Source organism: Elaeis guineensis, chromosome 12, assembly GCF_000442705.2.
Source record: "Elaeis guineensis isolate ETL-2024a chromosome 12, EG11, whole genome shotgun sequence".
NCBI classification, from domain to species: domain Eukaryota; kingdom Viridiplantae; phylum Streptophyta; class Magnoliopsida; order Arecales; family Arecaceae; genus Elaeis; species Elaeis guineensis.
Window position 1 is genome coordinate 28418754 of NC_026004.2, and position 71943 is coordinate 28490696.

General features: G+C 40.2%; 3 protein-coding genes across 5 annotated transcripts in view; 2 read left to right on the forward strand and 1 right to left on the reverse strand.

Annotated features, from left to right (window-relative positions):
- Positions 1–8430: 8430 nt before the first annotated feature.
- LOC105054586 (protein HEAT STRESS TOLERANT DWD 1) lies at positions 8431–20287 on the forward strand. The gene is made up of 13 exons (XM_010936125.4): positions 8431–8657; positions 8766–8813; positions 8967–9073; positions 9161–9239; positions 13050–13223; positions 13342–13440; positions 14223–14391; positions 14513–14616; positions 14776–14915; positions 15016–15088; positions 18993–19105; positions 19308–19425; positions 19821–20287. Exons 1-13 carry the CDS (start codon positions 8610–8612, stop codon positions 19950–19952), a joined length of 1404 nt encoding a protein of 467 aa, XP_010934427.1. The 5' UTR covers positions 8431–8609; the 3' UTR covers positions 19953–20287.
- A 7608-nt stretch (positions 20288–27895) lies between these two features.
- Positions 27896–32090, forward strand: LOC105054585 (UDP-galactose/UDP-glucose transporter 4). 2 transcript variants are annotated; one of them, XM_073246858.1, is made up of 8 exons: positions 27896–28171; positions 28332–28473; positions 29269–29297; positions 29392–29593; positions 29969–30211; positions 30347–30448; positions 31406–31513; positions 31626–32090. In XM_073246858.1, exons 2-8 carry the CDS (start codon positions 28348–28350, stop codon positions 31845–31847), a joined length of 1032 nt encoding a protein of 343 aa, XP_073102959.1. In that variant the 5' UTR covers positions 27896–28171; positions 28332–28347; the 3' UTR covers positions 31848–32090. The 2 variants fall into 2 exon arrangements, with proteins under 2 accessions (XP_073102959.1, XP_010934424.1); XM_010936122.2 differs by having other exon boundaries at positions 27897–28473.
- Positions 32091–65259: 33169 nt separating this feature from the next.
- LOC105054584 (small ribosomal subunit protein eS4x) overlaps positions 65260–71943 on the reverse strand; it is a 7424-nt gene continuing 740 nt past the window's right edge. Inside the window, exons 1-5 of one of the 2 annotated variants that reach the window (XM_073246771.1) lie at positions 71017–71059; positions 67354–67431; positions 66652–66832; positions 66450–66547; positions 65260–65951 (exon numbers count right to left, since the gene is read on the reverse strand). In XM_073246771.1, coding sequence (XP_073102872.1) covers positions 65514–65951; positions 66450–66547; positions 66652–66832; positions 67354–67431; positions 71017–71019 — 798 coding nt within the window. In that variant the 5' untranslated portion in view covers positions 71020–71059 and the 3' untranslated portion in view covers positions 65260–65513. Of the gene's footprint in view, positions 65952–66449; positions 66548–66651; positions 66833–67353; positions 67432–71016; positions 71060–71943 lie in introns of those variants that run through there. The other variant, XM_010936121.4, reaches the window with a different exon arrangement.

The window sequence follows — 71943 nt, forward strand, 5'->3', positions numbered from 1 at the left end:
GCAAAATTATTAAGTAAATGTATCAAAGAACCAAAATCGTCAGCTCTGTTTTTTTTATCTAATTTTTTAAAGCAAATAAACTTATAAGCAAATTTTAAATTGATCTTCAAACTACTTATGATGCATTTCTTTCAAATACTTGGCTATGATATTGAAATGATGTATCTTTATAAATTTGAAATTCATGTTCAATGCTTTATATATGCTTTTGCTCAAGTATTTTATCATCATCAAAAAAGAGGAGATTGTTGCTCCTTAAATTGATTTTGATGATTACAAAGCTTTTGAGAAGGTTACTAATGATTTTGGCTTGAAAAAAGATTTATTGTATTTCAGAGGCAAAATCATAATTTTATCAAGTTCTGACTCGGAAGCCTCAAGAGCAAGAACACAAGATTTGTAATCTATTGGAGGTAATTTTAATATTTTTAGATGTGTATTTTGAAAGAAAATTATGTTTATAAATTTGAGTCGATCCCATGAGTCGACTTATGGCAAAAAGGGCTGAACGGCATGCTGAATTTTGGCTGGCACATCCTATGAGTCGACCCCATGAGTTGATCTCTGTGCATGAGTCGATCCTATGAGTCGACCTCTACAGCAGTGCAGGCCAAACTTACAGAACAGTCATTTTCTGTTCTGTGCCACAGAGGTCGACCTCATGAGTCGATCCCTGTACATGAGTCGACCCTATGAGTCGACCTCTGCTGCAGTATAAGCCAAATTTACAGAAGTCATTTTTTATTCTGTGCCACAGAAGTCGACCCCATGAGTCGACTCATGAGCATGAGTCGACCCCTGCGACGAAAAAGTTCCGCAACGGTTAGTTTTTTGCTCGTTCTGGCTGCATTTAATGCCCATTTAATGTGCTCTAACGGCTCTATTTCAATCTAGATTACTCTCCACAATCATTTAAAGTTATAAAAGATACTTAAAGGAGAGAATCAAGAACAAAAGAGAGGTTTTGAAAAGGATTCTTCAAGTATTCATTTCAGCCCTAACAAAAGAGTCCTCTTGAAGTTAAAAGAAGCTTTTATTTCAAGTTCACTAACCCCTCAAGAGCTCATTCAAGTCTTCAACCACCTTAAAAAAAATTAGAAAAGCTTGCTTCTCTTTGTGTAAAGTGTATTTAAAGCTTTATTTGCTCATTAAAGGAGCTACATCTGTTTTTTCGTGTGATTAACTGTTATACTCTGTTTTGAGTTGATTTTTTATTTTGGAAGGATTTCAAAACATGGACAAATTGATCCGAACCTTGAATCGGATTGTATTAGGTTAGCTTATACTCGAGAAATAAATGTTCTAGCTTGGAATAGCTAGAGTCGGAGGTTCCGACGTTGTATTGGGTTGGTTTGTACTCAGAAAATAAGTGTTCTAGCTTGAAATAGCTAGAGTCGGAGATTCCGACATTGTATTCGGATTGAATACAGTTTAGTGGATTTGAATTCTCAAGTAGGAGCTTGGAGAGTGGATGTAGGTCAAGGTTGGCACCAAACCACTATAAATCTTCTTGTTTGTGTTGTGCTTACTTGCTCTCCTTTTAAATTTCTTTATCCTTTTGCATTCTTGCATCCAACTTCTACATCTTGCAAAAATTATACTCTCCATACTTATTTTGCTCATTATTAAATATTCTTTATAGTTGTAAGTTAAGTTTAAATTTTTTAAAAATCCAATTCACCCCCCCTCCTCTTGGGTTGCATAGCTGGGCAACATCTATTGTCTTTGATCTCGAGATGTCAAGGTGGATTGCCTCCATGGATCTATGAAATAACAAATAAGGATGAGACCTCATTGGATTGGCTTTGGCTAGGCCCTCCAATGCTTAAATCAAAGAGGATTTTATGATGGAAAGAGATAAAGTCTCCCCCAGTCTAGGTGATTACCTCCCTTTCAATTGAGGGACCATCAAACTTATTTATAGTTGGAGCCCCAAATCTTTTGAGACCACATCCTAACAAACTCGAGATCGTACTGCAACAACTTATTGATGTGACGTAACAACCTTGAAGATGTATTATAATAGCTTAGTACATAATGAAATTGCACATATTTTTGAGATGGTAGGATCGAGCTGCTTCTTTCACAAGGAGGTTTCTATCTAGTTCAAATTAGTAGCTGAGCTAATTGAGTTGTATTGGGGGTGCTGGCTTAGATGATTGGTCATTTCTGATTTGGTTGGCTTGGCCAATAGCTTTGCCAAAAGAAGTCCTATCAAAATGTTTTAAAAAATTTTCAAATATGTCAAATCCACCACACGAGTCATGAGATGGATGAATCCTCATATGTTACATTATGGCAGACATTTATCACCATAACATCTATGTAATCAAATGTATCTCATGATCATTTGATGCTATCAACATATGAATTATTGGCCATGATCATGAGTCAATGGTTATTAGACGGGCTTTAGCCTTTGTTGTTAAAACTCTTGGGTAATTGGAATCTAAATTTTTCATTGGATCTTTTTAATTTTTTGTAACAATAAGTTGTAGTAAACCCATTGATTAACAAGTGTCATAGATATGTTTTCCGCATTATCCTTTATCTTTGTACATACTAACCTAATTGTTACCATTTTTAGCCCACAAATTTTGTAAAAGCGCATACTTTTTCTTTTATTTAATCACCTATATTTATATGAGATTATATAATTATCAAAATATTTTTAGACTTTCCAAATAAACTTGCTATAATATTTTTGTATATTTTTTTATAAAAACAAAAATCATCTCGATCGTTCATCTGAAAAAGATATTTATAGGCTAAGATTTCAAAAAAAATCAATCAGACAATCTATTTTGTCGATAAATCTAAATCAATGGTCTAATTTTATCTTGTATTTAATTAGAGTTATAAGAAAAAGAATGGATGGAGTTGGAAGGATGGATAGCCTTCATCTATGATTTACTTTAAAAAATTTTAGAAAAAATGGATGAAAAAGAGATATAGTGTATCTATCCAGGTCCACCAATTTACATCCTTCCAATTTCAGAGGATTCAAGAAAGGGTGGATGAAACATCTGATGAGTAGATTTTTGTATTGACAATATTATCTTTTATTAATTTTTTGATGAAACTATAACACTTCTTTACTTTTTCATCTATTTTATTTATATATATTTTTATTTTATCTACACTATTAATCTTATATTATTAAATTTAATTACTAATTATTTTAAATTTGATACATAATTTTTATAATTATAAGTAAATAATTAGAATTATCTTCTATTTTTTATTTATATTTATTATTTTTAGTTAACTATTTGTATAAAATTAATAAAATATTTAAATTAAATTATAAATTATATTTATTATTTATATAATTAATATATATAAATAAAATAATTCATATATAATTAATTTATAAAATTATTTATTTAATTAAATTAAATCAAAATTAAATATTTATATAAATTTTTTAATAATTATAAATTTTAAAGATTATACTTATATATTACTCTACTTATAAATAAGTATTATAAATTGATAATATTAATAATATTTTTATTAAATAATAGTTTAGTAAAAATATCATATAAATATCATCTATTCTCTTTTGTATTTTTCATATACCAAATAGATAATAGAAATCATTTCCATCGATCCTTTCATATTTCACGAGACATATAAAAAGATGGATAGATCTTCCTCATCATCCTTTTTTCTTTATCCATCCTTCTTCCAATTGGTACCATACAGGGGTTAATGCTAAGGTATACTACCAATTTAATGGTTTTGTAAAAAAGTTGAAGATTAAAAGTCACTCTTTATCTTATTCAATCTGTTCAAACAACCTCATCCTCTTCTCTCTCTCTTTGTCGATGCCCCTCCACCACCATCGCCGCCCTCCCTTCTCTTTTATTGATATCCCTCCTCTCAGGCCCTTATCTCCACTCTTTTTTCTTCTTTTAGTGGTGCCTTCTCCTTGTCAGCATTATTAGGAGTTTCAAAAAAACCCATATTTTATATCCTCAAACTTAACTGGCGATACCTGATAAGCCATAGGATGATTCAGACCTTCCACTATGAAATGAACAGTTAATAAATATTTATATTTTTTTTAATAAGTCAGATTATTCATACAAGTCTAGTATTAACATATTTAAAAAAGTCAGAAAGAAGAATATCCTTGAAGGCCAAAAGACCCAACATCAGTCCATGTAGTCTCTCTGGTATGCTTTGCCACATAAAAGACCATCTCATTAGCAACACCGCTGGCCTCATAGTATACATGATGAATCTCAATGGAAAGGTAGCTCCATGGCACACAGTGAATATCAAATATAAAAGAGTGCACCACCGCAGACTAGGTTGCCCATGTCACCAGGTTATCACCGTGGCGGAGCCCCCTTCAACCATAGTCCCTCCACTCCTAGCCTTAGCCTGATGAAGGTAATGCCAGCCCAAGCCGTCTGCAACTCTATCATTGGAATTGTGTTGCTGGTGAGGTGACATCTGTCGATAGTCAAAACACTAGAGTTCGGACCATCAATCACAATCCTGCATCCCCTCCTATCTCTGATGTTGCCATCAAAGTTGATCTTGAGATAACCTAGGGATGGAGCTCCCATGTGATGTACACCAATCGGAGTACTGTCGGAGCAGTCAGAGAGTCCCAGATGTCTCAAGAGGCTAAGGTTGAATTGATCGATATGCAACACATGATCTCCATAGCCCTCTCAAGGATGAGTCTCATCGACCTTCATACCTCCTCAAAAATGCCCTTGTTCTTAGCCAACCAGATGTGGTAGGCAATGTAAGCCATCGAATATCCATAGCCCTAAATGAGTTACTCTCCATGCTCTGTCGAAGAGCCTCTAAGACGGACTTAGTTGGCTTCGTGGGAGTAATGGTCATGGAAAGAAGTCCATCCATCCTCCATACCTGCCAAACTCAAGAGCATATAAATAGGATGTGGTCAATGGTCTCATCCTCCTTAATGCAAGGATAGGGAGCTCCATGCCTCTAGCCCACAAAACCAAACCGTCATAGTCGGAAAATGGTGCCAAGTCACTTTCCAAATGAGCAAGCTGACTCTTGGGTGGATATGTAACCTCCAAATCCATGCCTCATCCAATCTCCTAGTCGAGGGCCCCCTATATGTCTCATATAGGTCCCTAGTCATCACTTTTGGGATGCAGGCTGATCCCCATACCCTTATATTCAGGCTGGCATAAATCGGCAGCATGATAGAAAGCACCCTCTCCACAAGCTCAATGCTAAAGAGGTGGGTCAATCAACCAACGTTTCAACCACTCTCCCTCGGCTAGAGCAGATCACAGATGTGCCTCGACTCGATGATCTTTATGTTCATGAAGGTGGGCCATCTGCTTAAGGACAACTTAATAATCCATGGGTCTTGTAGGAGATCGATCATCTGTCTATCACCCACAAGCCATTTGACTTGGGCCAGGACCATTGAGCCTGAGAACAAATGTCCTTCTACACAAAGGAGCTATATTGAGTAGGTTGGATATCATTTTCAGGGAATCAGAAACCATATCGGGCCCTCATTATCGCACTTCAAAGGCAATTTGGTTGTAATAAGAATCTAGTAATGTGTCTAGCAATCAATGCCTGGCATCTCACCGCAAGGGATTGGATACCAAGACCCCCATCCTTGGTGATCTGACTAATCACGTCCCATGCCAAACGATGGACTCCTCCCCCACCTGGATGAGACCCTCATAAGAAACTCCTAAAGTATTGCTCACACCTCACCAACCCGATTTTCGGCGATATAGTATGTGACATCAGGTACACTGAAACTAAGCTGAGCACCAATTTCACCAGTGTGACCCTGCCCATCATGGAGAGGCGTTTGGCCTGCCAGCCCTCCAGCTGACCTTGGATCACCTCCTCAATCTCAATAACTCTGCCCTTCAGAGCTTGCACCTAGTGATTGGGACTCTAAGGTAATGATAGGATCCGATATGCTCCATAATCTCCAGCCTCTCATAGATCACCTATCTTAAATGGCCTTTAATCTTTCGACTGAAATATAAGGCCGATTTCAATAGGTTAATCTTCTATTTGAATGCCCTACAGTACTCCTCCAGAATCTGTTGAAAGTATGCCGCATTCTGAGCATTGGCCTAGCCTAGTAAAAGGCAGCCATCTACAAAAAGAAGATGCAAAATTAGCCTAGGTCCTAGTGCAGGTGTAGGGGTCGAGATCTTGCACCATGGTAGCTATCCGCAACGTCCTAGACAAAGCATCAGCATAGAGTATAAAAAGGTAGGGTGACAAGGGACAACCTTGGTGGAGGTCAATTATATTTTGAAAATAGTTGGTCGGGATGCCGTTAACTAGGAATGTAAAGGAATGTGACTGAATACAGCCCATAATCCATTTGATCCATTGCTCATGAAATTCAAAACTCTCCAATGTGTGCACTACAAACTACATGCTGATATGGTCATACGTTCTCTCCATGTCAAGCTTAATGACCATGAGACTACATTGAGCTAGGGTTCTCTATAAGTCATGCATGAACTCTTGTGCCACCATCATATTGTCAGAGATGCTACAATCCTCGACAAAAGCACCTTGCTTTGAACAAATCCACCTAGAAAGAGCCAGCTTCATCTGACCAACTATAATCTTCACACAGTTGTTGTACAAAGTAGTGCATAGACTGATGAATCTGAAATGACCAACCTCCGAAGCATCCTGACATTTTAGAAGAAGGACAATAAATGTCCTTTTTTAGGCTTCCTACATGGATCTAGGGGTAAAGAATAGCTGCATGGCCTCCACCACCTCATTTCGAATGACCATCCAGTATTATCTAAAGAAGAGGGGTGGAAAACCATCCAAATCAAGAGTCATATCCTCTGCCATGGCACAAAAGTTTTTATGGACCTTATCCATCGACACTAGACTAATCAGCATATCATTATCCTACATTGAGACATGATCTATAGGAGGACGAATGATGGATATCTCACCTCTCCTAAGTCACTCGATCCACCTCATTTAAAAGAAATGAAGAACCTCCTATCTGATATCCTCCTTGCGCTCCAATTAGTGCCCTGATCATCCCTTGATATCTAAATCCGATTCATTCATCTTCTGATAATGATCGATTGATGGAAGAATTTGGTGTTCCTATCTCCTCTCTAATCTATTAGATCCTAGATTGCTGCATCCACAACACCTCCTGTTGATTCGATAGGAAATAGTGCAAGATGAATCTCTTCTGCAACTTCACGAGGTCTGCCTCCGTCAACTCCCCATCTTGGTCCTCCCTCCTTTGGAGCTTTATGATGACAGCCTCGGTCTCGTCCAGCCTTCGAGAGATGTCACCAACCACCTCACGGTTCCACCAATATAGTCTACATCTTGTTAGCTCTAACTCCTTGTGACATGGTACATCACGTCGTTCCATACTGGAAGCTGCCACACCTCATGCATAATATCCCAGGATCCATGGTAGGAAAGTTAAAATTTCTCGAATCAAAAGGAGCTTCGATACTAGAACTCCAAATCCTTAGATATCAATACTGGACAATGATCAGATGCAATCATTAGAAGATGGCAGATCTATATCTTAGGAATATCTGGATCCAGCTGATCATACCGAAGGCCATGTCAATTTGCTCCCAAATCTTTGCTCCACTTGGACGGTTGTTGCACCAGATAAATCTAGAGCTAGAGAATCCTAAGTCTAATATACTACTAATTCAGATGAATTCACGAAATTCTCTAGTCTCGATGCTATCAACAAAGGGTCTTCCTCTTCTCTTCTCTTAGGCACTATCGATGCAATTGAAATCTCTTACCATCAAAGAAATTATGATGTATTTTATTTAAATATTTAATTATAATATTAAAGTGATGTATCTTCATAAATTTAAAATTTATATTCAATATTTTAAATTTATAAATTTTAAATATAAAAAATGGTCACCGGCTCCGAAGTATTTCACATTAACACTTTCATGGATAACAAGTGAGCGGTGAGGTGCCGGATTTCCACTCACCCGACGTGATCCTTAGAAACTGTGCCCAGCTTTTTCGTGGAACAAGCATTGAAACTAGTCCGGTCAGCATCCAAATCTGCTTTCAATTTAGCCTTAACCAGCTCTTGGCCCTTTCGCGGTTGACGGCGCGGCCCACCACTAGCCAAGCCCTCGCCCTCAGCCTTCTTTCCCGTGCCATCCTCCCCAACCCGGGTTTTCTCCTTAGAATGCTCCAGCGCCACCGGCCCCTCTTGGTAGAGAGCCCACGACCAGCCGCGGTTCAAGGCATCCTCCTTCGGCTCCTTCCGGCGATTGGCGGAGATGGCAGCCACCACCGGTCCACCTCCCTCCGGCCGGTCGACGCCCTTCACTTCCTCCTCCGCCCTGGCCACTTCTTGCCGGCACCCCGGTTCCGTCGTCGCCTCTTTGTCTTCCGCGATCGGCACGACCCGCTGTGGGATCTCAGGCGCCTAACGGTCCAGGTCAGTGACCGGTCCGGATCTTTCCCGGTCCAGCTCACACCCGGCCCAGCATCCCCTCGGCCTTACGTGCTTTCGGCGATATAAACCCTCGCCGCTATTTTTAATCCGCTTAGATCGCTACGCTTATTCTCTTCCTCACGAGAGAGCTCCAGAGATGGTTCGCAGCCTCAAGAACCCTAAGAAGAGCAAGAGAAAGAATAAGGTGCACCCTTTTTTCGCTTTCCATCCACTTCTCTGCATCCCTATCCGTCGATTCTTTCCCTTTTCAAAACATTTATTCTCATGGTTTCTGTTGCTTTCATTATTGCAGGGATCAAAGAAGGGTGAATCTTCTTCTGTGCCATCTGCGCCTGCTAAGGTGAAAGAAAATTGATCCAAAAAATCATTTTTTTAAAAATTCTCATACTGTTGCTTGAATAGAATTTGTTTGTTTGTGGACTAGATTTTCTTGCACATCTAGTTCAATCTTGTTCAACTATTGAAATTTATATAATTATTTTGGTGTCTTTAGGTATGGCAACCTGGTGTTGATAAGTTAGAAGAGGGAGAGGAGCTTCAATTTGATCCTTCAGTATATAATTATCTTCGTGCATTTAATATCGGATGGCCTTGTTTGAGGTAGAATATTGGAAAAGGAACATTTACTTTCTTTCGTGTCTGATATAATGTTCTCTTGCTAATCCATTCTTTGGATTGTTGGTGTAGTTTTGACATAGTGCATGATTCATTGGGATTGGTCCGGACAGAGTTTCCACATACAGTATATGGCGTTGCAGGGACCCAGGTTCTTTCTCTCTCACTTCTAGGTCTTCATAATTACTCTATTCTATTATATAGAATGGTGAAACTTGGAAGCACCTTTAAAGAGTGTTCTATAAAAAGCACTCTGGTTTTCAATTACATACATTATTGAGATAGTTATTTGGACCCAACTTATCTGTCGGGGGCAGGAGGGGCGGGCGGGGGGAGGAGATGATCTTGTAGAACCACCTAGTTGTAGAAGAGAAAAATGAGAAATTATTTCAATTAACTTGTTATAGGGATATTGCTTTTTTATTTTTGAAGCAATTGACTGTGACCTGGTTATCATGCATTCCCCCAAACTATTCCTTTTTGAGTCTTTGTCTTAGAACTGCCCTTGACGTCATCCTCAATTGGAGAGTTGCAAACGTACTCTGCCGTTGTCATACTATGCCATATTTATGGAGCCAACTTCTTCTTATTTGAAACCAAGTTCCAGGGCTTGATGCTCTTCATTTATGGCTGATTGGAAACTGAGTGAGAGTTGGAATTCCACAGAATAGCTGTCGCAGGCAGACGTTTCAATTAGCTACCATGCAAGAGCCATTTCTCGATGCTCTACAGTATCTCCGTACAATGGCAAGCGGACCCTATTGTCTCATAAACAGTATTTGTTGTCTGATAACTCTTTTAGGAATTGAACCCATGTTCAGTCATGACTTTTTAAGATCATATGTTTGTCTAGGCTTGGGATCTGCTCAGATGGGAAAGTTACTCCTAGGACTGTCTACTCAACTATTTTCACCCATTAAGGGTCTGTTCTTTTATGAGTAAAAAATTTATCAGAAAATCTATATTTTCTTAGGTAAATATTTTTCAAACAATATTTAGACAGAAAAATAATTTATCTATATTTTTTTATGCATGAAATATGTTATCCGTGTTCTTTTGCATTACTACTTTGTTGGGTAAGTTGTTAAAATTTATCCATATTTTTCATAATACTCTTTATGCTTTTTAAGTTTGGAGAAAGTGGACGATTGAGTTATTGGGCATTGAATGATGGATGCATTGGAAATGAGGATGGGGCATTTTAGGAATAAAATTAAATGCCTACTTTACTGACTGATGAAAAAATGATTTAGCCATCTCCTAGGTAGATAAGATTTTTCTCCCATTTTATGGGTAAATGTGATCCATGGAAAGTAACTCTTTCATCTTGAAAAACGTGAGAACATGGGTAAGTTCATCAATGAGAAAGTTGATCAATTTTTTTGTGATATTTATCCACAAAAAAACGTGCCTTAAAGGAAGAGCTGAATTTTAATCCAATAGGGTATGCATATTTAGTTTGTTATAACTACTCATGGCAAGCCCATAAATAGTCCGACTATGCTGGGAGGTCTTCTGTGGCATGATTGGCATGATATCTAATTTGTATATGATGAATGTTGTAAATCTCTGAAGTTAAAAAAAAGGCTGGATCTTATGAATAAAAGGTCTAATCTAAAAGAGTGGTGGAGAATTCATTACACTAAGAAAATTGTATCCAGATGAAATTGTAATTAGGGAAAAATGTCCATAGATTTCTTTTTTTCTTTTTTTGGGATTTGTGTTCAACTGTACTATCCTTAAAGGCAAATCTTAAGGTATGAGCGGTATATTTTGATAGAGTGGAAGAACAAAACAAAGGTCAAACAATTTGGTCCTAGGCCAAATATACATCACTGCTAGTTTATTAAAGCTTGGCTTACATTGTAGGATGATGTGATAATAATCTTAAATGATTTCTATTAACAAGGGTATTGTTGCAACTTTTAGCCTCAAAGAATCGAAATTATGGGTCTCAAGGATTCTAGATCAATCAGCTTGTTAAACAAGAGGTAAATGTATTGAAAAAGGTTTAACTAAAGAGACTAAAAAGGAAGCTTGTGCTTTCGAAAGTTTTCACCAATGATGTGCTCACTGTTTGAATGATATGTTCTCAATAGGACACCAAGTCTTGTTTGCAAAGTTGACCTTGAAGAAGTTTTTATGCTAACATGAATCAGAAGCATTGATGGTATGCCCTGTAAAACATAAGACTTGGTGGGTGATGGATTGATTGGATGAAATATTCCATCTTGACTATTCTAGCTCTAGTAATTGTCTTTTCTGAGCTGTCATGATGTGGGCAAGGATCTAAATAAAGGTGCTAGAATAGGAGTTGTTTGCTTTTAGGCATTCGTTCTTGCATATATAAGATGGAAAGTTGCCTATTCAGTTCTTGGACATTTGCTATTAGGAACCTACTGGTGCATGATTAGGAATAATTGGAGGGTTAGGTAATAAAAGATGATAGGCAGGAGATTAAGTTGTATTTCTATGTAATTAATTTGATATAAGCCTTATTGGACATCCATTTAACTTACCAATTTTCTATTCTCATGACCAATCTAGCTACTTTGATGAAATTTGATGAACTCAAAGCAGTACCCATTTGTGGAGCACGAGTGGATGAAACAGTTATAAAGATCTTGACCTTGCGTGTTACGCTTATATTTGTGGCTTGAAGCATGCGGACATGGTATTATATGTTTGAAAATTGTGAACAAGTTTTTCTTAGTGAAATGGGTGTGCAGGTTGGAGAACGAGGAGGTAGCTCATAAAAGATGGTTAAAATCTAGATATTGAAGGAAAATGTGCAAGTGCTTCATGCCAATGAATTTGGGAAGGCGTTGCTTTAGAAAGGGATTAACTAGGTGGAAAAGACCTCTGTAAAAATGTATAACTCATAACATATATGGCAACCATGTAACAGTTGTTATATATATGTGACATTAACATGGTGTTGATTTGTTATCTGACAATTAATTTTTGATATTTTTATCATTTAGAAAAATAGGATTATTTTTCATAACGTTCTCCTCAGTAGGATTGTCAATGATTGGAAATGTAAATTGAATGCAGACTGTTAAATATGATATACAACATCTAAAGTTCCTGATGGACTACAAATCAAATGTCTTGGAAATTTGCTTTATGTGCATCAAATGGTCCTAAAATGGACCATGGTTTGGGTTATTTATAATCTAGAAATTGTCAAAATTATTTTAATTTTGGTTTATGTATCTTTTGTGATGCCTACTTCAAGATCAAAGGTCATATTTCTCAAGTCATATCGTTTACATTATTTTTTGGCCACCAACTCATATGGTTTCTCAATAGTTCATTGGGGATTAAAGGAGAAACCAGGGGAACTCTCTGCAGATAAGAAGAAATTGCACTTGCTGGACTAGAAGAAAACAATAATGGAGTTCAATATTACAAAAGAGAACTAGAGTATGAGAATGTCATTCCATAATCTTGTGAAGATAATGTTGAAAGTATCCACAGATATCTTCTAAGGAACTGGAATAAGCGCAATAAAAACAAAGGGGTGGAGGATGTATAAATATCTTCTAATATTGCTCACTAACGGTAAATATATTCAACTATGCAGTATCTTCCTCAAATTTCATCCACAAAGCCCCTTAATTGTGATGATGAAGTGAATAAAAGAACATTTGCATAAAAGATTTTGTAAGAAGGCAAACTGTATCATCATGCCTTCCTTTCCAATTTTTATATAAGGTTATTTGCTTCATCTCTCTTTTCTCAGACCCTGTGTTATATTTCCTCACTACTTTGTTTATTTAATATTTTTTATAGAAATTAAAGCTCATAATATTCTAATTAGGATTGCTGCAGTTGCTATTTTTTGTTAGAGTAGGCTTGAGAAATTAATATTGTACGTGGATTCATGTAACTTGTGGAAAAATTATGATTGCATTTGCATTTAAGGAAATTTTGAGATTTTGTTTGTTTTTTGTAGGCTGAGCAAGCATCCTGGAATTATATTGGAATTTTCAAGCTCTCCAATATAGTAGGAAAGAAGCGTGAACTAGTGCCTGCTTCATCTGCTGATAATGACACTGATATGGATAGTGAGAGCAGCAGTGATGAAGGTGAAGACGAGAGTGATGAATCTATGCAACCTATTCTACAGGCAAGTGAACTATTCTATCAACAAGATTTCATGTAGCAGTAACTGGTATCCTAGTGCTAAAATTTGAGCCATAAAGAAATGCAGAAAGTTTTATGATGTTTATCTGTTGTGATAACAGCTTCACAAAGTGGCTCATCAGGGTTGTATAAATCGCATTCGTTCCATGACACAGAAACCCCATATATGCGCTACGTGGGCTGATACTGGCCATGTGCAGGTTGGGCAATCTTTTCATGGTTTGAGTTTTGTATATATTCAGATCTTTAAGATTATCTGATATTTGTTGTCTTCTATTTTTTTGTATTAGAGCAGACATCATGAACTGCACACTGTTCATTAAGATATTTAATTTTTAAGCAGATGCTTAATCTTCCAGTGGTATTGGTCAAATAAATAGCATTAGGTATTTTCAGCAGATCAAATTAAATTCTGCAGATCTACATTTGCCTGGTTGATGTTCCATAATTGCCTCATTGATGTTCCATAATAGGGTCCTGAAGTTTTCTAATTCAAGAAGATGTTTTCCCAACTACTAGAGAACTTGAAGAAATGGTTGAAATTTTGCAAGTATTTCAATGAATCCATTGTCAAGGGCAATGTTCAAATGTAACTGTCATGGTTTGCCATAGCACTCGGTATAGGACATATCGAACTGACACTTAGTATGCTGTCTTGTACTTTACTGAACCGCATACCGACACTGTAATATGGAGTTTGGTACCGAGACTGCATACCTTAATAACCGTAGTTATGGCCCTGAAAATGAGTATGGTGGTAAGATTTTGTCCATAAAAAGTACATAAATCACAAATTTTCCCAAAAAAAAAAAAAAAAAAAAGAAAGAAAAGCTTTATGGCCTTTTTATTCAGAGTGCTGCATTTATGGTTGTGTTAGAAAACATAGGGATATATATATGAAAGCTTTCTATAATTTATTATCATTTTGACAAGTTGATATAGTTAGACTAAGAACTACAAAGTTTACTGCAATTTTGTGCAGGTCTGGGACTTCAGCTCATTTCTTAATGCTTTAGCAGAATCTGAAAGAGACACGAGCAGTGGTGGTAATAGTTTACATCGGTTATCTCCCATAATAAAATTTGGTGGACATAAAGACGAAGGCTATGCAATAGACTGGAGTTCTGTTGTTCCTGGAAGGCTTGTCTCTGGTATGGCTTTCAAGTGGTAGACAAGTTACCTCATTGTTCTCTTAAGGATTTTGGGTTTATTGATTGTTTTTCCTTAGGAAAACATAAAGTTAATGAGGTTATTTGTTCTTTGATTTTGAAGGTGATTGCAATAATTGTATTCACCTATGGGAGCCCTCATCTGAAACATGGAATGTGGATATGAGTCCTTTTGTTGGGCATACTGCAAGTGTGGAAGATTTACAAGTATATTTTCTATCCGGAAAGCAGATTTTGAGATCTCTAATTTTTAATTTCTAGCTTCCAATGCTCTATATATCTGGAAAACATACTGCATATTATGTCTGATTTTTATCTACCTTTCAAGTATTACCAAGTTGGAATATCGTTGTGTTATCTGTTCAGTGGAGTCCAACAGAAGCCGATGTTTTTGCTTCTTGCTCGGTGGATGGAACAATAGCAATATGGGACAACCGGATAGGGAAATCACCAGCAGTTTCTTTGAAGGCACATAACACCGATGTCAATGTTATTTCATGGAACCGGTATGCAGAAAGGTTCTTTGTTATGTTGTACTACATGTGCTTGTGATTGGATTTTGGGGGTTATATAATCCCTTCACTATATTTTCACAATTTTGAATAGGCTGGCTAGCTGTATGATAGCCTCTGGGAGCGATGATGGTGCCTTTTCAATTCATGATCTTAGATTGATCAAGGTAAATTTCAGGATGATCGAGTTCTTTTCCTTTTTAACTAGTTTAAGAATAATCCACATGTCAGTCTGGTTGTTCAATACCTTCAGGATTGTAGACCTCTTGCTTTTCCATAGGTGAAACAACAAATTTTTTCCCTTTCTTTTTCCTCCATCATGCAAATGTATGACTATATTGTGTTGAGTTCTGACTTTCTGAAGATTCCTGTTTGTTAAATTCTATTTACAGATGTCCTGTAAGTCAACTGTTTAATGTTCTTTGGGTATGCTGTTTTCAGGGGAGAGATGACTTACAGTTGCAAGGGGCAGTATGGAATCAAATATATAAGATTGTTAAGCATCGGGGGGAAATTGTTTGGAAAACAATTAAAAAACATACCAATGATTGTTAGAAATGTTCAAGTGAAAGCATCAAGAAAAGATAAAGGGAAAAGGACAGCATTTCCAAATATGAAGGAAAAAAATGCTGGTTTGTTGTAAACAATGAAGAAATTTGAGACATTTTTTTTTCTGTGAAGTCACCCCTAAATTATGAGAATTATTTAGAGACAAGGCATGAGTAAGTCAAATTTCATCCAATTTTATGGATAGGCCTCGTGTCATGCATTAATTTGCTTGTACTACTTTGTATACTCTAGTGTCACCCTTTACCTCTCAGACTCTGATATCATCAGGGACTTGTGCTGATCCTTTTGTCTCTCAAGATTGCATTAAGCTTTTCTTGTGGATGTCCCAAGTTCATTTTGTACTCCACTTTTTACCATGCATTATGTGATCTCTTTTAACCATAGTCTTGACTATAAGTTTATGTAAAGTTTCATGTGTTAAGTTCCGAAGTCAATTGTGAAACTTTTGCTGGTGTGCTTAACTGATGGATGCACCCTTCATATTTTATGCAGGCTTAGCTCTTCTTTTTGAACTAATTTAAAGGAATGTTTTAATTTTGGACATTATTATGATGTTATTATTTAATTATCAATGGACATTTTAATGGATGAAGAGGAAACTTCCATCATATGTTCTATTTGTTCTTGAATTATGGTGTTATCACATAAATTCATATTCAGCTTCCATTTGTAATAGGATATGTGTAAGTCATGACTTTGCTTTTTATTTCTTATTATACTTTGTTGGATCAGGACCGATACTTAGGAGTAGGAACCTTCTACCTCGGGTCACAGATCTGCTTTGGAAACTCCCTAGAGACTTGAACCTGTGCCCACTTCCTATAGGTTTTCTTCAAGAGTTCTTTTGAAAATGTCTGCTTCCCCAAACCTGTAGCCATACTTGAACCTGCATGTGATCTATATTCTAGCAACTAAGGACCAAATAACCAAGAAACAGTATAATAAATTAAATAGCATCAGATATGTAGAATCAAATTCTTATCACTTTCTTTCCTGTCATTTGTTTGCAGAATTTCTCAAGTCCCCATGGAGATCTGGTATTTATCAATAGTCAGTCATTTTTGAAAGATTGTTTGAGTACATGGACAACTTTAGTTGCCTTGTAGATGCGATAGTAAGTAGATTATTGTTTCCATGGTTTGAAAACTTTGTTTCAGTTTCCATTTTGGTTGGGCTTGTGGAGTTCAATTTTTGGGAAAATGTTTCAGTTTTTTGGTGGGGCTTGTGGAGTTCAATTTGGGCAAAAATTCCAGTGATTTCAGAATCTTCTTTGCAAGTTTAGGAGTCTTGGTTGTAAAAACAAGAAAATCCCCCCAAAAATAGAAGGAAAATAAAGAAGCTAGGAAAGTTGTTACATAACATTTTAGAATATTTTGTGTTATATAGATTCTTTATATCTGTAATTTTTACAATTTGCATATAAGTGAAATTCATTTAGTGTAATAGGATTTTGTACCATGGATACTTCATTTGGTCAAAAATTCATTATATTGGTAATTTTGAAGCATTTTTGTGCCTCGTGCAAATGTCATCTTTGTTTTTCTGTTGAACTCACACAGTCATTCTTACTCATTATTTCGTGTTAAATGGCTACATAATCAAATGTATATAGTTACAGATTTACTTATTTATTTTATATAGACAAAGTATGTTATTTCCTAAGAACTAAACTGTATCTATTCATACTAGTCTTTGTAAAGATGACAACAAGGGCTTTTTCAAAGACCTCTACCTGGCAACTATCATATTTATTATCTATACCTTATTTTAGTTCAAGAAAAAGAAAGAAAGCCATTGAAAATTGATAATATATAACCTATGTATTCGAGTAAATACTAAATGACCCCAATATAAACTGCAAAAGAAAATTTAAATAGAAGCATATATGTTTGGTTGTGTTCAGTTTTGGCTGAACTGGTTGAAACTGGACCGAAACTGGTCTATTTTGGCGACCAAAGCTGCCAAAACTGACTGAGATCCAAAACTGAGGATCAGTTTCAGTTTGCTTTTGGCCAAAACTGACCTGGTTTGGCCTAAAATCATTGGTCATCTGAAACTTAAAACCTCAATCATTCTTGTTCACCTTTTGGGTAGGTGGTAATTAATGTAACTGGACTTAGAAAATATCTATTCCTTATTCTTATTTATTTTTGTTCTTTTAAAAGAGATAAATTCCCATATGTTTTCTAGTGGCTGATAATGCAATCTCACAATTATTTGTTTCTGTAAATTCATCCACATGATGCTTCCAAATGAATCTACATATTCTGATATTTCATAGTCAGTCAAGGGATTCTCTTGATTTTATGAAAGTGTTTTCCCCTATTTCACGTGATGAATTGTCAGAATCTTAATTGTTTGAATTGTCAGTCATTTTATTTTTCATGATTTTGATATCTTCAACAATACTGACTTTTAATGCAATAAGCCTTCCACTTCAAGTAATTCTGGGTAGTCACTGATGACTGCAAAAGAGACTAAAAATCTCATGTCATGATTCATGCTTATCAGGGAGGAACACAAAATTTGGCATTCTATTTTTTAAGCCTCATTATTCCATTTTTTGTTGAAGCTGATGCTAAGGCCATTGCTAGAAGAAGTGTAGGGTGGTTTTTCTTACAGTATTCTGCTCTCTAAGTTTATATATGACATTTCAATCATGGGATTGGTTCATCGGAGAGAAATACTTCTTTCAAGATACTAACAAGCTTCCAAACCTAATAGTTATGGTATGGAAGAGAGGAAGAGCAGCTTTTAAGCTATCCTTAACCGCTAGCAGCTCTAGCTTATTAATGTCTTCACGATATCTGTGTTTCTATGAATAACTGGTCTTTTGTACAATCCATTTCTATCCTCAAAGGAGCACCTGTGAACCATGTCTCCATTACCATTTGTTTCATCTCCACTCAAGACAAATTGACAGATTTATCAAATAGCTTACCTTACCATCTCATACCTTCCATTAAAATTTGATGGATACTCTTAAGTTATACATAGTGACCGACAATCCTCCAACCTTGTGTTGCTATTTCCCTTCCCTTCAACTACTACCTTATTTCTACACCTTTGTGATTTCCATAAATTATAACTATTTCTATGTTTCAATTCACTTTGTTTGGCAATGAAAGGATCCTACCTTGTTCATCCATACAAGGTTGAAAGCCTTAAATACTACCATTGTTGCTTTAGTGAAATTTCCCAACGTTGTTTTGGAATTATGTAAGTCAGGCCTTTATTTTTCTTATCATTTTGATTGGTTTTCAGCATGTAAACATTAATGCTGGATTTTATTTCTGGAACTATGTTAATGCAATTGGAACACCATAGTCTCAGGCATTTTCCTTTCCTGTCATTTTTCTTGGTTTTCAGCATGAAAACACTAACCCTGGATTGCAGCTTTTAAAATTCAGTGAGAATCACTTGTTTGCTCTCTGCTCTTTATTTTTGTTACATTGATTTGAAATGTGGCTTTTTTACATTTTTCTTTCTTTACGTGCACAGGGGGACTCACTAGTGGCACACTTCGAGTATCACAAGCACCCCATCACATCCATTGAGTGGAGTCCTCATGAAGCATCTACCTTAGCTGTTTCATCTGCAGATAATCAGCTGACGTAAGATCCATTTTTTGTCTGTCTGAGGCTAATGGATTCTCTCTACCACCACCACCACACCCCTGCGCCCCCCCCCACCCACCCAAACATCTATCTATTTATCTATCTATCTGTGTGTGTCTATGTGGGTGCACATGCGCACGTGCACATATGCATGTGTGACAGATCGTGTAATACGTTGTTCGGTTTGTTCTACATGTAGGATGTGGGACCTTTCGTTAGAGAAGGATGAGGAAGAAGAGGCTGAATTCAAAGCCAAGATGAAGGAGCAAGTGAATGCCCCGGAGGATCTACCACCACAGCTCCTTTTTGTGCATCAGGTACTTCTATTGCCATTCTGATTTTAACTAGTGCTTGAGTTTTCTGGCCTCATCTATTATTTTCTGAAATACCTATGCACATCGGCTACATGCTCCAATCTCCATCCTCCTAGCCAGTGCCTCAAATCAATGCCGGTTATTTTTCCTTTAGATCAGTGGTTTTGAATGTAATGCCTTTTCCTATAGATCAGTGGTTTTGATTGCAATGCCATAGTGGTTTTTAGCTCCATGTAACAAGTATTTATGTGTTCTCTCGAGTCTTTAGTATGACTGAAACCAGCCAGGGCTTATAGACTAAATGAGTTGCATTCCTGATGTTTTCCTTGTATTATGACTCACTGGCGATACTGTTTACTAAGCTTGTTGGGCCTTGTTTCTGTTCAACTGATGGGCAGGGTCAAAAGGATTTGAAGGAATTGCACTGGCATACACAGATCCCAGGGATGATCATATCAACTGCTGCTGATGGCTTCAATATCTCGATGCCTGCTAATATTGATACCACCCTTCCATCAGGTGGTGCATAAATTATCTAACCAACATGCATATCAGAGTTGAAGAATGGGTCAGTTGTAAGCAAGTTTCAAGATAGCCTTGTTTTGTTGGCTTGCACCAGTTTTGATCAAAGAAGGCATTTTTGGGTAGAAAGTCCTTTTTTGATGGGTTGCAGGGATCTCTGCTTGTTCCTCTGTTAGAAGTACATGGTGAGATGTCTATCACTTCCTGTTTTCAAGTACCCATGAATTCTTGCAAACGTTGGAAGGTGAGGTGTCAAGTACCATCTAAACATATGAGCTTTCCTGTATTTTATATCGCTAATAACAATATATTCTATTATCTATGATTATGATTGTACCGTTCATTCAGCTGTTTAAAACAATCTTGTCAGTGCTGTTGTGCATGTAGCCATCAGTCATTAGTAGGTGGGGTGGATCTCATTCCTACTAATACTGCCACCCCACCTACTAATACTGCTGGACTGCTCACTATGATGACAAAGGCTTTGTAGCATGGTGCCTTTTTTTTAAAAAAAAATTAAGTTACTGATTCCAGCTTGTAATCTGGAATTTATGCAACGATGCAGGGATTGGGGTTCAAATAAGAAATCCCCAACAAGAATCTTGATATTGTCTTCCATTTTCCACAATAGAATCCAAAGAATAAAAAAATGCGGGGATTGGGTTCACCAAGTCACTGGCTTTCCTAACCTGCAGTCATTAAAAATAACATGTTGTTGACTCCAGCAACATTGTGGTGCCCAGGGTGGTCTGATCAGCTACAAGAAACGTTAAGGAGTAGCAATAGGCATCAGTTTGCTACTAGATAAGCTGTTAATCTGGTAGTTCTTTTGTTTGGGATTTTTATGGATCTGAATCCTATTTAAAGTGTTGCAATATTATCACATCTTGCATGTGGAATGCTAGAAGTTTGTATGCAAACTATGCAGCAAGGAAGCTTGGGAAGTGTTCTGTGTTAGGCACAGGGATTTGTATTCAACCTTTTGCAGTCATCTCCAAACTCAAGGTGCTGGAAAGATTGACTTTGAAGAAAGTTTAAATTGTGGTTATTTGTGGTACAGTTTCTGACTATTAGGAGATTGAGATGTCTGGATCTTGTTGATTAAACCACAAAGCATCAACGAAGGCCCAGCACTAGCTCAGAATTGCTAAGGGCATGATGTTTGGTTCAGTTGTATTTATTGTTGTGTGTGTCGTAGACAACTCTTTTTTTTTTTATTATTATTGAGAAATCATAAAGCTACTACTGATGCACAGAAAATAAAATTCAGAGAACCATTACTGATGCACAGCATATTTCTACTGGTATTCACACCATTGGCAGTGAGCTGCATGGTGAAATTCAGTAGTGCATGTTGATGACTACCTTTTGAATTGCACTGGAGGTCAGAGTTTTGCGGCAATGGAAAGTAAAGCAGATCAAATTAGGGCTATCACTTCAAACTTCAAACTCAGTGGTGATCCGGATCAAATCCAAACCTGAGTTTTAGGTCTTAGAGTCAACCCAGAGCCGATTATAAGATATATAAAGATATAGGTTCAAGGGTGTTAGATCTAACCTAGATCAACGTAGTCTTGACTAATCATCTAGTCTACTCATATATATATTTCCTTCTTGTTTTCAAATCTTGACTTATGAAATTCTTTTCAGTGACTTGGTGCTAGGAAAGAATAACGGTTGTTATATGTTAGAACATTAATGCATATTTGTAGTTGACTTCAAGTTAAACATATTGTTTCAATTTTCTGCTCAATTATTATTATATGGTTAGCAATCAAGTACTTGTTATTCATAATTTAATTTTTGGAGCAAGTATTGGATGTCCCATCGATAAACTTTTCAAAGTATGAATGATTTTAATTTGATTAATTGGTCAAAATGTATTGTTAAATATGCCAAAGGAACGTAAACTCAATCTGTACCTGACTTGAACCTAGTGCATGTTGGTAGGGTATGGGTCTTAACATTTTCAAACTTGACCCAAAGAGCCAATGGGTTTCATGATATTTTATGGGTTTAATAAAAGCTGGACGTGACCCAATATAATAGTACTCATAGATAAGATAGCATACCATTAGTTTTTTTTTTGGGTAGGTAACAGCATACCATTAGCTGCATCTACAGAGCAAATGGAGTAAGCGAGTTAAGAATAAGGTTTTACGGAGAACTAGATGGAATCAAGAGTTTTTGACAGCTCGACCGATATTTTCGGATTGGTATATTTATACCTTGGCCAATATAATAAAATCCATATTAAATGCTATATTTAAATACTGATTTGAAGATATAATAATTAAAATATATTTTTAGGAAAGCAAAACAGTGATTAAAAAATGTGAGTGGATATGAAATAATAGTATCAGCCAATGTCTTGGAATTTATTAATCTATCTTGATCGAAATCTCCGCCTAGATCTTGGTTTGTGTCTGTATAAAGCACCATCTGAGAATCTGAAAAAATTAAATATTTTTCTTTTTGTTTGTTCTATGTGCGATCGGTTTGGACAAACTAAGGTCAAAAGGGCCATTATATATTACTCTAATTAACTATATTCTAGATTTAACAAAACGCTGCTGTTTCAATGCAGAAATTTGTTCTATTTGTTTGCCCAGTAACTTTTGTACAAAACAAATATCACTGGGCGAACTCTCAATTGTTATTGTTTAGATGAAGAATTTTTTTGTGCACCATTCATAGTGATTGACTCACGGAGCTGAAGCACGACGTATGAAATTTTTTTTTTTTTTTCCGATCCCATGCGTGCGCCAATCATTATGGGTGGTGCGTGCGCCATGCTGCATAAAGAATTTCTCTTTCTAGATGAGGTTTTGGGTCATTATACTTTTACCAACTTTCTCTCCATCAACTTATTATAATGCCAGTGTCATAGGTTGTTACACTTTCACCTTTTCCTCTCTGTCAAATTATATCAAAGTTTAACAAGGAGATTGAGGACGTAGAAGTATGAGTATCAGTATCCATGACAATAGCTTACATATATGAGTTCGTGTCTTCCTACACCATACCAACATGCAGTGCGTCTTGGGGCCGAGATGAGTTTCCACGTGTGACTACCAGACTACTATAAAAGCAAATAGCAATGCTAGCATTCCATTAGCATGGCCACTATGGACGAATATTTAAGAATACGTTTGGACGAAGATAATTGGAGTCTGAGATAGAAATTTGAATGAGTGATTGGAAGGAGTTCCGTGCCCCCTTCTCATTTCAAGGGGAATAGAAATGTTCCAATCTTTCAAAATTCAATCTCTAATTTTTTCTAATATCCAAATTTCATTCCGATTTCGATTCTGATAGTAAATTAAACATATCAAGATATATGGCTATCCTGATTCTCATTTCAATTTCGATTCTAATCGTAAATCAAAAATATCCTAAATTTTTTATAAATATTTATTAAAAAAATAAAGCATAAAGATTCATCTATGATAAAAGAAAGTTAGAGAGAGAAAAGAAGTGTTATCCTTGAGCATGGAGTCATCCCTCCAAAAGGGCCACATCGCTTGATGGTACCACATATTGTGTCCCAAGTGGATGCCCATGAGAATCCGAAAAGCTTGAATTATAATAAATTTGTTTTGCGTGTTGCATGTGTGGGATTAGGATAAATATCTGGTGGTGAGGGCCACTGCATACATGACTTGAATCAATACAAGACATGCAATTCCGTTTTGACGCAGAAATTTGTGCTGTTTATTTGCTTGGTTGAGTTTACATAAAACAATTATCAATTGGAGAACTCTCAGTTATTGTTGTCTCTTGTTCCATTTAGCTAACCGGCAAACTCCCAGCTTTGCCTGTTAACATAGAGGGTGTAGGATGTCTCATTGGACATATCGACCTTTATTATTAGTTCCACAGAAGCAAGCATCCTAATTTCCCCAAATTACGATGGTAATAATCCTTGAGATGATTGAAATTTCAAGTTACTGAAAATTACAAATCACACCAAGTAACAAATAAAAGAACTATTTTTGTAAGCAATAACAGAAAAATAAAAAACAAAAGTAGGGCGCGTCTGGTATCATATCTTTTTTTCTGATTTTTTTTATCAGAAGTAGAAACATAGAATTTAATGCAAAAAAAAGTTATTCGGTTGTCTTGTTTCTATTTTTTTTAAATAATTTTTATTATTTTTAAGAAACAGAAAAGAAAAAAAATTTATTTCCCAATTTTCTGTCATTTTGATTTACTTCTCAACCACTTCCGGCATCACCGGATCTCTTATCCTATCACCATGTGCCTACTGCTTCTATCAACATCTTCATCATCCGTGTTTTTTTGCTCCCTCTTCCGCTTTTGTCCCACCCTGATCTACACCTTCATCGATCGTCCTTATGCAATGGTTGTGCTAAGATTGAGTGCACCCTTAAATATCTCTTTCTACAACGTCATCATCTCTGATCCTATTTACCGAGCAAGTATTTTAATTATATTGTTATAAAAAAAATTAAAACCATCAAATCTTTTATATATATATATATATATATATATATATATATATATATATATATATATATTTTAAATTATTGATTGTCACGTATCCAAAATAATATTTTTATTTTTCTCTTTGATTTTGGCACGACAGAGAGCCACGAACGGACCGATGAGGAAAATGTAGTGGGAGATGCCACGGAGGCGAGAGGAGTTTTCCAATGATGACAGAGGAAAGCGGAGGCTTCTTAAATATGTGGGAATCAGAAATTTTGAAGACTGAGAAGGCATTTTGAAATTTAAAGTCATATATTTCGGAACATTGTTCATAGTGCATTGTTCATAGTGCAAACATTTTTTATCGGGTTTGGATTCGGATTTGGTAAAATCTGAAAACTATAGCATGGGTATGGACAGGATATGGGTAGTACTGTTTTCTATCCAAATCTGAATCCAAATCCGATCCGAACTTATGGATATGGATAATATCTGAACCTATATCTGAATATATATATTTATAATTCTGTTTTGGTTGATAATATGTATAAAATTATTTTAGTTATTTATATGTTCTACGTTGAATTGTAATTCTATTTCTATGTTTGATTGTTATAAATCTGGATTTATAAATTATGTCCTATATTGAATTGATAATTTTGTTTTGATTGATAATATGCATAAAATTATTTTGATTGTTTATTTTTTTTGAGTATGGGATAGGCATGGGATGGGTACAGGTTAGACACGGAAAAATGGATTATCTGTGGATATCTCCGAACCTATTGGGTATAGAGATGGGTATCTCTTTTCTTATTCGATCGGGTATCGGATAGGGTTTGGATATAGGATATTAAGTTCGGATTTGGAGATAGATAATATAATACCCGATCCAAACCCTACCCATTGCCATCCTTAGAAAACTACTAATAAGTGGGCCCTCGGTCTACGAACACATAGTTTCCTTATCCAACCTAGAAAAAAAAAAAGTGGTAAAGGAAAATCGATGCAGCTTTAAGAAATTTAAAGTCATATATTTCAGTTAAGATTGATCAGATTGGACTAGTTTAGATTGTCTCAAGTTAGATCTGTCTAATGCTTCAATCTTTTTAGACCTGGTTAGCACGGTCAATTCGGTTTCAGATCAGGTGAGCAAATATAAGGCCCACATCTGACAAGAGTTTTCAAATTGGTTATCTTAGAGACCCCAAATGAGTCTCAAAGATTGAGTCAGACCAAACAAGAAGTTTCATATTAATAATAATATATTATTTTATTCAGATATGTGACTAATTGATAACTCTTGCTATTACAAAAATGTTGCATAAAGGCCTTGATTTTTCAGAATCTGGTTCAACGTCAATCTAATTATACATAAATTAGTAGTTTTGGTGTAATCCAAAAAATTCTATCTGACAAACAATAAATCATTAACCTAACCATGGTGTGGTGGCCCTATAGATTAGTACTTCACTTAAAATATGTTAGTATTGAATCGCAATTAGTTGTTTGTGATCTGATAATCTAAGTAGTGGCAAGCATGTCGAGTTACAAAACCTTGTCACACCAAAATGTACTAAGCCTTTAATTTCTTTTATAATTATCTTGAACCTTTCCGGACAATGTCCATGCAAACTATGTAATGACATGGCGTACCAAAATATTAAAATATATGCATCTTGGCATTATGATTGTCATTGTTGTTGTTATTATTTTTTTTATATATCTTCTTCCAATATTATACCCTATTTGTTCCAACCTATCCAACTAGCTTTAAAAAAAGTCACCATCGAGGGCATAATTTTTATAAAAAAAATATAAAAATTCAGACATCATTATCATTACAATTGGCTTTTTTCTGACAATCTATTTTCAACATGCATTATCTATGAGCCTTTTCAATTTGTGCATGCTATAAAATGATAAAAAATAAATTAAAAATCACATATGCATCCATGACGGCCTCCAAAGTTAGCTATAAATATAGAAACATTGCTAAGAAAAATAATATAACTATAAAATATAAAAAAAAAATATTGAGAAATGTCTCGTTAGGGTTGTAACTCTCACACAAAAGAATGATTAATCTTTTTTTTTTTACAACATCAATCCATCGAATAGTATCTTATAATGAATTTTAAAATATTATATTATGTAACCTAATAGTTGACATTAAAAAAAAAAAAAAAAAAAAAAAAAAAAAAAAAAAAAAAAAAAAAAAAAAGGAGAACTGTTCTTTTGGATGGAAGATACAACCGAACCCACAATGCGCCACGCAACTCAAAACAAGCTATGTGAATATTATAGGAAGGATTAAGATTAAAATGACACCACCAATCTAGCATTTATCTACCTATTTTAATGTATAATGCGAATTTTAGTAATTTTAGTAATATATTTGTATGTAAGTTATTTTTGACCATCGACGTTTTCCCTCTACCCAACAATTCTTTCCTATTCCCTTTATTTTTTAAGGCCATATTACCCCATCGCCTGGTCGTGGATTTGCTTGGCCGTTTCTCTCATATTTTATTATTTACTCTTAATTATTTATTTTTTACAAAAACGCGTAAAAAGCGCGTGCCTATTAGGTTAGTTATTATATTTCAAAACAGTAACATCCAGGTCGTGGATTTCCAAATATAAACCATTATTATGTTCACGCTAATCTAGTTAATGTTAATAAAAATATTAATTAAAACACGTATTACCCCACCCCTGGTAAAAAACAGGATCTCTCGAAAGAGACCTATTAGGACATCACCCCGTCGGTACTTCTTGGGTCCCACAGGACAACATCCGCAACCTGTGGGTCCCACTTACGGAGAGAGGTTCCTAACTGGGTTCAAAAGGAGGTCGCGAGAATGATAAAAGCATGAATAAATGAAAGGAATCGACCGCAGAATTACACCCGCACCATTCCCCACGTGGCGCTTCTCCTCCCCCGCTACAGGATCCCCATTTCCCGACGCGTTTCCCCGATACGATCCCTCCGATTTCTCGCCCGATAAAATGGGTGACAAGTGGCGCTCTGTTATGACGGACCTCCGCCGCTTCCCGGTGTCTGTCGCACGGTTTCGCCCTGCCGACCCCTTGGATAATGCGCAGAATAATCCCAGCCGTTCGATCTGAGGAGACTCTCTATCAACGGAAGAGATCGTGACTTACGGTTCTCTCTCATGGATTGAAACGGAGATCACTACCGTCCATGGGGTGTCGAACGGCGGTGAGGCGGTCGTGTGGAAGTGGTGATCGCCTTTATGGCGTCTGCTCGGAACCAGAGAAATCGACGCGTAGCAACAGCTAAGAGGAAAAGCTCCGAGGCACAACGAATTTACCAAAGCATTCCCTGTCCCTTGGCATCGTGTTGGTGGCCCGATGACATCAAATGAGAGGGCGTTTCGTGAAGCTCATCTTGCCACGTCAGTTACTATTGCGCTTCGTGAGCAATTTGGGCCTTATAAGAGGAGCAGCAGAGCTCGATATGCTCGTCTTAGGCGCGTATATCGGCTGAGAAAATCTCCTCTCTCTCTCTCTCCCTTTCTCTCTCTCTTTCTAAATTTCTCACCACCTTCCTTTCCCCGTCTCTCTCTCTCTCTCTCTCTCTGAAGCAGGGAACAGGGAGAACAGGGCAAAGGAGTAGAAACGCCAATAAAGGAGTAAAGAGATCGCAAAAGAAGCCCAACGTATAATATTAGGAAGGAGAGAGAGAGAGAGAGAGAGAGAGAGATGTATTTATAAAGAGAGAATAAGGGAGAAAGGTGGTTGGCATCCGGTATGAGTTTCTTCTTTCCTCCTTTGAGGTTGAGAATTTTGAAATGAATAGATACCGGGGGGATCCTTTTCTTCTCCAGTGGGGCAATCCTTTTTCTCTTTGGTGTTTGTTGTTTTAGTGTTTTGAACTCTTAGCTTGTTGTTGGTTTTGTTGGGAATAGTGGGGGAGAAGGAGAGATGAAGGGAGAGGAGCAGGGGAGGGCTCTGTTTGGGATATCACTGACAGAAAGGCCAAAGTGGCAGCAGTTCCTTATATGCTCCTCTGGGTTCTTCTTTGGCTACTTGGTCAACGGCATTTGTGAGGTATTTTGACTCTGTTTTACTGCTGTTGTAGGCTTCCTTCCACGCATGATTCAACTTTTTATCCTTTGCTCATGCTTATGATCTACAAAGGTTCAATTTTTCTCCCTTGTTCCTGTTTTTGATCAGAATTCTTTTATAGTTTTGATTATTACATGCATTAACCGCAGATTTGTTAACGTTCATGGTCCTTCTCTCCATTCACCTTGGCTCTTTTATTGCTTTTCTTTTACCCATAGATGTTGATCTCTCTCGCTCTCTATCTATCTCTCGGTGGTCTATATAGGTTTTGTTCCATGAATGCAGTAGGGAAGTTCTAATTTTTATACTGCTTATCATAAGAATCCTCTTGTAGGTGTTTTCTTCTGCATGCACTAGCTTATAATTTTTTTCATAATTAAATTTTTCACTTTGCTTTTCTTTGTTTATTTTGTCCATTTTTTGAGATAATTAGCCTATAATTTCCTTTTATTTTCTTGTTCTCATCTTCTTCTCTGGTCAATTTTTCCTTTTATTGGTTCAAACCTACAAGAGCTGGAAAGTTTGAATATCTGCATCCTTATCTGGCTTATATGCTCCATATGTCACATTATCGTCCATCCCAACACCCCCCCCCACCCCCAACATGTTTTCTTATATTTTGCCTTTTTTCTTGATCACTTCTTTAAAAGAAAGCTTTTTTGCGCACTCCTGCTTCTTGGCAAATGGCAATGTTAATGTGTTATTTGTGGTGTGAAGGATATGATTGATGTGCCACTTACACCTAATCTGCTTTGTTTTCTTGTTCCCATGTTTCAGGAATATGTCTACAATCGTTTGCAATTCAGGTGCTACACTCTCTGCTCATGGTTTTTGTCTTATTCTTGTCTCTTGGTTTTAGATTTTGTACTTAATTTTTACAGGAGTTATTGTGCTTTGCAGCTATGGTTGGTACTTCACATTTGTGCAGGGGTTTGTCTATTTGGCACTCATACGCCTGCAGGGCTTTACCATGAAGCAGATGGTGAACCCATGGAAGACCTATGTCAAGCTTTCGGCGGTTCTCATGGGTTCGCATGGCCTGACAAAGGGGTCCCTTGCCTTCTTGAACTACCCGGCTCAGCTTATGTTCAAATCTACTAAGGTTCAGTCTGCAATTCCTTTCCATTTTCATTAACTTCTTTTTTGCTCAATCCATTTTAGTTTGCTAGTTAGCACTGAATTTTGTTTTCTTGTGGATGTTTGATCTGTTTAATATACTTTGTGTGATAATAATCTCAGACCTTCAACAAAAAAAAAAAAAAAGTCAAAACCTTGTTGATGCCATTGTGTTCTTAAAATTTTGATTTTTCTGAGATTTAGTGGTATTTGAAGTGTGCATTGGAGGATTAAAAGCAATGAATTCTTAGGTTTTTTTTGATAAATTTTCATGTGATAACATTTAGTAACATAGTGTAGAATTCATATTTTAAGCATCATATAGTCTCTCTTATTTGCCGAGCTTTCTCCGGAAATGCAGGTACTACCGGTGATGATAATGGGGGCCTTCATTCCTGGTCTTCGGCGTAAATATCCAGTGCATGAATATATTTCTGCAGTGCTTCTTGTTGTGGGGCTAATCCTCTTCACCTTGGCTGATGCCCAGACATCACCCAACTTTAGTGTTATTGGTGTGGTGATGGTATCTGGTGCTCTTGTCATGGACTCATTTCTTGGTAATCTCCAGGAGGCCATCTTTACCATGAATCCTGAAACCACTCAGGTGATTCACATTTTCTTCTTCTATCCTATCTTCCATTATTTAGTGGCATTCCTGGCATGCATGTGGTCTTTTACTAGCTACTTTTGTTTCTAGTCTGAAATGTTCCTATGAAAAGTGTGAACCTTTCTATTCTAGATGGAAATGCTCTTCTGCTCTACAGTTGTTGGCCTACCTTTCTTGATCCCACCCATGGTTTTAACTGGGGAGCTATTCAAAGCCTGGAATTCTTGCCACCAGGTGAATTCTTCTGCTTTCTTTCTTTCTTTATCTTTTGGGATAATTGCTGAACGTACAAATAGAGAAGTTATTCATTCTTTAGGTGAGATAATTTATAAGAAATTATAGTTATTGCTAATATGATGGGCATGTGCAAGTGCAGTTTATAGAAGAGTTTTCTTATGAATTCTTAGTTTTGGGTTATCATAGGTTGTAAGGTCTTTAAGAGTCTAATTAATTATCACTACCAAAAAAAAAAAAAAAAGGGAAATCCAGTGAATTCAAAGGCTGAGTTAGGCCTTTCTATGGGTTGTCAGAGCTTTAGAATCCAGTGAGTCATTACATTGCCAAAAAAAAGAAGTGGGTGATCTAGTGAATGTTGGATACCCGTTAAACCTACAATTACTTTAAACAACCAACAAAATCCAAAGTTAAGAAACCACACAAATACCACTCATACAGCATGTTCTCTGTCTTTCCAATCAACAATAATGCAACTAGTATGAATTGGGGCTTGCTTAGCAACCAAGGGTTCTAGGTTTGATTTCTTGGATGGTGCATTCCAAAAAATTTTGACCCAGGCAATTAAAGTGGAGGTGGGTCTCCCTGTCTCCTTCACTCTATCTTTCAAAAAAGGTAACTTGTAGTGCATGGAAAAGAAACAATTTGTATCCATCATGTAGTTATGAGTCTTTGGCTCATTAAGCTGGTGAAAGTGACATGTAGTTATCAACCTTCCACTCATGTATCATCACCTTATCAACACTGTTCAGCACATTTTTCTTTATGCCTGTACATCAAAGTGCCAACTCAACCATGTGTTGTGTTTGGGTACTTTATTTATGCTCAAAGGGAAAACTCTTGTGTAGTTTTTTTCACTGAATGATACTGGCTTGATTTGGATCTCTTGTATTTGAAATTGTAAAGCTGAACACTATTAGTCCGATCGTGGTCTCTTCTCATTGTTAATGGATGCAGCATCTATATGTCTATGCGGTGCTGGTGTTCGAAGCGATGGCCACCTTTGTCGGTCAGATCTCTGTGCTCTCTCTTATTGCGATTTTTGGGGCAGCAACTACTGCAATGGTACATTTCAGTCTTTTTACTGGTCTCTCTTTGGACATTTTCTAGTATCAGTGCAGCAGATTTCAGAATGTGGATCTCATTTTAAGTCTTTCCTGTGTTCATGTTTTGTTAGGTAACTACAGCGAGGAAGGCAGTCACACTACTGCTATCTTATCTAATTTTCACAAAGCCATTGACGGAGCAGCATGGCACTGGGCTTATACTGATCTCCATGGGAATCATCTTGAAACTTCTTCCAGAAAACAAAGATCCTATTCCTCGTAAATTCAAACAGCAGCAGCAGCAGCAGCAAGGATCTCGAGAGCAAGAAGAAGAAAAGAGGCCCTTGGTTTGAGGGAGTGTAGAATATTTGCTTTAGGAGTGTAATTTCCATGCATGGTTGTTTTATTGTTTATTGTTTTATTTTTTCACTCCTTCCTTCTATATGGATTTTGATCATCCATTATCGTTCCATCGATCTTTACAACCAATTAACAAATGAGGAAAATTTGTATATGTCCTTCAGCACTGGAACCTGCTTCTCTTGGTGTAGTAGTATCAATGACTAATCCACTTAACCCATTTCAACTTGTTGCAATATGTTGTTAGCCAAGTTGGATTACTTATTTTATAAAATGATCAGCTTTGGATCTAAATTTTTAACTTGTTTAATTAAAAGGTTGGGTACGGATTGATAGATTTTTTGATCTAATCGAAATAACCCAACTTATATCTGTCTTGATCCATTTGTCACCCACTGATACCCTATCATGACCTAAAGATAATTTTGTGAACAAATTGATGACCAAAAGGACAGTACTGTTAATCTATTTGGTTGGTAAATACGATGCATGATCAGAATCAGAAATGATTACAATTCATTCATCGAAATTAGAGGTGCAAATGAGTTGAGTCACTTGTGAGCTATTTGAGTCTAAATTCGATTCGATTTGATTATTATCGTGTTCAAATAATTCAAATAATTTTTTAAATCAAATTTGAGTAGTAAGTTCGAGTCTATATATATATATATATATATATATATATATATATATATATATATATATATATATATATATATATATATATATATATATATATATATTAATAATATTATTTTTATTTATAATATATATATTATTATTATTATTAGGTTAAGGTTTGATTTCGATTTTGAACTCAAATTTGAGTATAACTCGGCTAATATTCAAATCGAATTGAATTGATCTCGAATTTTATCTATTTTTCATTGAGCTGAACTTGAGCTTGAGATATAAAGCTCGATTGATCTCGAGTTCAATTTCGGATCCAAATATTTTGAATCGATAGTCGAAATCGAATTTTTAGTTATCCGGCCTAGCTTATTTCAATTACACCCCTAACCAGAATAGAGAATTTTCATAATAGAATGTTCAAAAGCTGCATCATTTTCAGGGATAACGACGGGATGACCGGCCGTGAATGTGTTCTTTATTCAGTCAGAGGCCTGGTAGTCAAATTTAACCTGTGTCCGATTTTGCTCCTGATTTCCCGGTAGAAGTCACCATTTATGCTGATAAAATCATAGGACCGTCACTGTCTCTTAGCCTGTGTTTACTGTTAAGAAATGCTGTTGACTTGTAAAGAAGCAACTTTACCATATCGTCAAGCAACCTACCCTCTGAAGCACACTACATTTCTCCATTATGTTGATGATTAAAGGAGTCATGTTAGCCTTGAGTAAGATTCAAACTATTGACTTCAATTTTATTGACGTCAACTTTGCTTTAATTGCTACCATTTTATACTTAGCTTTAATTGCACCGTGGCTAGTAATTGCCACCGCTGCTTCCACCATTGAAAACAAACCAAGTGCTATGCATGCACAGAAAAGAAACATGACAATGGAACATTAATCATACGGCACAGTTTTTATTTTTTCTAGAATTTTTTGGTCATCAATTGTTTTATACAAATTTTGTTTATTTGCTATCGAATATTCAATATACGTATAATTTCGCATCATTTTTGCAGCCGTGAAAAATAGTTTTCGGATCTCATTGCCGATTCAAAGGCCGAAAATTAAAGTTCATGGACCTTGAGAGGTGAGGGGAAAAAGAAGAAAAAGAAGAAGCCATTTTTGTAGTTACAATACTCTCCAAATTATTGAAAAATATTCTCATTTTTCTCTTGACCAAAAAGTTCTCCGAATTATTCTCCAAAAGAGAATTGATCCAGAACAATTCAATTATCCTGATTTATTCACAAATAATTCATGACTAATTTAAGAAATATTTTGTTTCCATCAGTATACTTACTCTTAAGAAAATAAACTTCAAAGTCCACATTCCACCAATACGTGGAATCCAAGGCACGTGCGACCCTTTATGTACTGCCGAAGGAAAGGATTTGATCATTCTATTCGGCCTACGTAATACAAGCGGACTTATCTTTCTATTCCTCGTAACAAGCTAATGGAGGTTAGGATATCAATGTTGAGGTCTTGTCTATTATGGTGAGTTTTTGGCTGCAATTGCAATATATCATCTGATATATACTACACTGGGAGACTTGCTAGGAGGGGATTCTGTTGGTCCTGCATGTAATATTATCATGTGAATGGTGCCTCAAATCAAGAGATGGCTAATAGAGTAGATTCTACCACCTCATTAAGTTTTTGGATTTCAAATGTAGTCTTTTGGCATGCATTTAAAACCCCTTTGACAACTGCACGAAGAAATTTTTTGCTAAAAGCAAGACAAAGTCAAGGTTCATCCCCATATGCTATGGCCATCAAAATTACCACCACTATTGCTATTATCATTTTTCAAGACTTTCGCTATCAAGAAATTTAGGGGTGGCAGTGTAGCCGAAAGTCTAAGCTAAAATTGATTACTTGAAAGGATTGAGCAAACATTATGACCAACCATGAACATGAGATTAATCCCTTAGAAACCAAGACCAAATCCTTGAAGGAGATTTGAGAAAGAGATGTGCTAAATGGAATATATATGAACAATTGGCAAGTTGAAAGATCTCATTTGTTGATCACAATTTAAGTTTATACAACCAAACAGAGAAGGCCCATCATTTTATCATAATAGCTAGCATAGTTTCTAGGCTTGCAAATGTCCATTGCTTTTGCCGAGTTATTTGTTTTTTGGTGAGTTTGTTTACTCCTTTGTTGCCGACAGTAAAGGTGATAGTCTTGGATTGGATAGAAAACAAGATATAGCTGCACTTAATATTTAGAATAAATCACAAAAATCCTTCTAAAAAAATTATGTTTACCATACTTATATTCAATAATTTGTAAAAACTACACCTACACCCATTTAAATTAATGATATTAATAAATCAATTTACCTCACATAAAAAATTAAAATTATCCTTATATGAGAAGGAGAATGCACACATTTTCTTGTGTCCTCGCATGATTATCATGCCACCTAAGATTATTTTGGTCAATTTAGAAATTTTTTTTCCAACGAAGTATTTGGATATCATTTAATTAAGGTTAATAATTTATTAACATTTATGGGTTAAAATATTGAATGAAAATAAATCTCACCAGCTAAACATAGGTTTTTTAAATTATTGAATATAAATATAACGCATCTCTAATCTCGAAAGAACTTTTGTTATGTAGTCTAATATTTATTTATTATTGATAGGCTTTCATTTATTTATTATAGCATGCACCGCAAAGGCTTTCATTTATTATACCCCACTCACTGGAGTTTGCGGCCTTTTGAATCATCATCTACGCATGCACGTGGGTCAGCTCAACTGTTATTCACGTTGCGACACTCATAGCAAGTATTAGTTTCTTTTTTTCTCTCTCTTTTTTAAAAAAAAAAAAAACTAATGTTGGCCTTCTTCCATATTTTTCATGTAGTTTAATTTTTCATATTTAACATGCCCTCAAGGGCCCCATAGTTTCAAAGGCTTGTTTATTAACTCGTCAAGCTACATTGGGTTGTTAAAAATTTACCATTTGAACCCATTATAAGTAGCTTTGAATGGAGTAACCGAGTACACCAACTAGGGCCATCATAGAGTCCCAAGTGTTGTTACTCTAAGGGCTTCCAAGAGCACTCTTTGCTTAAAAAGTAGTTTTTCTATAAATTGGACCAAACTGCTCCTCTCTTGGTAGATCAATTTGCCAAGTATGAGAGAATGCCAAACATGTGATTTCAATCTTCTTTGTGCTACCTACATTCAGCCTCTGCATGTGATTGCTTGTTCCCACTCTCTAAGATATTCCTATGCCTCTTGTGATATCCCAAAGTAGGGTCTTTTTATTCAATACCTTTTCTCCTCTTCGCTTCTTACTGATCTACCCTTTGTCTCAATCTCAACTTTTATGTATCTTATATAATTAATAAATCTTGAAGAAAATATCTTATTTCATTCACATCAAAAAAAAAAAAAAAAAATCTTTATGCTACAATTATAATGATATTATTTTACATAAAAATAATATTTTAAATTTTTAAGTACAATAAAAATTAATAGATTCATTATCAATGATTGTCTCAAAAAAAAAAAAAAAAGTGTGATTATCTAAAAAATGTGTTCAAACAAATGGTTATCGTGATAGTGTAATATGTATATATTCCAATAATACATATCTACATGTGTTGACTTGAAAGCTTTGTGGACAAGCCCAATCCTATGCAAACTGAAGAAGGGATTATACGATTTGTTGGTGCAAAAATCCGCTTGCACCGGAGAAGCTGGAGTCGAGGAAGTCACGGTCGCCGCCGGGACCTGCAAAGGAAGTCTAAACCGGAGGTGGGGTTGCTCCGGCAAGATCCTCCGACGCTCAAGTCAGTTCTCTGTCTCAACAAGAATGGAGTGCTCGAACGAAAAATTTAGCAGAGTTTTTAGATGAAAGATGAGAGCTTATTGAATAATGTATCTGGAGCCCCCTTTTATAGGCGAAGGGGGCAGTAGCCTAACAGCGACATCTGTAACCGTCTGGCAGTGGGCTGTCCAGGGTCAGGCGGAGTTTGCTGCGAAGAGTAGTGGAGTGGACCCGTGGCTATCACCGGGGTGTGCCACGTGGAGTCTGTCGCGGGGAGTGGAGCGGCGTCTGTTGTCGCGACTTGCCAGCGGATGGGAGAATCGCGCGGTATCCGTCGCAGGAAGTGGAGCAGGATCGTGGCCGTTATTGTGGCCTGCCAGGGAGTAGTGGAGCTGCGCGGAATCCGTCGTAGGAAGTGGAGCAGAGCTGTGACCGTTACTGCGGCCTGTCAGGGAGTGATGGAGCTGCACGGAATCCGCCGCAAAAAGTGGAGCAGGATCGTGGCCGTTATTGTGGCCTGCCAGGGAGTGCAGATCCGTCGGCTGAAGTTCGGCAGCGGTCGGAGCTGATGACGGAGTCTGGCTCCCGTAGGAGTCCGGGCGGAGTCCTCCTTGCGGTTGGAGTCGTGGGCGGAGCCCGGCTCCCGTGGGAGTCCGGGCGGAGTCCTCTCGGAGTTGAAGTCGCGGGCGGAGCCCGGCTCCCGTAGGAGTCCGGGCGGAGTCTCCTGCAATCAAAATCAGGTGCGAAGTCCGGCTCCCGTAGGAGTCCGGACGGATCTTACTGACAGTCGAAGTTGGCGACGGAGCCCGGCTCCCGTGGGAGTCCGGGCGGAGTCCTCTCGGAGTTGAAGTCGCGGGTGGAGCCCGGCTCCTGTAGAAGTTCGGGCGGAGTCCCCTGCAATCAAAATCAGGTGCGAAGTCCGGCTCCCGTAGGAGTCCGGACGGATCTTACCGGCAGTCGAAGTTGGCGACGGAGCCCGGCTCCCGTGGGAGTCCGGGCGGGGTCCCCCTTGAGGTCGGAGTCGTGGGCGGAGTCCGGCTCCCGTGGGAGTCCGGGCGGAGTCCTCTCGGAGTTGAAGTCGCGGGCGGAGCCCGGCTCCTGTAGGAGTCCGGGCGGAGTCCCCTGCAATCAAAATCAGGTGCGAAGTCCGGCTCCCGTAGGAGTCCGGACGGATCTTACCGGCAGTCGAAGTTGGCGACGGAGCCCGGCTCCCGTGGGAGTCCGGGCGGGGTCTCCCTTGAGGTTGGAGTCGTGGGCGGAGTCCGGCTCCCGTGGGAGTCCGGGCGGAGTCCTCTCGGAGTTGAAGTCGCGGGCGGAGCCCGGCTCCTGTAGGAGTCCGGGCGGAGTCCCCTGCAATCAAAATCAGGTGCGAAGTCCGGCTCCCGTAAGAGTCCGGGCGGAGTCTACTTGCGGTTGAAGTTGTCGGCGGAGTCCGGCTCCCGTAGGAGTCCGGACGAAGTCTGTCTGCAGCCGTTGGAGTCGAGGACGAAGCCCGGCTCCCGTAGGAGTCCGGGCGGAGTCTTCCTGCAATTAAAGTTAAAGGCGAAGTCCGGCTCCCGTAGGAGTCCGGACAAGGCTTACCGACAGTTGATGTTGAGGATGGAGCCCGGCTCCCGTAGGAGTTCGGACGGAGTCTACTTGCGGTTGAAGTTGTCGGCGGAGTCCGGCTCCCGTAGGAGTCCGGACGAAGTCTGTCTGCAGCCGTTGGAGTCGAGGACGAAGCCCGGCTCCCGTAGGAGTCCGGGCGGAGTCTTCCTGCAATTAAAGTTAAAGGCGAAGTCCGGCTCTCGTAGGAGTCCGGACAAGGCTTACCGACAGTTGATGTTGAGGATGGAGCCCGACTCCCGTAGGAGTTCGGGCGGAGTCTACTTGCGGTTGAAGTTGTTGGCGGAGTCCGGCTCCCGTAGGAGTCCGGACGAAGTCTGTCTGCAGCCGTTGGAGTCGAGGACAAAGCCCGGCTCCCGTAGGAGTCCGGGCGGAGTCTTCCTGCAATTAAAGTTAAAGGCGAAGTCCGGCTCCCGTAGGAGTCCGGACAAGGCTTACCGGTAGTTGATGTTGAGGACGGAGCCCGGCTCCCGTAGGAGTTCGGGCGGAGTCTACTTGTGGTTGAAGTTGTCGGTGGAGTCCAGCTCCCGTTGGAGTCCGGACGAAGTCTGTCTGCAGCCGTTGGAGTCGAGGACGAAGCCCGGCTCCCGTAGGAGTCCGGGCGGAGTCTTCCTGCAATTAAAGTTAAAGGCGAAGTCCGGCTCCCGTAGGAGTCCGGACAAGGCTTACCGACAGTTGATGTTGAGGACGGAGCCCGGCTCCCGTAGGAGTTCGGGCGGAGTCTACTTGCGGTTGAAGTTGTTGGCGGAGTTCGGCTCCCGTAGGTGTCCGGACGAAGTCTGTCTGCAGCCTTTGGAGTCGAGGACGAAGCCCGGCTCCCGTAGGAGTCCGGACGGAGTCTTCCTGCAATTAAAGTTAAAGGCGAAGTCCGGCTCTCGTAGGAGTCCGGACAAGGCTTACCGGCAGTTGATGTTGAGGACGGAGCCCGGCTTCCGTAGGAGTTCGGGCGGAGTCTACTTGCGGTTGAAGTTGTCGGTGGAGTTCGGCTCCCGTAGGAGTCCGGACGAAGTCTGTTTGCAGTCGTTGGAGTCGAGGACGAAGCCCGGCTCCCGTAGGAGTCTGGTCGGAGTCCTCCTGGAGTTGATGCTGCGATCGGAGCCCGGTTCCCGTAGGAGTCCGGGCGGAGTCCTCCTGGAGCTGATTCTGCTGAGGACTTCAGCTATGGATATTTTATACCCAACACCAGTCTCCCTACTTCCGAGTTCGAATTTCGAACGAAGGAAGTACAGAGAGATGGGCACAGCCAAAACTGTCCCCTCGAATCCTGCGCACTGCCGCCCCCAGATATTTTGGCATTAAATGTGCGCGTGCTGGAGTCTTTTCGGATTGGGGCGATACGAAGGGACCCTTCGAAATTCTCACCGGTACACTGGCCCAGGTACGACGCCATAATGGCCCTGCTGATCTATCAGCCGCTTTTAGCCGCCCGCCGGGGGGAGTGGGACACGTGCCGGGTGTGGACTGGCTTGGAGGGATTCGTGATCATTATGGCGTCGGATCTCAGGGTCTATTTAAACCCGTCCTCCCACCTTTAGGTGTCCTATTCCATTCCAGAGTTTCTATTAGTGTCTGCCTTCTCTTCGAGAGCCCTGTTTCAGTGGGCATCTTCTCGAGTCGTAGGTGTCTTCCAAATCGTCCCTGTCTTCGTCCCTCTGGTCCCTCAGAGCGATATAGGTTAGTTCCAGCACCTTCAACCTTCTTCCCACCGCCTAGGGACTTCTTCTCTGTCATTATTTTTTGCATCCCTCCGAGTTAGTTTCCTGTGGCCTCTCGTTCCCCATCCTGTCCATCTTCTTAGGGACCTTTAGAGCCCTCCTTCGAAACTACCCGAAATGTCGTCTGGCTCTTCCGCTCCCCGCAGTTCCGGGAGCTCTTCCGCCTCAAACCCCCAGGTCCCTTGCTTTATAGACGAACCTGCGTCTGGGGCTGGGCTCCGCCCGGTTTTTGCACCGGGCGCCATTCCATGTTCCCTGACCTCGGAGGAACTCCTTCTGATAAGGATTTAGTATGGAGTTCCTCCGGAGTACGACCTGGAGTTGCCTGGCCCTTCTGACCGGGCCAGCACTCCCCCATCTGGTCATTTTTGTCTGTACCAGGAAGCATTCCGTGCCGGACTCCGGCTTCCGCTTCCTCTCTTTGTTGTCGCCCTCTTCCGCTTCTTAGACATCTCCTTGGCTTCCGTGGCCCCGAATTCTTTTAGGTTTTTGATAGGATTTCTCTCCCTTTGCCACGTAGTCGAGGTCCAACCGTCCCTCTCCCTGTTTAGGCACTTCTATACTTTCAAGCGCCATCCTTCGGCGAAAGACTGGTGGTACTTCTCCCCCCAGTTCGGCAAGAAGGGGTTGCTGAAAGGTGCCCCTTCTTCAATCCACAATTGGAAGGAGAAATATCTCTTCGTCCACTGCCCGACCTTGAGACTGGGCCTGCCCCCTTGGAGCTCTCTGAGGGATTCTGTCCGTCGGACCCCCAGCCTGGGGGAGGATGACCTCCAGACTGCCCGGAAGCTTCTAGCTTACTCCGCTCCTTCCCTTCCCAATCTTCTGAGGGAGCAATTTCTTTTCAACATCGGCCTGAGTCCCCAGGATCCAGCGAGTATTCATCTTTTACCTTATCTTCTCTTTTCATGCCTTTCTCCTTTTCCTTTCTCTTTTTACCTCTTCTTCCTTCTCTCTCTTTTTCCCCTCTGTTTCTTTCTTTCTTTCTTCCCCTTTCTTCTCTTTTTTTTTTTTTTTTGACTCTTGATTGATTGGTTTGCTTCTTTTTCTTCTTTCCTTTTTTCTCTCTCTTTTTCTCTCTGTTTCTTTTTTTTTTTTTTTTTTAGGAATGGATACCGAAGCAGCGCGGATGCTTGTCAGGGGCCTTAGGGCCCACAAGAGAAAGGACGCTGCGACCTCCGGATCGGCGAAGAGGGCCAGGGCGGAGGAGTCGAGCTTAGCTGCACCCGTCCAGGTGGCCCCGGCCATCGACATTCTCTCGAATGCCGAGCCAACGGCTCCTCGGGCCTCCTCGAGGAGCCCGCCGACTGGGGCCCCCATTTCGGGGGTCCGCTCCACGGAGGCGCCCATAGTCGAGAGGAAAAGAAGGAAATCAGTGGCCCGCAAGGTGAGTAGCCACCAAACTGCTGCGGACGAGTCCCTCTGCTCTGAAGAGGGGTCAGAGAATCCCTTCAATGATAGGGACTTGATCAGGCGGCTGATCGACGGCTGCATTCTGTCTGACGTCGTTGAGAGGATCGACCGCGCCGATCCTGAGCAGCGGGCCTGGGACTCTTTGGGATCATTCCTTGAGGTAAGCGGATCTTCATTTACATGGCTATTCGGCCTTTGTTCTAATTCCCTAGCCGCCCTTACAGATTGGGCACCAGCTCCTCGCCTATATCGAGGCGGTGAGCCGTGCGAGGAGGGACATCCTCCAGGTGGAGGAACGCTGTCAGGCCAAGGTTGCTCGCCTCCAAGCAAAGACGGCCGAAGTAGTCGCCCTCCAGGAGGCCCTGGAAAGAGAGAGACGAGCCCGGGAGGAGAGGCAGACCTTGGAGGAATCGGCGAGAAAGGCGGAGGCCGAGGTCGCCAACTTGGTCGAGCAAACTCCGGTCCTGGTCTCAGAGGTCAGAGTCCTTGCGGTAGAGGAATTCAAGGCCTCCGCGGAGATGAGAGACCTGAAGGTCCAATTTGGCCAGGAAGCGTTCATAAAGGGGTTCGAGCTCTGCCAAGAGAAGGTGGCCAGAAAATTTCCAGAGCTCGACCTCAGCTTCCTAGGTGAGGAGTCTGAAGACGAGACCGGTCCCTCGCCAGCCGCCACTGCTGTCGCAGCCCCCTTGCCGGGGACGCCGAGTTCTCCAACCCCCGCCCCCGAGGTCTGAGACCTCCGATCTTGTACCTTTATTTTGTCGCAATTTTTCTTTTCTGTTTGTCTTCAAAAATCATCCAATCAATAAAGTTGAATTTCTTGTTGCGGACGCCTTCTCCTCCCCCCCTCATTCTCTCTGTTCTTCTTCCTGCAATGAGTCGTGCTTTGACGCTTTTGTCTTCCGATGGCAGTGTCCTGTAGAAGCACTCCCCCTGCCCCTGGGGGTCCCGCTGAAATCGACGATCCAGCGGCTGAAGAAGGAAGGCCTTCACCTGACAAAGAAGTTAAAGAAGATGGAAGGCGAGCTCCGCAGATTGAGAGAAGGTCATTCTGAAGCCACCGCTGAGGCCACCCACTTTCGGAATCTCCACGTGAAGGGGATCATGGAGTATAGCCGGAGGAAGGCGGACTTCGCGAAGGAACTCGAAGAATGCAAGAAGAGCGCCAGCGACCGAATTTGGGCCCAGGCCGTCAGGATCAGCGCCCTCAAGGTGGAACTGTCTGCTGCGAAGGGGAAGATCGGCCAGCTGGAAGGAAATTCATCCCGGCTCTTGGCCCGGGTCGATGGTGACCAAGAGTGGTCGAAGAAGGTCTCCGACCTTCAGCAGCAACTTCAGGACGCCGAGGTGAGCCACGACGTGCATCGGGCTAGCTGGCGCAGGCAGGTGGAAGAATATAAAGGGGGGTTCAGGGCGGCGGCCGACGAAGTCGTCCGTCTCCAGAGGCAGTTGGCTAGCAGGGCACAGCTTACTTCCGTCCGAGATTCTGATGAGCTCCAAGCCCTAAGAGGCACTGTTGAGGAGATTTCTGTCTCCCTCGGAGAAAAGACAGCTGAGCTGCAACAACTGAAGATCCAACTGGCATACGAGCAGTGGGCCGTCGCGGATGCGGAGGCAGAATCCGAGGTCTTGAGGAAGAGGCATCGAGAGGCGGAGGCCGAGAGCCAGCGACTTCGTCGGGCGCTCCAGGACGCGCTGCAGAAAAGAGAAGAGCTAGAAGAAGAAATTGAGAATCTAAGGCAGTCCTGGTTGAGGGATGGAGTAGATAATTCTAGGTCGGAGGGAGCAGGGCCTCCTTAGAGCTCTTTTCGTCTTTCTGTCTTTTCATGTATTTACTTCCCTTTTTGTCGTTTTGCCTTTCTTTCCTTGGCCTTCCGGGCTTTGTAGCGTGTATATCGGAAATGGAATGAAAAGGATGTTTTGTGTTACCTCGTCCGCGCGTTGCACTAAATTGCCGTCCGCCGAACTTTTCTTGTCGTTTGACTTGTCTGATGTAGACATCGTTGGGGGGCGCCCGATCGTCGATGCGTTAGCTCGCCTTTCTCGTCGTACATGGCCGCAAGCCCGAGCTTGGCCGTCCGGGCTCCACATTATTTCGGAGATGTCGTTGTCTTCCTAACCGGTGTCGAAAGTCTTTTTAGAGGCCGGGGGTGTTCGGTAGGAACTCTCCGTTTCGGTAGGAACTCCCCGTTTCGGTTGGGACGAAGTCCTTTAGGTCTTTTGGTGCGGTTCATCCTTCATCTGTTCCCGTCATAGTTCGTCATCCTTCCTTTTTAATTTTCCTCCTCTTCTCAGAGTGAGGGCCCTCCTCTCGCTTTTCATGGGGTTGCATAAAAGTGAGGAGGTGCCGCTGAGGGGCTTTTTCCTTTCATCCGATCTTGTTGGGTGGCCGGGTTTCGCCGCCATCAGCCCTTGCTGCAGAAGTCGCGGGTGGAGCCCGGCTCCCGTAGGAGTCCGTGTGGGGTCTTCCTTGGCGTCGTGGACGGAGCCCGGCTCCCGTAGGAGTCCGGGTGGAGTCTTCCTTGGCGTCGTGGATGGAGCCCGGCTCCCGTAGGAGTCCGGGTGGAGTCTTTCTTGGCGTCGTGGATGGAGCCCGGCTCCCGTAGGAGTCCGGGTGGAGTCTTCCTTGGCATCGTGGACAGAGTCCGGCTCCCGTAGGAGTCCGGGTGGAGTCTTCCTTTGCGTCGTGGACGGAGCCCGGCTTCCGTAGGAGTCCGGGCCTTCCATTTTGCTCGAGCCAGGGCGAGGTTCTCCTCCCGTTCTCGGCTTGGCTGTGGGGGCACGTTAGGGCGCTGTAAGGCCTCTCCCCCCATCCGATCTAAAAGAATCGGGCCTTTGACTTTGCTCATGTCAGGACGAGGTTCTCCTCCTGTTCCTGACATGGCCGTGGGGGCACATTAGGGCGCTGTAAGGCCTCTCTCCCCATCTAGTCTAAAAGAATCGGACCTTTGACTTTGCTCATGTCAGGACGAGGTTCTCCTCCTGTTCCTGACATGGCCGTGGGGGCACATTAGGGCGTTGTAAGGCCTCTCCCCCCATCCGGTCTAAAAGAACCGGGCCTTTGACTTTGCTCATGTCAGGATGAGGTTCTCCTCCTGTTCCTGACATGGCTGTGGGGGCACATTAGGGCGTTGTAAGGCCTCTCCCCCCATCCGGTCTAAAAGAACTGGGCCTTTGACTTTGCTCATGTCAGGACGAGGTTCTCCTCCTGTTCCTGACATGGCTGTGGGGGCACATTAGGGCGTTGTAAGGCCTCTCCCCCCATCCGATTTTGAGATAGTCGGACTTTCATTTTAGGTATGTTAGGACGGGGTTCTCCCCCGTTCCTAACATAACTTTGTTTCGAGCGTTTGGAGGGGTCATATCCAGTTGTAACAAATCCACGCCAGATGGGAAGAGTACGTCAAGTGGAAAGAAATTTAGATTCAAGGTGAAATCGTAAGTGATACATTTACAGATTTTTCGAGTTCCACGGTCGCGTGTGGTCCGCTCCTCCTTGAGGCCCTCCGGTGATGGAGTCGATGGTCCCGATGGGAGGCCGGTCCCCGGGTTGCTCCTCCCCTCTTGGCGGTTCAGGCTGCGGAAGGGCCCTTGGCCGATCTCCTCTACCCTCAGGCCTGCGTCGGATGAACCTGTCGAGTCGACCTCGCCGAATGAGCTCCTCGATCTCATCCCGGAGCTGGATGCATTCCTCTGTGTCGTGGCCGTGGTCGCGGTGGTAGAGGCAGAACTTGTTGGGGTTGCACTTCCCGGGGTGTGTGCGCATCCTCTCCGGCCTAGGGAGCTGCTCCCTGACCTCCATCAATACCTGGGCCTTCGAGGTGTTGAGGGGGGCGTAGTTGCGGAATCTTCCTGGTGGAGAATCCCACCGAACCCCACGATCCGGGCTTCTCTGCCTGCGCGCCCGGGGTGGAGTATGGGCGCGCTTATGCCCAGGAGGGGATCGAGAACGCAGCCGGGCTTCCTTTGGCCTTTTTTCAATTGCGGGCTTACTCGAGTCTCCCGCTTGCCGCTCCCTCGCCGTCTCTTCATCCTTCATTTTGAAGGCTTCTTCCGCTCGGGCGTATCCTTCGGCCCGGGCCAGCAAATCAGCAAAATCTCTGGGATACTTCTTCTCCAGGGAGAACAAAAGATCATTCTTCTGAAGGCCACCCTTCAGGGCGGCCATTGCGACTGATTGGTCCAAGTTCCGGACCTCCAGCACCGCGATGTTGAAGCGGTTGATGTAGGCCCGAATGGACTCCCTTTCCCTCTGCTTGATGTTGATGAGGGACTCCGAACCCTTCCGGGGGCGCCGACTGCTGACAAAATGGGCCACAAATTGGTGGCTCATTTGATCGAAGGAAAAGATGGTACCCAATTTCAAAGCCGAGTACCAGTTCCTTGCCGCTCCCTTCAAGGTGGACGGGAAGGCCCGGCATAGAATGGCATCAGGAGCATCGTGAAGCAGCATCATCATCCGAAAGGCCTCCAGATGATCAACCGGGTCCGAAGTCCCGTCGTAGCTTTCGAACTGGGGAAGTTTGAAGTTTGGCGGGATCGGTTCCTGCATGATCATTTGGGAGAAGGGAGGGTCCGTACAAATATCTTCACCATAAGCAGGAGGCGCATGGCGGAGTTCTTCTATCCGCCGGTTCATCTCCTGGAGCCTCCGGTTCAGGAAATCCTCTTAACTTCGAGTCTTGAGGGTCCTCTGGCAGAATGGGGGTAGGGATCTTCCAAGGGTGGAGTCGTGGTCTGATTGAGGGCTCTCTACCCTCGGGTTCGTTTTCTCAGGAAGGATGGGGCGGCTGGCCCAGGTGGCCCACCCTGCCGTCAGATTCTGGTGTTCCGGGGATGCCCTTTTCGGGCGTACCGATGCCTGCGGCTGCTGCTGCTGCATAGCTTGCACAGCTTCGGTGAGGCCTCTGACCTGCTGCGCCAGCAGGTCAAACTGCTCTGCGCCGACCGCCGCCGCCGGAGGAGGAGGTTGAGAAACAGGAGGGGAGGTCGGAGCCTGAGATCTGGTTGCGGAGGCCGCGGACCGTCGTGTGGACGCCTTGCGAGGAGGCATCAAGTATGGATCCCGTGGGGGAACAAGGAGTGGGTGTCGGAGGAGACGATCGGGGGCGGCTCCATTGAACGCTCCTTCAAGAACAAGGGTACTGCGAAGACACAGCCCTCCCTCTAGCGCCAATCCTGTTGGTGCAAAAATCCGCTTGCACCGGAGAAGCTGGAGTCGAGGAAGTCGCGGTCGCCGTCGGGACCTGCAAAGGAAGTCTAAACCGGAGGTGGGGTTGCTCCGGCAAGACCCTCCGACGCTCAAGTCAGTTCTCTGCCTCAACAAGAATGGAGTGCTCGAACGGAGAATTTAGCAGAGTTTTTAGATGAAAGATGAGAGCTTATTGAATAACGTATCTGGAGCCCCCTTTTATAGGCGAAGGGGGCAGTAGCCTGACAGCGACATCTGTAACCGTCTGGCAGTGGGCTGTCCAGGGTCAGGCGGAGTTTGCTGCGAAGAGTAGTGGAGTGGACCCGTGGCTATCACCAGGGTGTGCCACGTGGAGTCTGTCGCGGGGAGTGGAGCGGCGTCTGTTGTCGCGACTTGCCAGCGGATGGGAGAATCGCGCGGTATCCGTCGCAGGAAGTGGAGCAGGATCGTGGCCTGCCAGGGAGTAGTGGAGCTGCGCAGAATCCGTCGTAGGAAGTGGAGCAGAGCTGTGACCGTTACTGCGGCCTGTCAGGGAGTGATAGAGCTGCGCGGAATCCGCAGCAGGAAGTGGAGCAGGATCGTGACCGTTATTGTGGCCTGCCAGGGAGTGCAGATCCGTCGGCTGAAGTTCGACAGCGGTCGGAGCTGATGACGGAGTCTGGCTCCCGTAGGAGTCCGGGCGGAGTCCTCCTTGCGGTTGGAGTCGTGGGCGGAGCCCGGCTCCCGTGGGAGTCCGGGCGGAGTCCTCTCGGAGTTGAAGTTGCGGGCGGAGCCCGGCTCACGTAGGAGTCCGGGCGGAGTCCCCTGCAATCAAAATCAGGTGCGAAGTCCGGCTCCCGTAGGAGTCCGGACGGATCTTACCGACAGTCGAAGTTGGCGACGGAGCCCGGCTCCCGTGGGAGTCCGGGCGGGGTCCCCCTTGAGGTCGGAGTCGTGGGCGGAGTCCGGCTCCCGTGGGAGTCCGGGCGGAGTCCTCTCGGAGTTGAAGTCGCGGGCGGAGCCCGGCTCCTGTAGGAGTCCGGGCGGAGTCCCCTGCAATCAAAATCAGGTGCGAAGTCCGGCTCCTGTAGGAGTCCGGACAGATCTTACCGACAGTCGAAGTTGGCGACGGAGCCCGGCTCTCGTGGGAGTCCGGGCGGGGTCCCCCTTGAGGTCGGAGTCGTGGGCGGAGTCCGGCTCCCGTGGGAGTCCGGGCGGAGTCCTCTCGGAGTTGAAGTCGCGGGCGGAGCCCGGCTCCTGTAGGAGTCCGGGCGGAGTCCCCTGCAATCAAAATCAGGTGCGAAGTCCGGCTCCCGTAGGAGTCCGGACGGATCTTACCGGCAGTCGAAGTTGGCGACGGAGCCCGGCTCCCGTGGGAGTCCGGGCGGGGTCCCCCTTGAGGTCGGAGTCGTGGGCGGAGTCCAGCTCCCGTGGGAGTCCTGGCGGAGTCCTCTCGGAGTTGAAGTCGCGGGTGGAGCCCGGCTCCTGTAGGAGTCCGGGCGGAGTCCCCTGCAATCAAAATCAGGTGCGAAGTCCGGCTCCCGTAAGAGTCCGGGCGGAGTCTACTTGCGGTTGAAGTTGTCGGCAGAGTCCGGCTCCCGTAGGAGTCCGGACGAAGTCTGTCTGCAGCCGTTGGAGTCGAGGACGAAGCCCGGCTCCCGTAGGAGTCCGGGCGGAGTCTTCCTGCAATTAAAGTTAAAGACGAAGTCCGGCTCCCGTAGGAGTCCGGACAAGGCTTACCGGCAGTTGATGTTGAGAACGGAGCCCGACTCCCGTAGGAGTTCGGGCGGAGTCTACTTGCGGTTGAAGTTGTCGGCGGAGTCCGGCTCCTGTAGGAGTCCGGACGAAGTCTGTCTGCAGTCGTTGGAGTCGAGGACGAAGCCCGGCTCCCGTAGGAGTCCGGGCGGAGTCTTCCTGCAATTAAAGTTAAAGGTGAAGTCCGGCTCCTGTAGGAGTCCGGACAAGGCTTACCGGCAGTTGATGTTGAGGACGGAGTCCGACTTTCGTAGGAGTTCGGGCGGAGTCTACTTGCGGTTGAAGTTGTTGGCGGAGTCCGGCTCCCGTAGGAGTTCGGACGAAGTCTGTCTGCAGCCGTTGGAGTCGAGGACGAAGCCCGGCTCCCGTAGGAGTCCGGGCGGAGTTTTCCTGCAATTAAAGTTAAAGGCGAAGTCCGGCTCTCGTAGGAGTCTGGACAAGGCTTACCGGCAGCTGATGTTGAGGACGGAGCCCGGCTCCCGTAGGAGTTCGGACGGAGTCTACTTGCGGTTGAAGTTATCGACGGAGTCCGGCTCCCGTAGGAGTCCGGACGAAGTCTGTCTGCAGCCGTTGGAGTCGAGGACGAAGTCCGGCTCCCGTAGGAGTCCGGGCGGAGTCTTCCTGCAATTAAAGTTAAAGGCGAAGTCCGGCTCCCGTAGGAGTCCGGACAAGGCTTATCGGCAGTTGATGTTGAGGACGGAGCCCGGCTCCCGTAGGAGTTCGGGCGGAGTTTACTTGCGGTTGAAGTTGTTGGCGGAGTCCGGCTCCCGTAGGAGTCCGGACGAAGTCTGTCTGCAGCCGTTGGAGTCGAGGACGAAGCCCGGCTCCCGTAGGAGTCCGGGCGAAGTCTTCATGCAATTAAAGTTAAAGGCGAAGTCCGGCTCCCGTAGGAGTCCGGACAAGGCTTACCGGCAGTTGACGTTGAGGACGGAGCCCGGCTTTCGTAGGAGTTCGGGCGGAGTCTACTTGTGGTTGAAGTTGTCGACGGAGTCCGGCTCTCGTAGGAGTCCGGACGAAGTCTGTCTGCAGCCGTTGGAGTCGAGGACGAAGCCCGGCTCCCGTAGGAGTCCGGGCGGAGTCTGTCTGCAGCCGTTGGAGTCGAGGACGAAGTTCGGCTCCCGTAGGAGTCCGGTCGGAGTCCTCCTGGAGTTGATGCTGCGATCGGAGCCCGGTTCCCGTAGGAGTCCGGGCGGAGTCCTCCTGGAGCTGATTCTGCTTAGGACTCGGCTGTGGGTATTTTATACGCAACACGATTTAAGATAAGCTTTGAGATAGTAGTATGGGAAGTTTTATGGTTTCATTTAAGATGAAGGTTACTTGAGATATATAAGTACATTTACAATAATGGAATCTCCATTCTTAACTTGAAAGGTTTGTGCACAAAGCCAATCCTATGCAAATTGAAGAAGGGATTACATAGTTTAAGGTAAGATTTGAGACAATACTACTAAAAATTTGACAATTTCATGTAAGATGAAGATTATTTGAGATGTATACCAGATCATTATGTTTACTATAAAGGGTTAGCATATATTGCATTCACTATTTTGTTTCATCATATGGATGACATGTTGATTGCTAGCAATAGTCAAGATGAAATCAAAAAAATGAAGCTCGATATATTTAAGGATTTTGGTACAAAGAACTTAGGCGCAACTATAAAGATTTCGGGCATGCATGCTAAAAAAGATCAAGATCATGACAAGTCATGGTTGAGTCAGCCCGATTTCATATCAAAAGTTCTTGGATGGTTTGGTTTGATGGATTGTAAACCTATTCCTACCCCACTAACTAAGAATTTCAAGTTGTCAAACAAAGATTCTCCAAATAATGAAGAATAAAGAAAAAAAATAAAGAATATTCCATATACTCCCATTGTGGTCAACTTAAAGTATGCCATGGTATGCTAAAAACTTTCCATTTCTGATGCCGTTAGAGAGACCTATCTCAAGATTTATGTCTAATATAGGATGGCAATATTGGCAAGCTGTGAAATGGATCCTCCAATATTTGAAGGAAACACGTCGTTTCAACTAGTGTTTTGAAAGCTTTAATTTGAGGTTCTTGGCTATGTTGGGCAAATCATATCAGTCCTTTCTAAAATGTCTACTATTGGTTATGCATTCATATAGCTGCTGGTGTGTTTGGTTGGATGTCAAGGTCGCAAGATGTTGCCGCATTATCTTCTATAGAAGCCAAGTATATTGCCTCGGCGGAAGCTACAGCGGCAATATTTTGTTAAGAGGACTTATTGGACAGCTTGAAATAGAACAAGGGAGAATATTGTGCATGATGACAACTAGAGTGCAATTCATCTTGCAAAGGGTGCAGCATATTGCTCTAGAACAAAACAAATAGGTGTCTGAGGTCATTTCATCCAGTTTCCTTGGAATGCAAAGAAAAACCAAATTTGTTTTTTCCTCTTTCAAGTTACTTATCCATGCTTTTCTCAAAAAAAAAAAAAAAAAAAAAGAAAAAGAAAAAAGGAAGAAGAAGATAATTATGAACCATTGGGTTGGGGTTGATCAAAGGACTGATATTTCATATAGATTTCTTTGCTTAAGAGGGTTGAAATAGCTGAGGGGGAGAAAGAGATAATAAGAGTAGGAGACTTGGAGAAAGGGGATAGCTCAATCCAAGGGTTCTCTCGTAGCATTAGGGAGCTTGTTGAGAAAGGAGACATTGTCACCCTGGGGTCTGAAGTCTTCAAATATTTCAAAGACAGCCTATTGATATGGATGAGATGCATGCCTTTCATAGCCATATTGTAACAAAATTAACATCTCTCTCAAGTGCTTCATCTTCAAGAAAACATCTTCTTCCAATGATCAAAATTCTCTATCTAGTAAAGAGCTTTCTGGAGAAGAAATTAGAACCTACAGTTTGGCTTTTAATTTAGTTTATGGATCTAATCTTTTACTTACTATCAAAAGCTTGCTTTCATGCTCAACTTCTGAATTGGATTCAAATGAAATAGCCAACCTAACATTTTTCAAGCTGACCTGACAGACATGATTTCTTCCTTATATAGATTGTAATGAGACCCTTCCAACTAATGCAAATGTTACAAGACAAAGGAAGAAATGTGAAGATATTCTCACCCAGAACGTTGAAAAAAATCCAGAACCTAAAGCAAAATTTGATACTCATTGGAACAACTTCTTAAAGGCTGTATATGGTACGAAGTCAAAGAGATACCGTAATGGATGAACTAAGTGCCTGAATGGTTGAGATTGAAACTTAACACCACTCAACTGGACCAATTGATCGATGAGGAAGTGAAATATGGAAAGAAAAAGGATGCTGCCCTTGATGAAATTTATGCAATTGAAACATTTTGGAAAATGTCTTGAGAGTTTTTCGAACTCTCTAAAGATTAATTCCCTTCAAGAATTTTTCAAATTTCATGCTTTGAACTCATATCGTTTCGATAATTTCAGTACCATTCGTGACATTTAATCTTATGCTATCAATGTCTTTCATAATTTGGTTAGTGTCATGCTATGGTGGCCGAATAGTAATCGATCTATATTATTTATCTCGTTAAAATCTTATGTTGATTATCACATAGTAGAAAAATAATGTTTTTAATTTTTTTTCATCAATAGCTTTTAGGAATGGTCTACCATTTAAATATTGTAACATATGAGCTCATCCATCTAATATTTTTTGTATTTTAAATAGCCCTTCCCAATTAGGTGACCATGTGTTAAATCTTGAATCTTTATTCCTAAAAGATAGGATAGCCTTCTTTACCACGTCTCTTTCTCTAAATGATCCTTGTTTAGCCTTTTATCATAAGCTGTCATGACTTCCGCTTTACGTATCGGATCATATTTTGTTAGTAGGAAACAGTAGGATTATATTGCACCAACATAAAGTATACAGCATATGCTATGGCCCCATATACAAAGTAAGTAAAATGGACAGTGGGCACACAGCATAAAGAGCGGATTTGTCCTGATACATTGGGAATATAGAACAAAAAAGCCTGTTTTAAAAGCTACATATATAACCTAAAATATAACAGGAACCAAAAATTTGTGCACAAACGTCCTCCCAAGTTGATTAAATTTGAGCATCCTGCGTACCAACTTGAACTTGCTTTGCAGAACAGTAGATACATAAGAAACAAGCCGGCAATCAAGTTCCTCAAAAGATTTTTCCCCTCAAACACAGAATTCCATGTTAAAAAGAAGCATGAGAAAAAGAGCCCCATAAGAAGTATCAGAATATATTCAAAGTATCAATTCTTTGTTCAAAATATCCGACTCAGCATGCATTGCTTCACAAAATTCACCAATATTCAGATTGTTTTGTTTAGCATTCTTAATGATCGAACTGTCATCTCGATGACAAAATTGCATCATGACTATAAGTTAGAAGGAGTCATTCATGTGCCATCTCTTTTAGAAGTTCTACGTGTCTATAATACTTGAGACATCAATTCATGCCAAGACCCTGGATTATTTTGATTCATCTTTTAAATTCTAGATTTAATAATCTTATTAATAGACTCAGCTTGTCCATTAGCTTTTACAAAATATGGAGTAGAAGATAGGTATTAAATTTATAAAATTTTGAAATATTTAATTTCTATCCCAATAAAAGCTGATCTCTGTTTAATAGTTATAGATTGGGAAATTCTAAATCTGTGAATAACATTTGTTGATAATGGCTGATCAACCAGTCTCAAAGGTTTTATTTCTGCATATTTTGTAAAACAATTTGTAGCTACAATAATGAATGCATGATTTTAATCTAAAGGTACATGAACATTTGCAACTAAACTATAGCTTACCCAAGAAATGACCAAGATTTAGTAACAGGATGCATGTTAACTTTTTGTGGTTGAGATAAAGGTCATGCCTTTGACAAGTATAACACCATTGAGCAATTTTTATACAATACTTTTTGTAGAAGACCAACAATAGCCATATCTTTTAAGCAACTATCCAATTTTGACTTCTGCCTAATGGGCTCCACAAACTCCTTGATAAATTTCAGCTATAGCCAGCAAGAGAGCTTGTTTATTTAAGCATTCTAATAGTAAGTAATCGATGCTCTTAAAATACAATTCATCATCATATAAGATATATTAATAGATTCTAATTTAATCCCTTTATCAATTTTTATTAATTTTGGCATAGAGCTCCTTCTAATATTTTATAATTGGTCATCTTCAATCTTCGAATCAACCCAATTCCTTAAAATTGCACTGGGAATGCATCTTTTGCTTATGGATAGTAAATTTATTTTTTGAATATTCTAACCTTTCATTCTTTCCTTCTTGCAAATTTAACCCTGAGACTAACTTAGCCCATTATATGAGCTTCCTAATTTACATTCCTGGGTACATGTAAGATTACTATATAATCAAAATCATTATATAATTAATTAATAATGGTTAAATAAGAATCGAGTTCCAACTTGAGTACTATTGTCACGCCCCCGACCCGAGATTGTGAATCGAGGGTCATGGCAACCGCCGCATACTTATAGAATACTTTTCCCATAAGCATGCAAGGCATCTCATCATGATATCTTCACAAATAGTTAAATAAATTTTTTCTTTATTCAATAATCAAATCTTGGTTTAAATAACAAATCAAAACTAAGTGTTCAAAAGAAAGTAACTGTCTGACAAAGTCAATATTAAAAACAAAACTAGAAGTCTTAAATAAATTCTGAGAAAATCCTAAATCAATGAGTTAACTCCATCTCTAATCGCTCTCCCAACCGAAATCCCGCATCATGCTAATTTTCTGGATCTGTAAGAAAAACATAAAACTTATCATGAGCTAAATAGCCCAGTAAGCAGTGTATACCTTTAACTGAATAATCAGGCAAATAATACTATGCATAACAAATCAATATGTAATTTCATGAAATCATATTCATACTGTCAATCATATATAAAAGTCAATTCATCATAATTTTCAATTATACTTTTCTTCTTAAATTCATCAATTTCTTAAATTCTTCTTACCAACCATGACTATGACCACATTATCCCTGTGGCAGGATCATAATACCGCGTATCTGCTTGCGGTGGGCTGCGAATCATCTGGCAGTCAAGTCCTTTGGAACCGCTGGTCTAACTGGCGGTTTTATCGTTGGTCTATCTGGCGACATGTCGCTGGTCTCACTAGCGACATAACTCCTCAGGACAGTCAATTGCCAACGTATATGCCCCCATTGACGGGGTTCTCAACACAGTCAGGTTGTCAATTTCATATTGTCTTTCAATTCATATATTATTTTCAAGAAAAATAAAATTAATTGATATTCGAGTCAAATCAATTATAACATTCTTTGAGATCATATATCATCATAATAATTGCTCAGCAAATAACATCATTCAATAAATAATTTTCTATAATTAACTTTCATCATAAATAATTCTAACAATTATTTCAGTGAATAATTTCGATCACAACCATGCATAAATTTATTTAATTCATAATTTACCAGATAAATTCAGTAAAAGTAAACACTACTTACCTCAAAAGAAAGTCCAAACTAAAATTCTAGGGATCTCGAAAATCCTTCTCAGAACCTGATACGTCAAATATCATATTTTAAATCAAAATTTCATCGAATTAAAAATAACTAAATTATTAAAAATCTAATGTCCCCACGAGGATCAATTCGTCGACAGCATCCAGGTTTTCGAATTAATCCATGGACATCCTAATTTTATTTTTAATTTTTATTGCTAATAATTTTTTTTTAAATTTTTAATTAATTAATTTCATAAATCCTAAAATCTAGAGAGAGAGAGTTTCTCTCTCTCCACCCCTTCTTTTCTTTTTTTTTTCTTTTTTTTTTCTTTTTTTTTTCTTCTTTTTCTTTTTCTTCTTTTTCTTTTCCTTTTCTTCTTTTTTTTTCTTTTCTTCTTTTTCTTCTTCTTCTTCTTCTTCTTCCCGCGCCGGAACAGAGGACTCTTGTCCTCAGGCCTTGAACGGCCGTTCGGGCCGCGGCTGCCACGGCGGAGGCCGGCGGCCGACGGGGCCATCTCCTCCGGTCACGGAGGAAACATGGCCGGCGATCAAATCCGATCGCCGGCGCCGGAGATTCACGGAAAATAAGCCCAAAAATAGGGGTCTTTCCCGACCCAAAAATCGGCGACGTTCATCGCCGGTCACCGCGCACAACGCATGGGGGAAAGAGGAAGGAAGAGGGGAAAAAGAGAAGAACTTACCTCGGCCTCTTGGGACCTCGTCGGAGAGAAAACACGGTGAGAAACCCAACTGTGCCCGCTGCTCTTCTTCGGGAAAATTGGAGAGAAAGAGAGAGGGAGGAGGCCGTTCTTCGGTCTCAAGGGGGAGGGGTCTACTTATAGAGGACCCTAGGACTCCGAGGGGTCCTAGGAGTCCCGATTCTGCCCGGATTTCGTCGGAGAAGGAGACTCCCATCGGGAGTCTTCTTCCCGGTTTTGAATTCCTCTATTTTTTTTTTTTCGTTTTGGGCTTTTGTGGGCTGTAATGGGTTTGGGCTATAACATTCTTCACCCCTAAAAAGAAATTTCGTCCTCGAAATTTTTCATACCTGTAGTCTCGAAGAGCTGGGGATATTTTTGCTTCATTTCTTCCTCTAGCTCCCAAGTAGCTTCTCTTTCTGAATGTCGACTCCACTGTACCTTGACATAAGGAATGTTGCGACGTCTCAGCACCTGTTCTTTATGGTCTACGATCCGTATCGGGTATTCTTCATATGTTAGATCCTTCCTGGCTTGTACTGGTTCAAGTTCCACAATGTGACTTGGATCTGGTAAATATTTCTTTAACATAGAAACATGAAAAATATTATGTACTCCTGCAAGTGAAGGGGGTAAGGCAAGTCGATAAGCCACCTCACCAATTCTTTCCAAAATCTCAAACGGACCCACATATCTAGGATTCAATTTGCCACGAATGCCAAATCTTGAGATTCCTTTTGAAGGAGATACTTTGAGAAACACATGGTCACCGACTTGAAATTCTAATTTCCGTCTCCTGTTATCTGCATAGCTTTTCTGTCTGCTTTGTGCTGTCCGAAGTCGTTCTTTAATTAATTGAATCTTCTCAACTGCTTGTTGAACAAGTTCGGGACCCAATATTCTTCGCTCACCGACATCATCCCAGTGAATCGGTGATCGACATCTTCTACCATATAAAGCTTCGTAAGGTGCCATACCAATGCTAGCTTGATAACTGTTATTGTAAGCGAACTCAATCAAAGGTAGATGCTCATCTCATGAACTCTTCATATCCAAAATACAAGTTCTCAACATATCTTCTAAGATCTGAATAGTTTTCTCTGACTGACCATCAGTCTGTGGATGAAAGGCTGTACTGAAGTTCAATTTTGTTCCTAATGCCTTGTGTAAGCTCTTCCAGAACTGTGATACAAATCTGGTGTCTCGATCCGATACGATGGTCACTGAAATTCCACGTAGTCTTACAATTTCTTTCATATATAACTTTGCTAGTCTTTCCAAAGTAAATCCAACTCTAATTGGTAGAAAGTGTGCAGACTTTGTCAATCGGTCCACAATCACCCAGGCTGCATCATTTTTACTGAGGGTCTTCAGTAGTCCAGTTACAAAATTCATAGTGATATGTTCCCACTTCCAAACTGGAATATCAAGAGGTTGAAGTAGTCCCGCAGGTCTCTGATGTTCAGCTTTAACTTGTTGACACACCAAACATTGAGCCACGAATTGAGCGATCTCTCTCTTCATATTATTCCACCAGTACATTTCTTTTAAGTCTCTATACATCTTGGTACCTCCCGGATGAACTGTATAACCGGTCTGATGTGCTTCCTGAAGTATTTCATGCTTGAGTGCTGAATCATTGGGTACGCAAATCCTGTTTTCGAACCTTAACGAACCGTCTTCATGTATCTTGAATTCAGATTGAACACCAGCTTCCACTGAATTTCTTATTTTTATTAGTTGTGGATCATTATTCTGGGCAACTGAAATTCTTTCAATGAGTGTTGGCTGAACCCTCATGTTGGCTAACCATACTGTTGAGTCATATTTTCGGATGTCTAATTCTAATTTTTTTATATCCTTTAACAATTGACTTTGGTGTGTGATTAAAATCGCCAAATTTCCCACAGATTTCCTACTAAGGGCATCAGCAACAATATTAGCTTTTTCCGGATGATAATGGATTGTTAAATCATAATCCTTTAATAGTTCTAACCACCTTCTCTGTCTCATGTTTAATTCTTTCTGTGTAAAGATGTACTTCAAACTCTTATGATCTGTAAACACTTCACACTGCGCACCGTATAAGTGATGTCTTCAAATTTTTAGGGCAAAAATCACTGCAGCTAATTCTAAATCATGTGTCGGATAATTCTGTTCATATGGTTTCAATTGTCTTGAGGCATAGGCTACTACCTTACCATGTTGCATCAATACACATCCGAGTCCCTTTTTAGATGCATCACTATAAATTGTGAAACCTTCATCTCCTGTTGGTATAGTAAGGATAGGGGCTGACACTAATCATTGTTTTAATTCTTGAAAACTCTGATCACAATCTTCAGACCACTCGAATTTAACCCCTTTTTGAGTAAGACGAGTCAAAGGTGCAGCTATGCTGGAAAATCCTTCTACAAATCGTCTATAATACCCTGCCATTCTCAAAAAACTTCGAATCTCAGAAATATTTGTAGGTCTGTTCCACTGCATCACAGCTTCCACTTTTGTTGGATCCACAGAAATTCCATCCTTAGATACGATGTGTCCTAAAAAGGCTATTTTGTCCAACCAAAATTCACACTTCTTAAATTTGGCATAAAGTTTTTCTTTCCTCAATATTTGTAGCACACACCGTAAATATTCTTCATGCTCCAATTTACTTCTAGAATATATCAAGATATCATCAATAAATACGACAACAAATTTATTAAGATAAGATCTGAATATTCTGTTCATTAAATCCATAAAGGCTGCTGGAGCATTGGTTAACCCAAAAGGCATCACTAAAAATTCATAATGTCCATAACGAGTTCTAAATGCCGTCTTTGGTATGTCCTCTGTTTTAATTTTTAACTGATGATACCCTGAACGAAGATCAATTTTAGAAAAGACTTGTGCACCTTGCAGCTGATCAAACAAATTATCAATTCGAGGTAGAGGATACTTATTTCTGATAGTATTTTTATTCAACTCTCTATAGTCGATACAGAGTCTCATACTACCATCTTTCTTCTTCACAAATAAGATTGGAGCTCCCCAAGGAGATACACTAGGCCTTATAAAACTTTTATCCAATAAATCCTGTAATTGATCTTTTAACTCCTTTAACTCCATAGGGGCCATTCTGTAAGGAGCTTTAGAAATCGGACTGGTATTGGGTGACAACTCAATAGTAAATTCAATCTCTCTATCTGGTGGTAGTCCGACTAAATCATCAATGAATACATCCAAAAATTCATTTACGATAGGAATATCCTGTAACTTCAATTCATCATATTCTTTATTCTTTATTGATACTAGGTAACCTCTACATCCCTTTCTTATCATCTGTCTAGCTTGTTCAAGTGAAATAATACGTGGAGGGGTGGTTCCTGTACTTCCATCAAAACTAAAAGTTAATTCTTCCGGTATGTGAAAATTCACTCTCTTTCCATGACAATCCACAGAGGCATGATAGGTAGCCAGCCAATCCATTCCTAGAATGACATCGAAATCATGCATATCCAGGACCACCAAATCTGCTGGTAATTCTCTTTCTCCTATCTTAATACTACAGGACTTGCACACACTTTCGGTACTCAAAATACCACCTACTGGTGTCTCAACATATAATTTGGTTTCCATGGGTTCACAACCTATATCATGCTGTGTAATAAAAGTAGTGGATATAAAGGAGTGTGTAGCACCAGAATCAAACAAAACTAAAGCATGAATACCAGATACAGGAATGGTACCTGTCACCATAGCATTGGAGGCCTGAGCATCCTGTTGTATGAGAGCATAGATTCTTCCTTGAGTTTTCGGCCTTTGACCTCCGTCCTTTGCTTGTGTTGATCTATTTTCGTCCATCTGCGGGCAATCTGCAATCTTGTGTCCTTTCTGGCCACATCTAAAACACGAACCAGTATTCCATGGGCAATTAGAAGTCTCATACTCTCTTCGGCCACATCTCGAACATTTAGCTGTCTCATTCTCACGATTCTTATCAGTTGCTGGCTTCTTTGCTGGAACCTTATTGTTCTGATTTCGTCCTTGAGTTTCACTAAACCTATTTCTCTTCTTCTGATTCCGTTCACGCTCCGCATGAGCTTCATTAGCTTCTCTCTCAATTATTAGAGCTTTGTTCACAACTGAGGCATAGGTAGTTAGCTCATAGGGTACAACCTGTCTCCTGATTTCTGTCTTCAGTCCCATTTCAAATTTGTGTACTCTGTCTTGCTCAATTTCAACTAGTCTCGGAACAAATTTGGCTAACTCCGTGAATTTGGCTTCATATTCTGCAACGGATCTGTTACCCTGTCTCAGGTGAATGAACTCCTGTTCTTTCTGTATTCTGACACTTCGGGAGAAATACTTGTCAAAGAATTCATCTCGAAATCTCTCCCAAGTGAGTGGTATCCCATCGTGCTCATATTTTTGTTCCAGTATACGCCACCAGTTGTATGCCTCGCCTTGTAACAGATATGCTGTATAGCGGATCTTCTCTTCATCTTGGCATTCTTGCACGGCGAAGGCCTTCTCCATTTCCATAATCCAGTTATCTGCTTCTTGTGGCTCGATGGTCCCTTTGAAGGCTGGAGGAGCTAGCTTCTTAAATTCGACGATATTGTTTCTCTGCATCGGATGTTCTCCATGTTCAGGTGCCGGTGGAAAATGCTGATGTGGCTGTGCATGTTGTTGTTGAAGTAACTGTTGTTGTGTTTGAACTACTCCGATCAGAGTTTGCATTAGTTGAGTCATGTTCGGCTCCTGTGCTGTCGGAGTATTTCTGGTAGGATCATGGATTCCCTCCTGCTGAGTTGTACCGCTGTTAAATTGGGGAGTATTATCGCCAAGTGGATTTGATGTCCCTCCTATCGTTCCTTGAGTATTCCTCGCTCGTCGTGGAGGCATATTGACCTATGTTAGATTTGAGATAATAACTTATCCTTAATAAGGTTATAACTTGTAACAAGTCAAATCATAATTATCATAACTTAACCTTTCAATTTCCTAATGTCTACCCATCACTCACTTTATTCTACATGTCTCTATCTATCTACTTATGCTCTGATACCATATTAATTGTCACGCCCCCGACCCGAGATTGTGAATCGAGGGTCATGGCAACCGCCGCATACTTATAGAATACTTTTTCCATAAGCATGCAAGGCATCTCATCATGATATCTTCACAAACAGTTAAATAAATTTTTTCTTTATTCAATAATCAAACCTTGGTTCAAATAACAAATCAAAACTAAGTGTTCAAAAGAAAGTAACTGTCTGACAAAGTCAATATTAAAAACAAAACTAGAAGTCTTAAATAAATTATGAGAAAATCCTAAATCAATGAGTTAACTCCATCTCTAATCACTCTCCCAACCGAAATCCCGCATCATGCTAATTTTCTGGATCTGTAAGAAAAACATAAAACTTATCATGAGCTAAATAGCCCAGTAAGCAGTGTATACCTTTAACTGAATAATCAGGCAAATAATACTATGCATAACAAATCAATATGTAATTTCATGAAATCATATTCATACTGTCAATCATATATAAAAATCAATTCATCATAATTTCCAATTATACTTTTCTTCTTAAATTCATCAATTTCTTAAATTCTTCTTACCAACCATGACTATGACCATATTATCCCTGTGGCAGGGTCATAATACCGCGTATCTGCTTGCGGTGGGCTGCGAATCATCTGGCAGCCAAGTCCTTTGGAACCGCTGGTCTAACTGGCGGTTTTGTCGCTGGTCTATCTGGCGACATGTCGCTGGTCTCACTGGCGACATAACTCCTCAGGACAGTCAATTGCCAACGTATATGCCCCCATTGGCGGGGTCTTCAACACAGTCAGGTTGTCAATTTCATATTGTCTTTCAATTCATATATTATTTTCAAGAATAATAAAATTAATTGATATTCGAGTCAAATCAATTATAACATTCTTTGAGATCATATATCATCATAATAATTGCTCAGCAAATAACATCATTCAATAAATAATTTTCTATAATTAACTTTCATCATAAATAATTCTAACAATTATTTCAGTGAATAATTTCGATCACAACCATGCATAAATTTATTTAATTCATAATTTACCAGATAAATTCAGTAAAAGTAAACACTACTTACCTCAAAAGAAAGTCCAAACTAAAATTCTAGGGATCTCGAAAATCCTTCTCAGAACCTGATACGTCAAATATCATATTTTAAATCAAAATTTCATCGAATTAAAAATAACTAAATTATTAAAAATCTAATGTCCCCACGAAGATCAATTCGTCGACAGCATCCAGATTTTCGAATTAATCCATGGACATCATAATTTTATTTTTTATTTTTATTGCTAATAATTTTTTTTAAAAATTTTTAATTAATTAATTCCATAAATCCTAAAATCTAGAGAGAGAGAGAGTTTCTCTCTCTCCACCCCTTCTTTTCTTTTTTTTTTCTTTTTCTTTTTCTTCTTTTTCTTTTCCTTTTCTTCTTTTTTTTTTCTTTTCTTCTTTTTTTTCTTCTTCTTCTTCTTCCCGCGCCGGAACAGAGGACTCTTGTCCTCAGGCCTTGAACGGCCGTTCGGGCCGCGGCTGCCACGGCGGAGGCCGGCGGCCGACGGGGCCATCTCCTCCGGTCACGGAGGAAACATGGCCGGCGATCAAATCCGATCGCCGGTGCCGGAGATTCACGGAAAATAAGCCCAAAAACAGGGGTCTTTCCCGACCCAAAAATCGACGACGTTCATCGCCGGTCACCGCGCACAACGCACGGGGGAAAGAGGAAGGAAGAGAGAAAAAAGAGAAGAACTTACCTCGGCCTCTTGGGACCTCGTCGGAGAGAAAACACGGCGAGAAACCCAACTGTGCCCGCTGCTCTTCTTCGGGAAAATCGGAGAGAAAGAGAGAGGGAGGAGGCCGTTCTTCGGTCTTAAGGGGGAGGGGTCTACTTATAGAGGACCCTAGGACTCCGAGGGGTCCTAGGAGTCCCGATTCCGCCCGGATTTCACCGGAGAAGGAGACTCCCATCGGGAGTCTTCTTCCCGGTTTTGAATTCCTCTGTTTTTTTTTTTTTCGTTTTAGGCTTTTGTGGGCTGTAATGGGTTTGGGCTATAACAACTATACTGTCCATTAATTTACTTAACAACCAAGTGAGAATCTCCAAAAGTTTCAATGCTAGAGGCTTTCGAATCTTTCAGCATTTCTAACCCAATAGAACTCAAGATACATACTCGATAGTTAAGCTTTCCTCATTTAAGTGGAAAGCCATCTGAATGTTGATTCCATTTGTTGATATAAAAATAATTCCTGCACCACGACCATTGTTTATTTGAGATCCATCAGACATAAGCTTTCGAGGAGTCAAAAGTATAGGAATCTCCCTCATAGTAAATCAATCAATTCCATCTGTCTGATGAAAATATTTAATTCCTGCATATTTCTTATGCAATCTAATCTTGCTTCTCATTTCTTTCTCCACCAAAGATGGTGTTGTTCGAGTCATAAAAAAACACACGTTAAAGTAGCTAAAATAGAGCACTACCGAAAAGAGAGGATGATCCTGCTGTTTTAGCTACAAGGATATTCTTTATAAATCACAGCCCCCTACCGTCAGACTAACAAAGTTTGATGATGCTCTAGGGTCTCCAAGAAAAACATGTAAGGATTGGAGATTTGAGAAGTGTGAACTGTCCTTTTCTCCAGAATTACTGCATTTCTAAGCAACTAGCATGCAATTTGAAGTTGGCGTTTCCATCACCCTGAATTCCAAGGTTTCCACTGACTTCAGATAATGAGATAAACAATCAAAACTGGCATCTTGCAATTTCTAGTGCTCATCCCCAAATCCTATGGCTAATATGTAAACGATACCGTAAGAGGCCAAAAGTTGAGCAGCTCAAAAAGTACAAATAAAATCAGACGTTGGCTATTACCTCATGATATTGAATGATGAACTTCTCTAATTTAGGACATGAACTGGAAAGAGTTTTCCAATCATGGTCATCTATGAATCGTACAGAGAGAGAGAGAGAGAGCCCATTCTACCTTACAACACAACCATTCATCTGGCAGCTGGCTTTCCTTCTGCTGATAGGTGGTATTGGTAAGCAGCCACTTGCTGCGTCGGTTTGATGACGGTATTACTTAAGATGATAGATGTTCAGACATGCAGGAAAAAATTATGAGGTATGTATCCACTTACTTACAAAGTTAGCCTAATCTTGATTACATGTGAGTGTATTTATTTTGGCCACATGCAAAGTTCATTCAACAGCTACAAGGCAAATCAGAACCTTTCGTCCTCCAGTTCTGGAAGTGTAAGACCAACTCTATAATAAAACACCCTATTTTGTGGAAAACAAGCTAAGCCAAGTATCAGCCCTCAACTTACCATCACAAATCACTCCTGAAATTCTCGGTGATACTAAGATTTTATGAAAAAACTGAATCTAAGTGTTTTAATATTTGAGTGAACATTAATCATAATTAAAGCTGCCAGAGTTGTTTCAAGTTTTCTTTCCAATTTTTTACAAAGTGAAGCATGCGTGCATGCATATATATATATATATATATATATATATATATATATATATATATATATATATATATATATATATAGACACACACACACAAACACACACGCACACAAAAATTGCCATGCATGTAACAACAAGAATAGACATGCATGTAATTACAAACTATATGCAGGCAACAGAAAAAAAAAAAAAAATTACAGAGACAACTCTTCAATTTTAGTTCGATTTCATTAACATCTCTGTACTTTAAAAAATATCAAATTGATCTTTCTAATTATCGACGTATTTTGATGTGGTCCAACCGTTCATTTTATCAATAAATGTTGTTAGATCTCTCTCTTTCAATGGATGAAAATGCTCCTTGTTCATAGATAGATTTAGAAAAGGAAAAAGATGAGAAAAAAATGGATGAAAAAAAGAAGGAAGAGGGGTCGTCGGTAAGCAATGGATTGAGGAGGAGGAGGACAACAAGAAGAAGAGAATGGAGAGGAAAGAGAGGGGGAAGAATGGATTACTAATAAAAAGAGATAGAGATGGAAAGAGCCATCGTGAAAGACATAGCTTATAGACAATTTGAAAGAGGATGAGGAAGCAAAATGGATAAAGAAGAAGAAAAGAAGGTGGAAAGAGTCATCATGGAGAAAGAAAAACGAGCGAGGAGGAAGTGGAGGGGCAATGATGTTTTGTCGATAAAAAAGGACGGATGTAGAAAAAAGCCATTTAAAGGAATAGGACTATCGGTTAGTTTGGAAGAGAAAGAGGATAAGGAGGTAAAAGAATATGAGGAGAAAGGAGAAGAAAGAAGAGGAGAGAAGCCACCGATAAATAATGAGGGAGGAAGACAAGGAGGAGAAGAAAATGAGAAAGAAGAAGATGGAGAAGGTAAGAAAAGATAAAGGTAGAAGATGTCTATGAGCGGCATGGAGAAAGAGAACGAGGAGGAGAAATAGATAGAGAGGAAGGGAAGAAGATAGAGGAATGGGTGGAGAAAAAGGAGGAGAAGAAAGGAGAGAGAAAGAGAAGAAAAGGGAGAAAAAGAAGGGAGAGAGAAAGAGGAGGAAAAGGAGAAGGAGAAATAAATGAGAAAGAAAAAAAAGGAGAAAAGAGAGGAGGAAGGAGAAAAGAGGAGGAACGCTGGTGATAGAGGAGAGAATCAATCAAAGAAGGAGAAAATAAAAATAAAAATATTTTTATTATTTTATAAACTTTTATTAACAAAGATAGATGACTGAACCACATTAGAACATATCGATAATTAGAAGGATCAATTTGATACTTTTTAAAATATAGATTGAAGAGATACTCCTATAATTAAAAAAAAAAAAAAAAAAAAAAAGTGAAAGCCATACACAATAAATGCCATACACATAATTTGTAACAACAAGAATGGCCACACAGCTGACTCAAAATTTTGCAAGCAGTACCAGATTCAAGGACAATCACATAATACAAGCCTCCTCGTTTGTCAACATAAATGAGAAGTTTCAGACAGCTAGAAATTGACAAAAAATGTAATTACATGAGCAAACTGCAACAGCACATTTGGTACCAAATTTAACTGATTTAATCATCATACAACCGCTGAAAGACAAGAAAAACACAAAAATAATCTAAGATGTCATTAAAACTGTTGGATAAGCAGATGTAATCAAATGCCAATTATGTAAAAGCAACACAAATATCCAGCTGTCCATGAAAATTTAAGAGAACTAATATCCATAATCCAAAGCAAACTAGACTTAAAAAGAGTTGACATCATCAAAATCAGATAAGAGGATTTGCAACCTCCCCCATACATGTCCACAAAGAACTCCGACTACCCCAGACAAAATATGAAACAAGCAATACGATCAGACAGTGGCAGCGGCACCAGAGGCAGCAAGCCGCTTCCTAGCCTCCTCAATGATGCTGAGCTTGATACCCTTTCCTTTAGGAAGAGAAACCCATGGCTTCGTTCCCTTGCCAATGGTGAAGACATTGCCAAGGCGAGTTGCAAACTCATGACCAGTTGCATCTTGGAGGTGGATAGTCTCAAAACTGCCCTTATGCTTCTCCCTGTTCTTGATAACGCCAACACGTCCCCTGTTCCTTCCACCAGTAACCATGACTACATTGCCGACATCAAACTTGATGAAATCTACGATCTTGTAAGTCTCCAGATCAAGCTTAATGGTGTCATTTGCTTTGATTAGAGGATCCGGATACCGAATTGTCCGACCATCATAAGTATTGAGATAAGGAATGCCCTTGTGTCCAAACTGAACAGATCGGACCTTGCACAGCTTGAACTGCAGACGAAAGGAAGGATTTCTAAGACCATGCTAAATAATGATCTCTGAGTGAAAAGTATTACAAGATAAGTAGTCTGAGTTAAATTTACTCAAACAGTTACGTACGTCTGTATGAATCTCTATAAGGATTCATCCGAGTAATTTCCGCAAGATCAGATATCGGATATATCATATTATACATTAAACAGTAGTTTAAATAGTTCTACAGACTTCTGTGAAAGAGAAACATTGATTGGTTAAACATTGCAGCACATGAGACCATTTCAATGCCAAAAAAGAAGATAAATAAATGAGTATAGCTGATGGAAAGATTAGTACCAGCAGTTTTCATTTTCAAAGACTATATTCAGGAAGCAAGTACACAATTGTTGACTCTAACACTACAAACTAGTAGAAAGGGAGAAAGGTTATCTCTTTCACAGATAAGAAATCACGAACATCCAAGCCATTATGAGAGAGAATTCGTACACAATAATACAGATATCACATACAGACCTTAGCCTCCTCATCTCTGATTGAGTGGAGACGGAAGCGCCCCTTGGTGTCATACAGGAGCCGAAAATTCTCATTTGTCTTTGGGATCGATACAACATCTGCACATTACAAAATAGATTGCCATAGAAATAACAATAGTTAGTACTTGTCAGCAAACTCCAAGAATATGTATATGACAAGAAAAGCTGAACAACAAGCATACCCATGAAACCAGCTGGATAAGTCTTGTCTGTCCTGACCTTTCCATCAACCAGTACGTGCCGTTGCATCAGAATTGCAATGACTTCACGGTAAGTAAGAGCATATTTCAACCGATTTCTTAGGATAAGGATTAATGGTAAACACTCACGAGCCTTGTGTGGGCCAGAAGATGGTTTTGGGGCCTAAAAGACAGTCAATTCATACAGTAAGTATCACAGATATATATATATATATATATATATATATATATATATATAGAGAGAGAGAGAGAGAGAGAGAGAGAGAGAGAGAATAGCATTCTTAAGGCTATTGAGTGGGCATCCAAGTAATACATACACATATACATATATGCATGCATGTGTAGAGAGATAGAGATAGAGAGAGAGAGAGAGAGAGAGAGAGCACTCTTGGCATTCTCTTTTTCATCAAGGGTATGTTTGGGTGCAATGAAAACTGCCTGGAAAACTTGCTTGCTTAGAAAAATCTAGTTTTCAGTCTGTCTGTTTGATTAAAAAATTTGGAAAGTCTATGACATTTTAAGAAAATTTTGCATTCCCATAGAAAGTTCTATTTTTCTTTTATTTTTTTTCCATGATTTCCTTACAACCAAATACACCATTTATTGAATTTTTTTTTTTAAAAAAACAAAGAAAGAAAAAAAGAAAAAAAAAAAGGAAGATAGCCCAAACTTTTCTGCACTTACAAAGGCACCACCAAGCTTGTCTAGCATCCAATGCTTTGGGGCATTGAGCCTCTTCAGATGCTTCTTCAATCCCCTAGCCTGAAACGCACACAAAAGAAGTATAAATTAGACAACAGCAGAGTAAAAGCTAAATACTAGTAATTTATCAGTACAAATTGTGCAAGAAGCACAATGATAACAGGTTACACATCAGCAATGACGGGGTGCTTCAAGAAAATCTTTGTTATAGACAAGTATATGGAATATCCTATCTGCTATTCAGCTAGATAGTAACAAAAAACTATATATTTTACTTTTAAACCCTCAAATAAAAAGGTAATATTACAGCCAAATGCAAAAGGAATAAAGATGATGTTTTGTGATCATTTTATTCTTTAGCAGCTCAAAAGGCATTTAAGAAACCAGCAATAACTCAGATGATTGGCAGATCCATTCCATATCTTAATGGCTTATCAAAAAAACTTTTAAGTTCCCAACTGGCATGCAGAACAACAAACAATGTAGGACTACATGCAAGCGTTAACCATGAAATACTCAGTTATATTCTAATCATAATGTATTCATTATTATGCAATAATTTGCAAAATAGAATATCCAAATTCCTCAAAAGAAGAAGTATGCAAGTTCACAGACCATTCACCCAGACTAGTAAAATCGTATAGCTTAACATCTCATTGGCTGTTTTTTTGGAGGCATAACTAAGACCATGTTTGGTTAACAACTAAAAACATCCCACATATTTTTAATCAGGAAAACCAAATGTTATTAAACATAACATTAAATTGCAGTACCCATGGCTTTTTAGCATCAAATGCTAAGACTTTTATCTTAGGGCCTATTTGCTTGATTGCAGCAGGCCCATCTGCAAGTCCGTTTGCAGCAACTGAGAGAACTGGACTGCAGCTTCTTGAGCTGCTCCAACTACAGGTGCTGGAATGGGATGAGATGCAGCAACCCATACTGCACGAAGATCAGCTATACGACAAAATGCTGCAGCACAAGTGGAATGGTTGAGGTGGTTTTGCTGCATCTAAATCCTCAACCTCAATGTCTTCTCACTCCCTCCCAAGTATAAAACATATCCTGAGCTCTCACCACAGTCTCATCTTCTTTTCCTCGCCCAAGCTCTACTCACTTTGGTTCTGATGCTCTGACCAGCCACACCGGTGTTTAGTGCTTTAGACTTCCTCATCCAAAACCTTAACCCTAAGAACAAAATTCCTTCCACCTCTCACTGGCCTTCTTCCAAAACCCTACTCCATTACCCTAAACCTATCCTAAGAACAGAAATAGATCTCTAAGTCCCTAGCCCTAATTCACCCCTTTCTCCCATGCTAACCGCAACCCTAGGCATGGATCTCTTGTAAGCATATGATTGATCAATTATCAATGTTTTTACTTTGTATTTTCTTAGTTCCTATGTTGGATTTATGCGCATATTAGTTGACTTCTTAGAAATATGCTTCATGTATTCATTTATTTCTCCTAATGCTAGATCATTCAGATCCATGTATTTTGCACTGGGGATGCCTGTATTCATTTTTTTCCATTTGATCATAGTTCTTTTCTTTATTCTGTGATAGACATTGCTTTTTTTAAGAATCTAGTTTCAATAAATGATAAATACTTAGGTTTCTTTCATCGAATTTGTCAAAAATTTTGAATACATATTTGAGTCCAAGGATATGGTTTCATCTTCAGATCATAGTATTGGTGCCATGAGCATTTGTTACCTCTTAAAGATTACAACTTCTCTTTTTGGAGTTTTACTTGTTTTATTCATGTAAGTCATTGGTAGAGAAGAGATGGAAAATGAAAAAGGAACCTAAATAGACACATGTGTGAGATGTGATGGGTTCTGTTCTTCATGTTACCAATGGTGATTTATATATTTATTTATCTTGGTATATCTATTCTTGTTAATATACTATAAATATATTTCTCAAATATATATATATATATATATATATATATATATATATATATATATATACATACATACATATATATGGTACAAAGGTCACTGTTTTTTGCCAACCTTGATGCTCACTCAATGACATTCATTCATACAATCCTCCATTTAAAAAAAAAAAAAGGTATATGCATTCTCCTCTAACTTTAATGCTTCTCATGGTAGAAATTAGAATATATATATATATATATACATATATATGGTACAAAGGTCACTGTTTTTTGCCAACCTTGATGCTCACTCAATGACATTCATTCATACAATCCTCCATTTAAAAAAAAAAAAGGTATATGCGTTCTCCTCTAACTTTAATGCTTCTCATGGTAGAAATTAGAACTGAAGGTTGCCTCTTTATTTGAAGCTAAATGATTTTACAGCCTATAAAATGTCTCCACTATCTGATTGCTGATTGTATTTTCTTCCCCTCATCAAGTGTATGCCAGTTGCTTTCTGTTACTGTTCTACTGAACATTGGCGAGCAGAGATCTACTTATAATTTACACCAAGATTCACAGTCCTGCTACCAGACTGCATATCGATAGGAGACCCGTATGTTAAGGTACTGAAAACCATTCCATACAATATCAAACCATAGCGGTACACCAAAAAAATACATTTTTTGTTTTCAAGGTTTTAAGACTCCATTATTTAGTCTTGAATGCAAAATTGGGTTTCATGAATTCATTTTTCATGTTTAAATGTAACATAATTTAATTGTATTTTGTCATGCTTAAAGAATGCTGTTACTATATGGTACATTTTAATTTAACTATGTATAACATTGAAAATATAAAATGTCTACATTAAAAACAAAATAAACATAAAAAGAAAATTAAAAAAAAAAAAAGTTATACCACTACATAGAACTAACCAAGATTTATGACACATCACGAAATCATGCCAAAACACAAATTTTGGCATGATTTCCTCATCTTCAATTTTTGTCAATTTATGAGATGTAATGAATAAAAGAAGAAAAAAAGGGGAAATACCAAGATTGGACTTCCTGCTCCCCCTATCACTCTCTTCTTTTTCTCTTCTCCTCCTTTCTCCTTTCTTATCTTGAAACAGAGAGAAAAGGGCCCTAGACCCTTTCTCCTACAATTATTGAGGCCTTGACTAGTATTAGGGCCCTTACTGGTCAAACCTGCTCAGAACCTAACAGTTCTGTGCCATTCAACCCAGTAAGGACCAATTGGCACCCGTTCAGGTCAAATGCCGTCCCAAGACTGCAAACCATCAAGGCTCGTGGTCTATATGGTACAATACCAACCGAAGCGAGTGGTTCAATGTACTATTGTATACCATGGTTTATACTACACAACACCCTATGATCAATACATATTACAAAAGTACTGAATTTTGCCAATCAGATTTACAAGAAAAGATGCTTTGCTAAAGCATTTTTTGCATTTTCTTATTTATATTCCGGTCTTGTTCTGGACGTACTATCAAGTTAGAACTTCATTCCCCACTTATGTTCCCAGAACTGAGTCACCACCTTGTTCTTCAACAAGGTTGGTCTGACAAAATTAAAAACTGACAAAACCAGTCGTTAAAGTTTGAAATACCATGATATGAACACATATTGTGGTATGCCACCATTCATACCATCCTTTATGAAGGTTTGAAATACCATAGTATGGTACAGTGTATGCACTCAATACACCTTGGCATGGAAAGTGTCATACCATGATAAGATGAGCTTTTCAAAACCTTGCTAGTGATTAGATTCCATTCTTAGCATCTATTTCCCACGAGTATCCAGGCACAAGAATTCTAATGAGCATAAGTAGATGATAAATGTTTGGCACTTCTAACTGAATCCTTTAGTTAGAAACACGTAGTAAAAAAAATAAACAGCATATACAACAAGACAATAATTAAATATAGGAATAAATGTGAAAAATCAAATTTATTCTGCAAAAACTGAATGCAAATCCTATAAGCATGAATATGTTTCAATTCAGCTATGGTCAAATTTATAGGCATGTTCATGCTGTAGAGCTTGAACTTGGTTTAATATTGTGAAATTGAGTCTAAAATATCAATTAGCTGTAGTTTCAATTACTATGATTAAATATATTAAGCCATACAGGTATTTGTGAAGATATTTTGATTTATTCCAGCTATACTTAAAACTTGATGATCCTGCCAAACTATTGGAGTTTATGTGAAACTACTTTAATGCAAACTCCTAAAACTGTGTAAAGAATCGTCAAAGTTTGATTCAGTTAATATAGGCAAATTGTAGTGGTTGCTTGACAAACAAGAAGGAAGTAGCTTGAAAAGGTGATTCTCACCAAGTATGGATCATAGGAGTGTTAGATGCTGGTAATAGGTCAGACAGGGCATTTGAAAGAATGCATATGACTAAAAAGAGGTCTACAAGAGCAATCTTGACTAGTGTGCTGATGTTTATTTCAATCCATTTCCTAATTTTTATAAGCTAGCTTATAACAGAAAGCAATTAGCTAACGATTGTTATTTTTATATGTTTGTGGAGGTGTATCTAAAGCTATAAAGTGTATCATCTCCTTCTCCGTAAAAGGTCTCTAGTAGGTCGAAATTTTTACTTTTATCAGGCCTTCTTGGATTATACTATTGGCTGAGAACTC

Bases quoted from the DNA above. Each gene is read 5' to 3' on its own strand.
- LOC105054585 (XM_073246858.1), top strand. From the start codon at position 28,348: ATGAAGGGAGAGGAGCAGGGGAGGGCTCTGTTTGGGATATCACTGACA. The intron at 28,474-29,268 runs GTATTTTGACTC...CCCATGTTTCAG, and splicing joins TGGTCAACGGCATTTGTGAG to GAATATGTCTACAATCGTTT. The intron at 30,212-30,346 runs GTGATTCACATT...TTTCTATTCTAG, and splicing joins TGAATCCTGAAACCACTCAG to ATGGAAATGCTCTTCTGCTC.
- LOC105054586 (XM_010936125.4), top strand. From the start codon at position 8,610: ATGGTTCGCAGCCTCAAGAACCCTAAGAAGAGCAAGAGAAAGAATAAG. The intron at 13,441-14,222 runs GTTGGGCAATCT...AATTTTGTGCAG, and splicing joins CTGATACTGGCCATGTGCAG to GTCTGGGACTTCAGCTCATT. The intron at 14,916-15,015 runs GTATGCAGAAAG...AATTTTGAATAG, and splicing joins AATGTTATTTCATGGAACCG to GCTGGCTAGCTGTATGATAG.